Below are 72089 nucleotides of genomic sequence, written 5' to 3' on the forward strand. Positions count from 1 at the left end.
ACAGGCGTGAGCAGATCGGTGATGGGCACTGCCCTCCCCCTCTGGAACAGGGTGGCCACCTAACAGCAGCTCTCACTTGCCACCAAAACGTCGTAGGAAGTGTGTCTGAAAGATATCTTTCTTCTTTTCCCTTTTGTGGGTACGCTGTGGGCCTGGGACTGATTTTGGCAAGAAGTTCTAACTTCTCAGTTAGTTTCTCATAGTTCGTTTCCGTGAGACTACCTTTTCTCAGACAAGAAAACTTTTCAGAATTTTTAACCTAAAACCATTGCTTGTTGTCACTTAGTGATACTTACTCAAATGTCATCTATGAAATAGCTTACAAAATAAGTTACCAAAAAAAAAAAAAAAAAAGAGAAGAAACTGATAGGCTTTTTCTCTATACAGCTTCTAAATTCTGAATGTGCTTTAATTACCTTACCTACGTATTTGTTCTCTTATCTCATGCTTTCGTGCCCTGTTCTTTCCTGTCTTTTCCCTTTTACAGCACATTTGAAATGGAACATGAGGAACCCTGTATAACAGCCATTTAAAGTGAATTAATCAATGTAGTTAGTCTTCAAACAAGACTTCTACAGAATTGGCCCCTTTAAATTAAATGTGCAGTGAGAAGAATAATTTAGAGTTCCCAGCAATGTTTTTTATCAACACTAAATATTATTTATACTCTTATTAAAACTTGTCAGCAACGTATGAATGTGTTGGCCTTCACTTAGGGATTTATCGCAGAGCTTGCAAGTGAGGACAATTAACCCCTTACTGGAAGTAAAATGTTGTTACAAGTATAACACCCCCAAAAGCAGAACTTAAAAATGAAGGGATTTATATCCATTTAGGTGAAATTAATAAAACATTTCCCTAGAACATTTCCCTTTTTTTGATCACCTCTGCTATCTGGATCACTAACAGGGTATGAACTTGCAACTGCTTCTTTCTATTGCCAGAAGAATAATTTGGGGCTTTCTTTGTCTCTTTCAAACATTCACACTACTGCTGTTTTTCTGGGCTTTTCTGTGTCTCCTACAGGTCTGCCCGTGCATTTTCCAGGCTTTTTGCTTGGATTAGGTAGAGACACAGAGTAAACAAAATTAGCCAGGTTTCTACAAATGGACGGTTGTTCACCAACTGCTTCCTGCTTGCATAAGTGCACGCAGCGGGTAATGCGCGGTGTCATTAGTCCCTGTTTAACCGCACGTATGGCTGGGAGGGCATGTTTGCATTTCATTTGAACAGATATGATTAGCTGTTCTCAGTGTTCGTCTGCAGTAAAACTGAAAATGTGTCATGCGCTATTACCCAGGCAAATGTAATGCCCCCCAAAAATAAACATGCCCCACTAGTTTGCAGGCAGTAATTGAAGGAAAAACAGGTGTTTCCCATATTCTTTGCGATTGCCTACACATATGGCTTCTTTTATGTTATCCTTCAATTACTTCGTAGTATTGGCTCCTGCAGAAAAAGAAATAGTGTTACCGAAAAAAAAAAAAAAAAGTGTGGTTCAAGAGTATTCTTTGGTCTGGAGCCAAACTGAATGCGAGTGGCTCAGCCCTCTTTAGTATTTAACTAATTAAGCTATGCCAGCTACCACATCCACTTCGGCCATCAGACTGTGTTTCCAGCAATTGTCATTTTCAAACGTGGTCCTCTGACTTAGCGAGTTAAACACAAAATGCCACTAGATGTAGTTAACCTCCTCAGACTGGATCTTTCAAACGTTCCATAGAGTAATACGGACACTTGCCTGACGGATTGTTTTTATACTTTACCGCCCGAGGTTTAATTCTGCAGAACTGCTCAGCCCCCGAGGTCTGGTGATCTTGCCGCGGTAACAACAGGCAGGATTTCGTAACGAGATGCAGGCAGAAACGCCAGCAGCCACTTTCTGCAGAACACATTTTACAAGGGGTTGTTCTTCGTGGTTAATGCACTTGAATGAGAGACAGAAGGAGGTAGAAGGCTTTGTTCCTAATGGGTGATATCACAGAGCAGTTCCTCAGCGGTCAGGGTGAAAGTCAGAAGGATTCTGCAAATTTGGCAGCAAGCCTGGCCCTGGAGCTGCTCACTGCCAGCCTGAAAAGCCACTCTTAGATGACGAAAGCTTGTAATACATGGAGCAGCCAAAACACTTTAACTCGAATTGGGATGACCTTTGATCCTTGTGCATTAACCACTTCCCCCCAGACAAGTGTCGCTGCATTTGCATCACGATTTCCTTCGGAACAAGGCTGGCTGTGGACAGGCCGCTGTTTGGGCTGTTGGTCACTGTAGGTCTCTCTGGTAGCGAGCTGTGGCCCTGTATTTCATCCTCACCTCGGCAGCAGAATGCAGAGAAGCAGCAACACCTTCGGGACGTGTTCCTCCTGTTTCTTAAGCGTGACTTGTCTAACTCACTGCATTGGAGGCTTACATGAAGAACTATCAACATTTTAACCTAGTTAGGTTTAAATGTTGAAAGAAAATTATATCAGTAGCCCAAATCTCCCAGAATACTGGAACGGCTGAGGTTGGCAATGCCCTCTGGGTCTATCTGGTCCCACCCCTGCTCCAGCAGGGCCATCCACAGCAGGGTGCCCAGCACCACGTCCAGGAGGGGAACCTCCTGAGCTCCAGTTTGTGCCCACTGCCTCTCGTCCTGGCCCTGGGCACCACTCAGAAGACCCTGGCTCCGTCCTCTTGCCCTTCAGGTATTTGTACACGTTAATATGATCGCCCCAGAGCCTTCTTTTCTTCAGGCTGTAGAGCCCCAGCTCTCTCAGCCTTTCCTCACAGAAGAGGTGCTCCAGCCCACTGAGCATCCCGGTTGCCCTGCATCGGGCTCTCTCCAGTATGTCCATGTCTCTTACGTACGGGGGAGACCAGAACAAGTCCCAGCACTTGCGGTGCAGCCTCTCCTGCACGGAGCAGAGGAACAGGACAGCCTCCCTTGATCTGCCAGCAATTTCATTGCCTATGGGAGCCCAGCACACCATCAGCCTTCTGTGCTGCACGTTGCTGGCTCGTGTTCAGCTTGGTGTCCACCAGGAACCCGGGTCATTTTCTGCCAGGCTGCCCTCCAGCTGGGTGGCTCCCAGCCTGTCGTGGTTCTTAGCTTCACCCTGCAAAATCAAACGGGTCAGCTTTGTGAAGTGACACCAGAAAGGACTTTGCTTTCTGGCTTTCTCATGTAACCGGTTCAAAATGTAAAGTGATTGCATAATACCATTCGTCATCAAAAGTATTCGTTGGAAATATAAAGTGATAAAATGATGCAGTTCCCCTGAAGCTTCATGGTAATTATTTTTTTCTGCAGAAAAAATAGAAAACTAAAGGTTTTTTACCCACCTTTAGTTTTCATTATGGTCTGTTCCTTTTTATCTTTGCTATTTAATTATTTGTCTCACCAAGAAAGACAAGTTGCTCCTCTTCTACAAGGTGCACGAAAACGGAGGCTACGTCTTTATCTCTTTAAAGTTTCCTGGGGTGCTTTCATGTCATTGGCAGATTTCTCACTTCTTGAGTTCCAGGGCCTCATGCCGGTGCTTCCTACCTCATAATAAATATATTTCTTTGGATACTCGTTGCCATTCAGAGATGGTCTCCCTTTTTTGTGCACGTATGTTTGAAGGATCAGAAATCTGAGTACAAAAAAACCACAGCTACAGCTTAAAACCTATGCAAACATCTTGACAAGGAGGAAGAAAAACTAACAAAGAGTTAAGTGCCCAGGTACGAGAGAGCTGGAATGGTGTCTGTGGCTATAACGGGGCTAACTTTTCATGTGGGGTGTATGAGGACACTTCCAAAAACACCTTCTCCAAATATCCTGGAGGAAGGTACAAAAGTTCCTCACGATATCCCTGTGAGGCAGGTCTGCTGAAGGGGAGGAATCCGGAACATAAACAGATGAAGATTTGTATTTATAATTGCTGAAGCAATTCAAGACTTCAGAACACTTGCCCTTGGGTCCGGATTTTGAGTTAATTTACACTGTTGTCATATAATTAAAAAAAAAAATATATATATTTATATATATAACTGCTGATTTACACTCATGTTATATGAAAATCAGGACTGGGGGGATTTATGGCTTGTCCTCCAACTAATAGGTACAACTCTTTATGGGCTCGCACAATACAGACATTGCATTTTTGCCCAGGCGAACGCTTGGCACTTGGGCCATAACAAGACACTTCCAGTTGGGAAATTTAACGATTCCCACTCGATTATCACACACTAAAAACAAACCCAAACATTTCCTTACCAACGTTTCTCCACAAGAAGAAAATGAATCTTTCTCAGAACCTATTTCCCCTACTTAGGAGCAAGTTGGTGTTGAATACCACGCTAAACTGCAGTTATACAGTAGAAAGCATCTTTTTATAGTTGGTCTTGTGTTTGTTTCTGAGCTTACACATAGGCAGAATACCATTAGGTGCACGAAGTAAATCTTTCACTGATAAACAACAAATGTGAAGTGCTTATGGACCATGAAACAATTATCATTGACTCCACCTGATGCTGCTGAGCAAGCTGTTCTTTTCCATTGTGCTATTATTAGACGGGAATGCAGGGGGTTGGACAGCATCCTTCATTAATGGGCAGGATATCCAAGTCTGCATATCGCATAGATCATTTTCTATCAGAGCTCAGGACCTTGTACAGAGGCCATCTAACTTAAGTCCTGAACAAAATGTTATCCCCATAAATAAACACATTTGGAATAAACTAAGACTTTAGAAAAGAGAATGGAGATCTGCAAGGCAGTCCTAGGGATGTAAATGTTCTGCACACCTCTTAAGACTTGGGCATATAAACTGTCACTACACATGTATGTGCATGGACCCAGAAACTGTTTGCCAAAACAACCACATTGAAAGGAAGCCTCAGAAACGCAGTGCTAAAAATGGAACAGAGGGATCTTTAAGGCATCTCTCCAGGAAAGTGAAGAAAATACATTTTTGGCAGTAAACACTGAGGAAATCATGCATCGAATACAATACATTAAACTGAACAGAAAACGCATCCTAGCCCCTGGCTTGACTTTGTCAGACCCTGGAGTGCCCTCACCATGTCTCTGAAAGTGAACATTGGTGAATATCAGGATCGTGTTGCAGTGTCATTTTATTGATAAGCTGGGTCGTATACTGATATTTATCAAAATACAACAGGCGCTTCTGGTATACCTAAGACACTCATCCTTCTCCCCCCCTCCCTTGATCCATTCCAACTCTTGTTCTTTTGAGCCCCTGCAAATGTCATGCCCAGTACTTGAGCTGCAATGGTAACAACCCCCTGATTCCTGTGGGAACACAGGAGTCCCCACGGGGCTCTCAGACCTGTGCCTGTCCTGGTACAACGATTTCCAAGGCTGAGTTTTCATCTATTTCCTCAAATGCTGGCTTTCTACAATTGTATTTTCCACTCCTCATTGTTTTGCATTTATGTTTTCCACCATCTTCCTGTTTTAAAAGCTAATGAAGACGAGGCAGGCATGTTGGCCACACTGTAATGAAGAGAGAGCAAAACGCCGACGTTTAAGACGTCCAGTTTAAAAGCTGCAATAAGGAAGCATTTAAACAGAGTTAACTATAACCTGAAACTGCTAAAAGGTTCGGTTTCAGGGGTAGAAGCAAGAACGTTCAGGGAATACTAGGAAATCTTTAGAGAACTTTCCTGACGCGAGGAGAGAAAAGACAACGAGAGGGCGGTAGGAAAGCTAAATAAAACAGAAGGAGCTGGGCAGTCACCCACGGAAAATGAAATTACAGAATTAAACGAGTATTGAGCAAAGCCCGGGATTTGCTGAGAAACTGCAACACGAAGACCTCCGGGTGCGACAAGAAGCGTGGTTAACGATTATTCCCGAGCGATAGCATTTCGGGGTGAGGGCACCCGCTGCGTCTGGGCAGCAGCGCCCGGCTGGGGGTGTCGGGCGACGGTGCGCCTTCATCAGGCGTTACCGCGCGGTGGGTCCGGCTAATTAGTTAATTGGAAAGGGACGAGACATGTTTCATCCTCCCAGCTCGCACCGACGCCGCGGCTCCTCCCAGCGGCACCCGAGGGCCCGGCGGAGGGGTGTCGCCGACGGGGGACGGCGCCACCTCCGCTCCCACCGCCCCGGGGACGAGCCGGGGAGGGAGGGGGACACCGGCAGCGGCCCCGCGCCCGTCGCCTCCCTCCGCGGGAGGGGGCGGGAGCCCCGACGGAGCCGCCCGCCCCCCCGTCCGCCCCCCGGGGGAAGCACCCTCCCGGCCCGGGGGCCAGGTAGACTTTGACGTCAGGATGTCTGTCGTCGTTTTGACGTGCAAAACGCTCATTTCCATTCCGGAGACCGAAGGGGTCTGGGCGGCCGCGCGGAGCCGGGCAGCCGCGCAGCGCCGAGCCGTGCCGAGCCGAGCCGTGCCGTGCCAAGCCGTGCCAAGCCGTGCCGATCCGAGCCGATCCGAGCCCCGCCGCCCCTCCGAGCTCGCCTAGCAACGCCGGCCCGCTGCGGCCATGGACGGGCTCCGCTGGTGCGGGCGCTGCGCGGCCCTGGCGCTGCTGGCCGCCTGCTGCTTGCCCCGCGGCGGCGGCGCCGGGCGGCAATTCCTCAACGAGTGGGCGGCCGAGGTCCCGGCGGGCCCCGACGCCGCCAGGGACATCGCCGAGGAGCTGGGCTACGACCTCGTGGGGCAGGTACGGGCGGCGGAGCGGGCGCGGGGCGCGCACCCCATGCGCACTTATCCCTTGGCATGCACGCGCACCCCTTTACCCCGTACGCGCACCCCTTTACCCCCAACACACCCCTTTTACCCCATAATCACACGCTCGCACCCCTTTACCCCCCACACACCCCCTAACCCCATACAAACACACACGCCGCCTTTTACCCCATACACACCCCCTAACCCCATACACACACACACGCACCCTTTTACTCCGTACGCACCCCCGTACCCCTTTACCCCCTACACACACCCCCTGTACCCCATTTCGGGGAGTTACCCCGCCGAAGACCCCCGCCCCGCGCACGGAGCGGGGCTGCGGGCGGCTCCCCCCTCCCCACCCCAGCACGAGGGGCTCCGGGCTCGGGGCTCCTTGCCCCCCACACTGCCCCCCCGCACCCCCCCGTCGCTTATATATTTTTTTGGGATGCCGTGACGTCAGCGTTGTCAGGGATGAGTAACCGCGTAGAGGTGGCGGCTCCGTCCCGGCGCCGGGCGGGGGTCCGCAGGCAGCCTCCGTTCCCACCGCGGCGTCCCGGGGCCGGCTGCGAGCGGGGCGGGGGGCGCCGGCGCCCCCCTCCCAACCTCCCCAACCTCCCCTTCTCACCCCATCCTCGCCCCCTCCTCGCCCACTCGTGGCCCCTCGCGGGGCTCACCCCTCCGGGAGAGACCCCCGGTCCGGGCTCCCCAAGCCCTCGGGTTCCCCGGTGCCGACCCCAAGCAGTCCCCGCGGAGCGAAGGGCACCGGGGCTGGCCCGGCCCCTGCGCGCTGCCAGCCAAAATGCCCGCGGGGTGCCGGCTCCAAGCGCCGCGACCCCTCCTGCGGTCCCCGAGGCACAAAGCCCCCCGGGCACAGCTAAGGGGCGAAAATCGGGGAATTCGGCCAAATGCATAACCTGACCTCCCTGCAGGACGTGGCTCTGCCAGGGCACCTCAGGTTGCTTCGGTCGCTACGATAGGAGTAGCGCTACTTTGCTGAGTACTGCCGTAGTAATGAGTGCAACTTCATGAGGTTAAATGAAATTATTCCCCAAAACCCTTCCGGCAGCACGCAGGCTGTGACAAGCACTTCTGGCTTGAAGAGTGTTCCAGTTCAGATTGACGTATTTAAACGTGGTTTCTTGCTCTTTTCTTTCAAGCAGAAAACATTCCGTCCGGTTGTGTCTGTTGATATTTGTTTGCGGTAGGGAGATACCTCTCCATACTTACAGCACGCCTCTGTCTTACAGATTGGATCACTCAAAAATCACTACCTATTCAGACATAAAAGCCATCCAAGACGATCTCGAAGAAGTGCCATTCATATCACTAAAAGACTTTCTGATGATGAGCGGGTGAGTGCTACATTATCATTTTTTTTTTTATGCCCTCTGTTTATTCTGACTGCTTATTGATTGCCAGCCTCCTAACGAGGTCACAGGCAGACTTTGCTCGTTTTGCAAGTCTAATGTATTCAGCCATCCATACTTGTGTCGAATAATACTTTATTATTCCATCATTAGCAGGCAGACTCTGACCCTCTCTTACCATATTTCTTGCAAGTGCTCTCCAAATTAAGGTTTAAAATATGCAGCACTGCAGAGGTTCGGAATTTCAGATGTCAATGTGTTGCTGGTGAAAACATGAATGACGGACAACAGAGCTCGATTCAAGGCAAAAATCCACAGATCCAATAAGTTTTATCAGGCCATGTGTATGCGATTGCCATGGAAATTAGGTTCCATTTAAAGTGATTCAATATTACCCCTCCAAAAAAAAAGACTGAGGTTTTGCTAGATTTACTTTTTCTATGGAAAGCGAAGACCTCCGCTTTAGGGATTCGACACAAGACCTAGACTTGCAGTCTTTTGGTACACTGGGACCTCCCCGAAACCAGGGACGGGCACCGTTCAGAGCCATGGGTTATACAGCCTAAGGCGCGATCCTGTAGCGAGGCAGACTCTCCATTTATTTGACTTTACTTAAGAGAGAAGCATCCCTATTTGTAAACATGCTGAGGAAATGTGGTGGGCGGCAAATTTAAGGAACAGAGCAGAATGCTGTCAGCCCCTCTTAGAAACAGCATCTGACACACATCAGAATGATGACATTTGAATTTCAAATCAGCATTATTGCAGCAGCAGTCCAAAACGTCAAGTAACTTCATTGTGAAAACCAGCGTTTTGTCATGTAAGGATGAATCACTCGAGAAGAAGTAATTGGTTATCTGAGTGAAGTTTTTGGATGCAAACGTCAGTTAGGAGGAAACATTTTATGAAGAATTAAAGGAGGGGGTGAGACAGCGTATATGTTTGGCATGTTCTGTTTCAAAACTGTCCATTCCCGTCCGTCTCCTTGCAAGCATCAGATTAGCAGTTGAAGTCTTCTGGGTGAAATCTTTCTAAATCTTCCGGGGTGAAATCTTTCCAAACTGGGGATGCCCAAAGACACAGCTTTAGTGTAAAAACCACCACCACGTCGTTCAGGAACAGAGATCTGGCTGCAGTTCCTCGCTTTTCTCTCCCTCCCTCTCTGGGGACAGCGATGGGACCCGAGGGGACGGCATGGAGCTGGGACAGGGGAGGGTCAGGATGGGGTTAGGGAAAGGTTCGGAGGTGGTCGGGCACTGGGACAGGCTGCCCGGGGACGTGGTCTGGTTTTTGGGTGGTCTGGGTTTTGGGTGGTCCTGTGTAGACCCAGGAGCTGGACTCTGATCCGTGTGGGTCCCTTCCAACCTGGGATATTCTGTGATTCTTTTTTTGTACTTAATACATCAAATGTCTGTTTTAATATACCGAATTCTTGCGTCACGAGCAGAGTGGAAGTCATCGCACTGCGTGCATTACCACTAAGCATTACTGCATACTCATGTACTTAGACCCCCAAACCAGCTTCACAGTGCTGCAGGTGATTTGCTAAATCTGCTCCAATTTCCCTTTTATTTACCCTCTAGTATGCAAATTAACTATGTGAATGAACGAAGTGTAATTATGTCATTAGGTAAGTATATAAACACGAGGCAATCATGTAATGCTGTGTGGTTATGCATGGACCTTTACTCCGAAGAGCTAATTCTGTTAAGCAACAGCCTATTTAAAAGGGTTTAAATTAATTCTTATGAAAAAGGAGAGAGAAGAGGATCCTGCCTTGGTTTCTGTATTGCCTTGATGAATTTTACAACACGTTAGCCATGAAAGCTGGGGCAAAACTTGGCTCTACTCTGGATATTTATCTCCTTCTTGTGGCTGTCCAAGTGTTTGTAGTAAAATGGGTCACGCCTGTGAATGTTTTGAAAGGATGCAAATATCTGGCTCCCCAGCGTCTTCCAGTAGTTGCACTAGCTTCCAAGTCCACTTGCTTGCAGGGGACCCGAATCAAAATCATTTCCAGCGCTTTATAGGTCTGGCATAGGGCCTTCGGCTTTTGCTGTAGAGGGATAGCGTGAGCCTTACCCAGCTGCTGAGTGACAAGCATTTGGCTTGTTTGTCTGACATATGTGCTTGGTAGTTTCAGCTCATTTCCCTCAGAGCAGTTGTCCGCATCAGAAAACAACAAGCGTGGAAACTGTCAGTTCTTAATTACCACTGGGTGATGCAGAGGCCAAGCTTTGCTGTGGGCAGGGAGGAGAATTCACGGTAATTGCTGTAACCTGTGCAGAAGTATATACGGCCTCGGATATCAGTAGTGCAGTATAAAATACTCATACTTCATGGGTATATTCGTCACCTGAGACTAATTGTGCTTTGTAGGGGTTTCAGTACTAAATACGTAGCAAAGCGAGCTGCAATAGCTTTTGGTATATGTGCTTGCTGCAGCTTCCATCTTTAAGGGTTAATGTTCTTGCAGTGAATTTTTGTTAAGTTCTCCTTAGAAAAGATGTATTTCAATCAAGTCAGTACATTTACTTATTATAATAATTTCTAACTCACTCTTATGATGGTTTCATATATGGTGATAAGGACCATAAGGTCATCAAACGACAGCGGGGAAAAGGACTAAAGTCTGTTCAGATGCATAAAGCAAAAGGTTTAAATCCCATTCTTAAATGGATTCCTAAAATGTCCTTAAAGCAGGACCTTGGCAACCTCCTGAATCTGAGCTTTCTCTGCCAGTTTGGAAATTGGGATGAAAAGCAGCGCCTTGGTCTGCGTCAGAGTGACTGCCCAGGTGCCTGCAGTACTGTTGTTTTTTTCCCATTTCCAAGAGGAACACACAGCACAGATGGGTGTCACACAGCAGGGTCAGGACTGGATTTGAAGTGGGTTTAATAAAGCTTTCAAAGGACCGAGGGTGGGAAATATTGTTAAAACATAACCCTGTCACTTAGGGAAGGCTCTGTTTGCGCGCAAATGCCAGGCAATTCAGCGTACAGATGCATTAGCAAAACGCACTGAAGCATTTGGGCTCTCAGTAGCCTCCAGTGGAACTATGCCAGTGAGGAATTTAGTCCAATATTCCTGGTTTACTAACAGATCACACTGCAAAACACCGGTGGGAAGGAGACTTGAAGGTCCAGCTGGGCTATGAGTAACATCATCATTATGACTGCTAGTCAGAGATAAAGCCGGAGATAATCTTTCTTCTTTTCTTGTAACTCCAGGTATTAATCAATAGGCATTAAAAAGAAGGTATGAAAAAGAAGCAAAATGTAGTTCTGTTTGTTTCAGCAGACATCACTACGGAAATAACCTTCTAACCATACTACACCTTTGATACAGAAGTCTGCATTGTGTGGCATTCACAGGATGTCCGCTGTTAACTTGTACTTCACATGAATTAATTGTATGGCATAGTGATTTCTCTGAGTCCTCTGTCCTAAAGCACACCGTAGTGCAGAATGAATAATCCTCCTCTCCGCATCAAACGTTGCTCGTCTAGCCCTAGGCATGAAAGTCTAGCTGGGCTGAGGAAAACCCTTGTCCTCTAGGCTAATGGAGTCCCAATGTATCCTGGCTTACATATTTTTTTTGCAAATAATTGTAGGTGTCATGGGCAGAGCAGCAATACGAGAAAAAGCGAACCAAGCGTGCCACCATGAGAGACTCAGCAGAGAATCTCTTCAACGACCCTATGTGGAATCAGCAGTGGTATCTGGTAAGAATTTGTCTCACTGTGGGACCAGGGATGATGAATTTTGCTTGCAGTATCAGCCGTGCTGTTCTGCTAGTATCACAGCGATTGCACTGGAGGGAAAAAATGAAGAGCCCCTCTCACTAGCATAGGTTATAAAAATCTCTGTGCATAATATTTCCAGGCAACCGCCTGTCTTTTGTGATGTGTAGAGCTTCCAAAAGCCTATCTAGGCTGCTGCTCGGGCTGGGGGGTGATATTAGAACATGGTACAAGAGATAATACCTACCTGTATTACAACTTTAAAATATTTTTTGTCAATATGTAAGAACTCCTTTAACATCTCTGAAGCTGGCCGTGCGTTTCTTCATTAAAATTGGTAGGGTGGAGTGCATACTCCAGCAGAACACCAAAGCATATGCGCACATATGGCAGTCACCTTTGGCCTCTCGGTCCAGGGTGCAAGTAGAAGAGATTCTTTACAGCTCACATGCTGAAAACCTCAAGGAAAAGAGGTTTCCTGACCTCTCTAGTTTTTGTCTGAATACGACAAGTCAGAAAGTACAGGTCATCACCTACATTTCACCTAGGTTTACCTTCAGCCTGGATGTCATGGATTTCCCTCAGAAGAGGAGTGGGATTAAAAATGGTATAACAAGAAAAAACGGATCAATAAAAACACGATCCTGGTGGCTAGAGAAACTTCCTTTTCTTCAGTTCAGCTTAGGGAAAGCAGACCAAACTGTAGGCTGTTTGTACAACGCTTTTGCTTCTCTGTCCTTTTAGCTAGAAAAAGTAAATTGCAAAACACATAGCATAAAATATTTCCACAAAAATTCCTACAGATTATTTATTGACGTAAAAATAGTTATCTTTGAGAATTTAACATTTCTTTGAAGCTGTGTGTGTATTTATTTGTCTGCCTGCTTTCAGTAGGAAGCACAAAATTTCTAAGGTCTCTGCTTTGGACAAATTCATAAACACGCAGTTCAAAAAAAAGGTGTTTTTTGTTTTGGTTTGGTTTTTTTTTTTTTTTTTTGGTTGGTTGTTTTTTGTGTGTGTGTGTGTGTGGAAAAAGCAATGCCATGTTCTCCAGAAGGCACTGTTCCTCCTTCTGCCTTTCCGTGATTTTTCACTCCTTTAGCCTCCAGTTTACACACATGAGAAACAGAAAACATGATGCTTACTCTTGTTTCCAGTGCACGTTGATTACATATATATATATTTAATTGCTTATATGTGTCTTAGGTAGTTTCTTCCAAAATGTTATCGTTGCCTTGTACTAAATAACCTATTATCTGATTCAATGTCAACAGTTTATAACTTTTGTTCAGTGTTTCTTCACAAATCACCCCCCCAAAAAAATGTAATGGAATCTAGAAAACAAAACTGGAAACTTCAAATCCTTCCTGATCTGCAGCAGTCAGAAAAGAAAGCAAAAAGTGAAATTAATGCTATTCCTATAACAGACTTCTGTGTCTAATCCTCATACGCCGTCCGACGTTCTTTTGGAAACCAATAATTGAAAAACCTGCGCTCAAATAATGTAATTATGCACTGAGAAACACAAACAAAATGCTGGGGTTTATATCTCTGTTTTTATGGGGTAGCAAGCAAGGGTTCTAAATTAGATGTATGTGCTGCATATTTAATATTAGAGAGGAAAAACGACCCACTTAGAAGTTACTTTTCAAAGAACTTGCTGTGGAAGAGAAGGCTATAAATGACTCATACTTCCAGTTGATTTGCCGCAGGAAAAGTAATGAGGGTAGCACACAGAAAGTTGTGATTCAGCACAGTTGTTCCTAGCCAAACAGCTACCTTAATTGTTTTAGCCATTAATTATTCTGTTCTGGCTAACTTGAACGTCAAAGGAGAAAACAAGTTTGGAGAAAACACAGCCTACTGTACTGTGGGCTACTTACCGTCTTGGCTCCTCAAAAGGTGAAAACAGCAGGCATTAGGAGGTCAGGTAATTAACTCAACGTTGCAAGGTTCATTGGTATGTTCCTACCCCTCTTGTATTTATTTCTGTTGCCTGGCTCTAATAAATCAAAGATATTCAGAGGTGGTTTTCTGGAAGCTTCAAGGGGCTGGGGGAAATCTTTCAGTGCACAACTATTTGAACAAATTCATTTTTGTTATATGTTTGCAAAGTCTGGGAGAAATACACTAATTCAGGCTGGGATGATGTAGAGCATTTCTAAAATGTGACTTTGGGTCTGCATGGTATAAAAGGATACAAAATACTGACACGTTTGTAATCCTTTCTGTCCCTCAGCAAGATACAAGGATAACTCCATCCCTTCCCAAACTGGATCTCCATGTTATTCCTGTATGGCAAAAAGGGATTACGGGCAAGGGTGTTGTCATCACAGTGTTAGATGATGGCTTGGAGTGGAATCACACTGACATCTACACTAACTATGTAAGTTCCTGCACTAGACTGCTGGGGAATAAATTAATCATTTGTAAGTTTCACACACAGACACACAGTCTGTTCCATAAGGCAGCTCTCCTACATTGCAGAAACTGAAACATTTGCCTCAGACCTAATTTGATTTGGAGCCTGGTCTATGGAAGTTGAATGTTACTTAGCAAAGATAACTTATTTATTTATTTATTTTAATCTCAGGGGATTTAGTTCCCAGGCATGTTTGTACACCGTGGTTTAATGCTGAATTATTAAAGCTCCGTGAAAAAATCATGGAATTGTTAATGCCTGTCAAATTCTATGCACTGGGTTGCTGTCAACACGAGGCACACCAAATCAATAAATTCCGACTCTAGAACCCATTTTGTTGCACATTTAAAAATGCATTTCCTAGTTGTCCCAATTATTTCTGTTCTTTTAAATGTAGGACCCAAAGGCGAGTTATGATTTCAATGACAACGATCACGATCCCTTTCCTAGATACGACCCAACAAACGAAAACAAGTGAGTAGCCTCCCAGTTGTGTGAAGAGAGTAAAATAGTACTGTATTACTTCATGTGTCATGACATGCAAATGAGGAATATCCACATCCCCTGTGGTAATTATGTAAGAAAGGAAAAATCTGTGTCACAAAACCACAGAAAGGTTGAGGTTGGAAGGGACCTCAGGTGCTCTTGTGGCCCAACCCCTTGCTCAAGCAGGGCCACCCAGAGCAGGGTGCACAGGACCATGTCCAGAGGGTTTTTGAATATCTCCAAGGAGGAGACTCCACAGCCTCTCTGGACAGCCTGCACCAGTGTTCAGGTAAGCCTCCCAGTAAAAAAAAAAAAAAAAAAAAAAAAAAAAAGTGTTTCCCAATGTTCAGGCAGAATCTCCTGTGTTTTTATTGGCAGGAACACTTTCACAGACACTGGATATTAGGGAAATTAAATTTTGACGTCTTGAGTTTCTCCATATCTTAGTATGTGTAAAGTCTGACACGTTTCTGCAAGCTGAACGGAACGATCTGTTCATGTCACCACATGCATTTGTAGAACAATACCTACCTAAGCAAATTGTAAGTTCTCTGCTTTGCCCTGGGAATTTTAAAAGAAAGCATCTGCTGTGAAGGGCTCTGAAACAGCCTGTTTCTTAGAGAAACCTACCAACCTACCCAAAACAAAACAAACAAACAAACAAAACAAAAAACCACCCCTTTAGACCAGCTCTTGTGTTTAAGGACACTGTATTCTGGTTTTGGCAGTACCTTCTGGAACAATACAATATTTTGGACAAATGTTTTCTAGCTCGGTACAGATAAGCACAGGTGAAGCAATGCTTCTGACCTCCTCCTCTGATATGGCTGTGACGCTGGAGGAGGTTCCATTCCCTTTCTGGAAAATCTTTCTGTCTCTTCTGAGGAAAAAGGTGTCTGGAAACATGATATAGACCAGATTTGGCCTGGACATCTTCAAAGTGGAAACACGGGAAGTTTCAAAAGGCTCGAACGCGGACAACCAGCCAGCTTGCTTAGTGGGCTTGCGTGTCTTGGAAGGAGTGGGGGATTTTCCCCAGTGCCCTCTCTAGAGCTGCCAGTGGAACATCAGGATGGATCTGTCACACCTGGTGGGAGTATTCATGTAGTTCAGTGAGGGATTTTGTCTGGCAGAAGAGAAGAGAGAGGACCTCTTCAAAAGCTGGTGCACAGAAGCCAGTTTCTTAAACCAATTAGGATGTCACTACTCAATAATTATAGAGGAAGATACTGATGCACTGGTTCCCCATTGTCTATCAAACCATATGGCAGCATTCATAACATAAATCAGTGTGTGAGGGAAAAAAAAAACACAACGGTCAATCAACAGATAAATATCCCATGAATAAGACATTTGAAAAATGACATTTCTACTTTACTACAGCAAGAGTCCATTACCCTCTTGTTCTGATGACATTATCTCTTAAATTTACCTGTATTATTTCTAATCTATATTAATAAGTAAATGGAATTCAGCCCAGAAGCATTAGAACACTTCATTGAATAACAATCCATAGTATTAAATAATACAACTCTTCTACAATTACAGTTACTTGAAGGTTTTCTTTATTGAAGAGTAAAGAATCACCCGTGGCAAAAAAAAAAAAAAAAAAAAAAAAAAAAGCATAGGAAGTAGCTAGTTACAAGAAAAAATTAGCAATGATGAAGACACTTTAAAGGCTAACTTTCTGAGATCCTAATAAAGGCAATCTTTTTTTTTTTTAAAAAAAAAAAAAAAGAATATCTGAATGTGTGATTAGGAAAAGACTTGTTTGCATTTCTTTCTGAAGAAGTTTAGTAGCTTATTAGCCTTGTAATTTTACACTACTCTGTAAAATACAGAGGCACTCTGCTAAAATACAGGTAACGGATAGTTTTATGGACCTCAGTGTGTCTTGGATTAGCTATTTACCATCTCATCTTGATGATCATTTGATCACTAAATAGGTAACATTACATTGACTGAAGCCTAAGGGAAACAAGTATTTTTGTGTCACGTAGATACAACTCAGAATTATTCAGCAGCTGCATTACATTCAGTTCAGGACATCCACCAAATCCAGAAAGTCACTTATGAGTCTTTGTGTACATTACTCAGAATTGTGTAGGTTATGAGACATCATTTATTCTTACTGTGTTTGTTCAGGCATGGAACACGGTGTGCAGGAGAAATTGCAATGCAAGCCAACAATAGGAAATGTGGAGTTGGAGTAGCCTACAATTCCAAAGTTGGAGGTAAGAGGATGAAAATAGGTGTCTGACGTGAAGGGAAACTAGAAGAATTCTGTGAAATGCTGAATGTTTTCAGATACCATTAATCTGAAATATAAATTACTGTTCCTTCAGAGGAATCATCACTCTTGCAGCATTAGTCTACAAAATCCTGACTGGGCACAGGGCAGAGTGATAGATCTATGTGACACCATTTCTTAAACGCCATCGTGTTCTCTGGAATTTGTCACTTGAATATAAGTAGATGGTGTAATATGTAACCAAAAAAAAGTAATAATATAGATTAATAATAATCTATTTTGTACACAGAGATCTTTTAAGGAATGATGGATTCGCTTGTTGTAGCTGGTTATCTTGGAAGGAGATGGCATGGAGGAGGAGAGGGGATTGAGGAGACTAGAAGAAAGAATATCCAGATTAATCCATTAGAAGTTTATGAAATAGCTATGATCAAGGTATTAGTTTCAAATGGTTATTTAGCTCAGAGGAGGATACTTGTTGCAGTCTAGTTTTTCCATTACTTCTTTTTTTCCTTTAAACAAAAGGGTGATGAGTGGCAGTTGACACCCATAGCTGCCATTCCCACCATTTTGGTCCTACACTTGTAGGTTCCCGTTTACTCTTCCCAGCTGTCACAGATGTCAGCTTTGCAGTCTGCCGTCACCATAATGCATTATGCTGTCATGCTCTGTTTAAATAAAATATCTCGCTCGTGAGATGAAGATGCCAAATTTTCAAAGCAGGGCAAAATGGATGAAGCTGCAATGATGTCTGAATTCCTGCTGTGCCCATATTTTAAGGCACTTGCATCTATAGAGAAGGTTCTTCCACAGATTTCATTTGCAAATGCAAACTAGAAATCTGTACTGTGTGGCTTGTCTAGGAAAGGAAAATAACAGGAGGAAAAGCAATCCAGTGCTTCAGATTACCCAGAAGTCTCCTAATAACTGGGTGGCAGATACGCAAAATATGCAAGAGCTGAAATAAATTGCAAGCCAGGATATATGACCAGCGTGATTGAGACAGGGGTGTAACAAAAACATGTCCAAAGAGCAACAGAAAATAGGAGAATTCTTCAAAAGATTTAGCTAAATTTGGTCTGGGTAGATGCTGGAAGTTATTTTTTTTTTTTATGTACAAAGCTATGTAGGATTTACTTCTTCACAGGCATTTTTATTTATTTATTTATTTTTATTTTTTTTAAAAAAACAACCTTGGGATGATGCATTACACACTTCTATTTGACATTAGTTCAGGGTGACTTCTTCGAGCGGCTGTTTGCTTGTATCAATTGCCATCCTGGATAAATCCAGTGGTCCGTAGCCAATGCATTCTCTCCGATAGTCAGCGATATAAGCTTTGAGAAAGAGGGCAAGAAGCCCTGGCGTTTGGAATACGCTGTTCTCTGACCTTCCACATTAGAGACTGGCTTAACCCGGCCTCGAAGTAAAACATTCAATTCAAAATTTTTAATTTTCCAAGAAAACGGTAACTTTAATCATCTCGAGTATTCCTATTAGCACATCAACGTCTGGCCCTGTTCGGAAACCTGTGTGAATCGTTTCAACAGCTCGTGGCCATGAATCCCACAGGCCATCCCTATGTGCTGTGTGAGACAAATACTTATTTTTTAATTATGTCAATTTTAAATTTATGTCAATTTTAAAAGTGACGCCTTCCAGTTGCGTTTAACATTAACCTCTTGTCTCGCGTAGAGCCAAGAAATGAGCGTTTTTACCACCTTTGGAGTAAAGCAGGGTGCATATGCCTTTGTGCATATCTAACCACCGCACTGCGCTGCGGTATTTCTCCGGTGCTGCCATGGAAATCAAATGATTAAGAAGTTGCATTTCACAAAGGACTGGGCTGAGAGTTCCCACACGGTGATGTGCTGCTATAAATAGCCTTCTGCCATGCAGATACATGGATGTGTCTGAAATCACCTTGGGCTTTGCCTGCTTCTGAATCTGTGGGACTGATGATGAGAGAAAGCATGTGGAAGAATTTATGCAAGAACAGATAATTGGAATCTGCTTAGGGAAATATCGCTGCAGTCATCAGATCCCCAAGCTGACTTAAACAAGCAGTATTTTTGGAGGTCATACAGACATGACAGTATTGGTGTGTTTTTTTTTTTTTTTTTTTTTTTTTTTCCTACTGAGCTGTTGTTTTAGTCAACGCATTGCCAGTGTGCATGTTTTCTTCCTTACTACATTATTTATCACTGGAATTGGCTTTGTCTTCTCGTTTGGGAAATGTCTCTCTGCATTTCCAGTATCTCATGTTATGTTACAACCCAGCGTCCGGAGCGTTGCAGCCATCTCCACACAGGCAGGTCTTTGCTCCCAGCACACACGTAAGGCAGAATCTCACAATTCTGAGCTAGCTGAAAAAGGAATATTCAAAATGTTACGAGTTTAAGCCTATCCAGGGCAAGAGGTGTTTGTAGAACCTGAAGCATAGGATGCACCTTGATTCTTTTCCCAGCTTTATGAGTGATACCGGAGTAGCAGCGGTTGAGCAGATTAACACCTTTATCCCTTTTTTTGCCACTAATTAATATGAAATAATAAAGCTCAGCTTTCTTTCAGAGGAGTTAGGAGTCTTAGAGGGCAGCCATTTGGGGAAAGAATTATACCCTTTCTCCTGCTCAGCAAGAAAAAAGAATAAAACAGAGAGCTGCAAGGGGAAGGTTGCTTTTTTTTTTTTTTTTCTTTTCTTTTTTTCTTTTTTTTTTTTTTTCCTTTTTGTATAGCACTGTCACATTCTTCCTGGCATGCTTTGGAAAAACCCCCATTTTGTGGAAAATGCCAGAAAATCAGTCCTCACAATTCACCAGCTGCCAGTAGCGGTGCAGCTGCCGTCATTGCAAACTTGCCAAGTTTGGGAGAACCCTGACATTTTCCTCGCTTGAAAACACAGGCTGAATCCCGACTGCTCCAGCGGTGGCATTGCTGCTCTTGCAGGCAGAGCCTTGCCATAGCGGGGTTTTCTGTCCTCACCCGGCGCCGGGCGGTGGTAGCAATCCCACTGCAGAGCCAGGGGCTGGCAGAGCAGGGGGTCCGGTGCAGGCGAGCCACTGCCTGCCGCTGAATCTCAAGGGCCGCTGTGACTAGGCTTGATCTGGAGAAGATTAGATCATGCAGTTCCTAATAAAACTGTAATGGCTAGACATCACTAGCATCCCTGGATTTCTCACAGTAGGAAGAATACGGTAAAGTAACAGTGAGCATTTTTTTTTTTTTTTTTTTTTTGTGGTGAAGACTGAAGAGCTCGTGAAATAGCATCAGAAAGGCAGCAAAATGGCTTAATGACAGAGAGGACAGTGCTTTAGTCAGAACAGCCAGAATTACGTCTTTGAACTAAAACTCTTAAAAATAACGTTGACAAAACCTATTTAATTTTAGTGATATGATAGTAATTTAAGAAAAGAATTCTGCTACAGTTTTAAAAGAAGAAGAAGGTCATTACAATGAGAAAGCTCATTGTAATGAAAAGAAAGCAGGAACAGTAAACAGAACATCATCTTCCTGGCTTTCTGCAAAAACAGAAATTTTAGGATTTATTATTTGTTTGATGTTTGTAGAGTGCACCAAGCTCTGCAAATAAAGGGTAAGTGTACTATTTTACACTGACATTAACTGTCCTGACTATTATTTAAATGAACAGCAGTAGTCTGTGGCACAATAGTTACAGACTAATTTATCTGGAAAATTTACAATCAGGTAACAAAGATGAAGAAGAGGAAAGAGACAGTAAATACAGTCTGCTTGTTTTTCTCTGTTAAGGTATACGTATGCTGGATGGAATAGTCACTGATGCTATTGAAGCCAGTTCAATTGGTTTCAATCCAGAGCACGTGGATATTTACAGTGCAAGCTGGGGACCTAATGATGATGGTAAAACTGTTGAGGGACCTGGGAGACTGGCGCAGAAGGCTTTTGAGTATGGGATAAAACAGGTATGACACTTCAGAAAAAAAAAAAATAAAAAAATGCAATGAAATGTGGCAGAGAACAGGATTTTAAAATGGTTCATATCGGGCAGGAAATGAAAATGGTTTGCACTCTATTCATTTAAACATGTTTAAAAGGGAAAAGAGAAATTTTAACAGTACCGGTCAGAGAAATGACTAGCTAGAGCAGGACTTTTAAAAAAGCACTATTAGAGCCTTCTAGGCTGGTTTCAGCTGCTATTCTCTACAGATAAGCTTTCTTTTTCTGTTGCTACTTTAGCTGCCTTTGTCTCGCCCTACCCCCACCCTTCTCTGCTGCTTGTTTTGCACTGAACAGTAATTGGATTTCTGCACTGAAAGCCTATAAAAATTTAATACGAAATTTCTGCTTTGTGAATATTTTGCTGTGTGAAATAGCTATGCATTTCAGCACCCCGTGGATGGGCTTGTATTGTGTTTATAAATTGGTGCATATCATGATCCAATTAAATTCAAGACAGTAAAAATGCATGATGAAGAGTATTGGAAGCAGTGGTTTTGCAGTCCTGTTTTATGTTATCCTCTTTTGATCTCGTCGGATGATCAGTAGTGTACAAAGAGAAAGCTGCTGGGGATGTATTAAAAAGCTGCTCTTGCTATCGCCGGTGAAAAGGTATCTAAAGAAGGACAGGTAATAATACAGAGAGGAAGTCTGTTATTAGTCAGAGACATGAAAGGAGAGAAAGACAGAAAGCTTGAAGGACAGGAGCAAATCAAGGGCGGGTATTGAAAACAGCAGTTAACATTAGCAGATAAGAGAGAAGAAGAAAGGAGTCTGACAACTGACAAGCGTTCTCTGAGGGAAGAATGGAGGCTGGGAGGGATGGGTTGGTGATAAACAGGGATCTAAGTCCGTAGGTAGGCAGTTAGTGAAAAGGGATAATTAAGGCAGTAATTAGGAACCAAGGTTCAGTGGCCGTACTCTGAAAAATCAGATTATTTGGTGAGGAATGTACCTGTTTTTACAACTTGTTTAATTTACTGAGGGGGACTAATTTACCCGCTAATTTGTCAGGCTTCCTCATGCATGGATCTGGATGCTCTCCATCCCCCTTAGTCAGTCAGAGATGGAGCTGCCAATGAGTCTCATCCCTGGCTGGTTTATTGCTGGCCCAGTAAAGCACTTAAGCATATGCTTAGCCTTAAGCATCTGAGAGGCGTTGGTAGCACTCCAAGAGAAATCAAATCATCTGTTTACATATACCACTGCTTTCCTGGACTGCAGCCTCTATTTTCAAAAGAAGATATTATCTCATTTTCTGTCATTCGCATGGGTTGTCCTTCCCATTTTAGCAATTGTATCTCGAAGAGTACAGCTTATTTTTCTGTTTTTTTTCTTCATTTCTAATGTTTTAAGTGCTGCAAATGTCGCACGAATAACTTTCACTCTTATCTGAGGGGCGAGGGTGATAAAACGCTGTATTTCAACAGGAGTTTCCCGTGAATATGCATGCACGAATAAAGAATAAAAAATGAACTTTTGCTTTTCACATGAAACGTATTTTCTCCTCTGAAGGGCGAGCACAGCTGAAGGCTGAGTAGCTGCTATACGCTTCCTCCGTGGCGGCAGTGGTGGTTTACGTGCTGCTGCAGCACTCTGTTGCCAGCTGTCAGCACCCGTCGTTAGCTGCTGCTACCTCATTACTCTCGGGGGGGCCAGAGCAGGGAATGAAAATGGTTCTGTCCGGAGCCTGCTGGTGCTGGCCCACAGATCTGTGGGAGAAGGGAAGGCTTTTCAAATAAAAAGGCATTTTTCCTAGAAGTGTTCCGGACTGAAACGCTGTTACGTGGGAAAACTTTCCCGCTGATCACAGACTTTGTGTTTAACGCTAAAACCTATTTTAAGGAAACTTACTGTCCATGGACAGTAAATGTAGACCAGTCAAGCTAAAAGATACAGACAAGCTAGAGGATTGTACTATAGGGTCTGAGGTAGAAAATCACAAGCAGCTGTTTTCTTCTGTCTCTGTCTTCTGTAGTGGAAAATTATTCCTTTTTTGCCTGAAAATGACTGATATATTAGGCCTTCGTGTCGGGGGGGGGGGGGGGGGGAGGGGGTGGAAGGAGTTGCTAAGAATATATTGCAAAATCTCTTTTATAACCACCCGCTCCATTTCCTCCAGGGCCGAAATGGAAAAGGCTCCATTTTCGTATGGGCTTCAGGGAATGGAGGTCGTCAGGGTGACAACTGTGACTGCGATGGTTACACTGATAGTATCTACACTATCTCCATTAGCAGTGCTTCTCAGCAAGGCCTTTCTCCCTGGTATGCAGAGAAGTGCTCTTCAACTCTGGCCACAGCATACAGCAGTGGGGATTATACTGACCAAAGAATTGTAGGTTGTTTTTACCAGATTCGGAACAAAACATAGAAATGTGTTGTATATGCAAGTAACAAGTGAGAGCTCTTAAACGCGTAGCTTTGACCGCCTGTTTTACACGTGTTTTACATGCGTAGTGCTTTCGTTTTGAAACGGTGAGGGATTTGTACTGCAGGATGTGGTTGCATTCTCAGAACATCTACTGTAGAGCGATGGCCAAACGATATCGTTCTGACAAAGACATTAAACCCGCATGCTTGAAATCTTCAGGTATCGGCGTGTGATGGAGGCCTCTCGGTGGAGAAGGTCCCATTGTCATGAGGAGAGACTGAGACTATAAGCAAAAAACTTGTGGAGTTAGTGTACCCGTACCAGTCGGCACCTCTGGTACACATTGTCACTCCAACACTGACCTTTTTTAACATTTTTAGCCCCTCAGTTCCCACTGGTGACAGCAACAATGGTGCTTTGGAACCCGTGAAAGGTACTCAGCAAGTGGACAGAACAGTCTGTGCCTTTGTTAAGGGCGCAAGAAATAACTCCCACTAAAGAGCTTTGCTGCGATAAAATGATGTTGAAGGACCTATAATTTCTGTTCAGCTCTGGCTGATGGTGATTTTACAGTACACTACATGGATGGGGATTAAAACAATGTCGTTCCAAATTAGCCGTGGATCAGTACTTCCTAACTGACTCCTCTTCACAGCCGAGATGTGAAGGTCTTGGTGTTGCCTCCTGGCATATCTAGAGATTCGTGGACAGATGAGTTTGGTATTTAATTGCCAAATAAAGCATGTTTCATTGCAAATTATAGTTCTTCTGCTGAAGAGGGAGCAGAACACTAACACTAATCCTATGAGTAATTTCCCAGCAAGCAGTAATTTTAAATGTTCTAGGCCCAACACAATGATCTGTTTTTATGATTCACCAGTAAGCCTGAAACACTTATTGTGAAACCTTAGAATAAAATAAGATATTCAGTGTGGGAGTATTTTGTTCCAACACAAAGCATTTTGATACAAAAATTATAGCTGAAGTAAAAAGAGAGGATTGAAATATGAATGGATTTAAACATCCATCACATTGCTGGTGGGGAATGTATTAATACGCAGCAAGTAAAGGATACATAGTTATGTTTGTGAGCATGGACTGACTGTGTTTACAGCTGTTTATCCATGCAATCTGGATATTTTCAGACAATTTTTTGTTGTTTTTCTGTCAGACGAGCGCTGATCTTCACAACGAGTGCACGGAGACTCACACTGGGACCTCTGCATCTGCGCCACTGGCAGCAGGAATTTTTGCCCTGGCTCTGGAGGCAAAGTAAGAAGTCACAAAATCGCTGTTGAAGAGGAGTTCTCTTCTTCAGCCGCCCCACTGTCTTCCCCCAAACCTTGCCTCGAACATTGCCTTCCTGAACGTTACACCATCTCATGCTGCTGCTCCACTTTGTCAGCCGGACTTGCTCCGCCTGATGACAGAAATAAGCAGCTACTTGCCTCAACACCTTCCTAGCAAGTCAGAACCAACGCAAGCAAAATGTGATGACCCAGGAATTTTAGTCCATTTAGTGCGCTGGCAACAATTGTGTGCCGAGCCGGTCAATTGCACTTCAAGGCAGTGAGGGTGCGCTTCTGTCAAGACAGCGTAATTTGAAGACAATAGGTTGCGGGAGTTTAAGTGAAGTGCTTCGTCAATTTGCAGAACCTTTCCTGCCGGTGATGAGACATGAAATGGAAGGCACCCAAGCTCAGCTTTCAGAGCAGGCAGGGAGCAGACAGGTTCACACCCTGCCGGGCTGGCAGCCAGAGCTGTGTCTTAGAGGTGGGGGTGAAGAACAGGGCAGGGCAAGACAATGTTGGCACATTGTTGGCAAGACAATGGCCGTTTCACTTAGACGTCAGGGTGTAGGCTTAGCACTTGAATGGTGTGTGTTCGGGTCCCTCTTCTATTGCATACTCCTTTAATGACACAAGCCAAGGGCCATCTTTTAAAGGGTAGAGTTAATCACAGATGACTCAAGTGCACAGTGAATTTTCAAAGTTCCCACCAGTTTCCATAAAAAACTAGTGGGAAATACTATTTTTTTTATTATTTTTTTTTTTTGCTAGATAAATTTAAATGCCTAAATAGTTTGAACTATTGGACTCTAGTCTTGCTAGATAGCAGTTCTTCATTTACATAGCAATCTTCTTTAAGAAGTATTGGAAGAATACCCATGCAACGTGCTCTGTATTTTAAAATAATACATTTTAAATACACGTACATTTAAAACACTTCCTGATGCAAACTAATATTGCAAACTAAAGAGAAAAACGACAGATAGTCTCGAAACAATTAACCCGGCACATTTTCTCAACAGTCCGAATCTAACGTGGAGGGATATGCAGCACCTGGTGGTCTGGACCTCAGAATACGATCCACTGGCTGGCAATCCGGGATGGAAAAAGAATGGAGCGGGACTGATGGTGAACAGCCGATTTGGGTTTGGACTGCTCAATGCCAATGCGTTGGTGGATTTAGCTGATCCCAAAAGGTGGAAAGGTGTACCAGAAAAGAGAGAGTGTATTGTGAAGGACAAAACCTTCGAACCAAGGTAAGAGTGTGCGTTAGCAGCAGCTAGGCTTACATCTGTTTTAGTAATGCCTGAAGGATAGTACTGTGCACGGATCGCTCGAAAGCAGACTAAGAGATTTCTTTTGATTCATTTGGTGTTGTCCTGCTGTATTCCCCCAGGGACAGGCAAGTAGCATTGGCTTGCTTGCTATTTTTTAGTGTAAGGCTGACGAACATCACTACCACGCACCCTCCCAAAAATGAGATCATTATCTCTGCTTTTAGCGACAGCGCGTGCATGAACGATACTGTGAAACTGAACCTGGTCAGTTGAGACTGCTAGCAGCAGATGAGCACAAAGATACCAAAGTTTTTCAGAGATATTTTTTTTTTTTTTTTTGAATGAATATCTGTGGTAGTCTTAGCGACTCTTCTCTTGTGACATGCATAGGGTATGTTGAAATCAGGGCGATATACTAAGCTTTAGTCACATCCATAGCACTGCTCTTACGAAACGCACGTGTTTCAAAGGTTCACTGAAAAGAGTTGCAAGCCATAGTCACAAGTGCTTGTAGTACAGTGAGCCTAAGCTGAGCTCAGCATACAAGCTCTAATCACAAATCACTAACCTGATTAATGAGGAAGGATACCTAGAATGTTTTGTCTCTACTTATTCAGTTATGTGTTTGTTCTTTAGAATAAATACAGATATTTCAAAGATAGAAATGATACCATGTGCGTGCACTAAAAATCTGTCTGTAAAAACATATTATGGTGTTTTGGAGTGTCACAGCTTGGTAACCTTACAATTTATGCTGTTTTACTATCAGTTGGTTTTTATGAGCCCTCTCCTTTCCACCGAGTGTTGATCTAGTTCTGGTATATGCAATGCTCGCTGCTTATGCATTTTTATTGCAGTCTTCTGTGTGACATTATAAAAACAAAGATCACAGTATTTTGAGTTCTGAATGTTTTCTGTGGAGGTTTAGATACCCTGATCATTAGATCATTTAGATACCTCTCTCATTAGAAGTAATGGGAATTGTGCAGAGAAAGCTATGCATGAGCATGTATGGAGGATGTAAGCCTTTTTTTTTTTTCCAGAGATGGCATTAACCACAAAAGAAAAAAGGCCCACGCCTGATGCAATGTCTTAACTTTATGATAACAGCTCTATTGCATATTCCTATCAGGCAGCTAAGTCTAAGTCTGATAGTCATGTGATGTAGGTGACTGCAAAGCCTTTTTATTTATTTATTTATTTATTTTTTATATAGTTTCTGTGGAACAGCAAAGTGCTGACAGAAACTCAATTACCCAGACTTGCTTGCTTCCAGGGTGGGTTGCACAACTGTAACTTATACAGAGCACAAGGCTTGATCCACTTCAGTATTTTCTGTGCATTCAGAACTCCCAGGGTTTCATGGGGACATTCAAAAAAAAAAAACCTTTTTTTTTTCTTTCCTTACTTCTTTTCCCATCATTGTTAAATGATTGTTATTGTCTCTACGCTTCACATAATGATCCAGAATCATAAGTTTCTGTCAGTAATTTTTGCTGTAATTTTGCCAGATTATTAAGAGCAAATGAGGAAGTCATCATTGAAATTCCCACAAAAGCCTGTGAGGGTCAAGAAAACTCAATTGCATCTCTGGAGCACGTGCAGCTTGAGGCAACAATTGAATATTCCCGCAGAGGTGATCTTCATGTCACCCTGGTGTCTCCTTCAGGTATGAGAAGCCAAGACATTCTTAGTTTCTGTCGCTGTAGTGTGTAACATTTCATTCAAACTACTTGTATGATCCTCCCTGGATTAAAAAATGGCTAAATGCATCATTAGACAAATCTGGGCCACAACCAAGAGGTGAATGTGAGGACAAAGCCTCCTGGGAATGAGAGCTAGTTCTCTGAGTGCCTTTTCCATTCTTCTTGCATTTGGGATTATTGTTGTAAGAAGATGTTTATTTCAGAAATGAAGGCACTGTTTCTAATGGGTCACGTTCTAGCACCAGGACCTGTGAAAACTGAGAGTTCCTGGCGGTACCAAATCGTACCACTTATCAGCCTTCTTCTGATTTAATGGAAAACTCAAGAAATCTGACTCCCTAGATTTCACCCAAGTGTTTCCCCATTGGTGAATTTTAAAAAAAGTCTCTATTTGGCACCATAATACAGCTATATTAGGTATGCTACAACATAGCAAGAGATCTTGACGCTGCCCTGAAATAAGGAGAAAGAAAAGAAAGGAGGAAGAGTTTAAATGACTATGTAGAGAGTAAGATCTTCTGTCAGATCTGCTGATATTATTAAAAAGCAAAACAAAACAAAAAACATAAACTTTCAGATTAGAGTTTAAACATCGGTCTAATCTAATTTACTGATATTTAAGGGTAATCTAATAATTTGCGTATAATAAACTACTAATCCTTGTTGATGTGATTGTTGCATGACCTCACTTCAAAGCAGGCTTAGATACTGTACATACAGTACTCTTCCAAAGCCTACCTTGTCCGGGATTCCTTTTAAACATAGCATTAATTCCTCACTTTCTGAGTTTAGCTTTTGTCTCATGGGACCAAAGTTGCTGTACCCTGTTTTACCCTTGATTATTGATGGTATTTTCTAACTTAATTCCATCTTAGATAAGTTTTGGGTCGGGAGCATGTAGATGGACTGTCTCTAGGCACTTCATGGAGCACTTTCTACTTTTAGAGATATTTTCCTCCCGCTATTGCTAATACATGGGAAGCCTGGCTTCATCTCAGTAAAACACCCCTTTCTGAAAGACTGATGACAGTAATATGTTCCTCATCCGTGGGTTTAGTTGAGGTAGCAATCAAGTATTGCTGCCCCCACAATACTATCATGTTGCTATTATGACTGAACTATCCTTTAGTTCTTGCTGCATTTTTTTTTTTTACTTTCCTTTAAAACACTCCCACTAAACATATGTCATCCCTTTTCTTTATTCGCAGTGTTACCTTTACACGTATTTATAGCTTGTGATCAGTCTCCCTGGGGCTTCTCTTGCTCCATATTACGTAAATATAGCCTCCATGCTCTCTCCTAATATGCAAATAAACACACAAAAAAATCTTCTGCTCTGCACTGGAGTCTCTTCTGCTGCAGAAATGCTTTTTGAACCGTACCATTTTTGTAATTATAACAACAATATAAATAGTTTTTGCCCAGTTGTGAGTTCTGGGCTGTAACATTTTACATTCCCCCCCCCCAAAAAAAAAAAAAAATAAATAAAAAATACAATAATTAATTCAAGATAAGGCTTTGGTTTTCAATTCTGTGTGAGCTGGTTTTGGTAATGTACCCAGTGACCCGAGACAGCATGTTTCCCATTCCCCAAGCCCTAAATGGTGTTTTTCCAGGTTACCTCTGCCCTACGTAGTTTGCAAACCAAGCCAGGTGAGAAACAGAAGCGTTCATATATGAACAGTCACTACTGTTGATCTTGCACCAACACAGGGACCAGCACTGTCTTACTGGCTGAGAGAGAGAGAGATAAATCTCCCAATGGCTTTAAGAACTGGGACTTCATGTCTGTTCACACATGGGGAGAGAATCCAGCAGGCACCTGGGTGTTAAGAATTACTGATGTGGTAAGTATGCCTGTTAAGTCTGAGAGCTAACACAGAACGTGATCGCTAGCCGCTGTCAGGTATGTTGAATACTGAATCTTCTCATTCAAGAAGCTACAGCAAGAGTTTATTTAAATGGAGCATCCATCTGGATTGAAGATTAAAGACTGGCTCACCTGAAGAAACAGCATTAAAAAAAAAAAAAGATAAAGTCAGGTTTTCTTGTTCTAACATAAAGACAAAGCACTGTACTCATTCCACTGACATGTACCTGTCAAAAGGAGTTTCATGCCTATGTTTTTCTCACGTTATATGTCACTGAAAGAAGTCACTTCTTAATGCATTTTTTTTTTGTGATTCATGAGGTATGTAATCAAATTTACATATGATTAACTGCAAATTAGTTTTTTTTTTTTTTTTTTTTTTCTGCAGAAAAGAGCACATGATAGACGATAGTCTCCTCTTGGTACATGTGCATAATTTTCATTAACTCAGACCCCTTGGAATTAATGAATTTCTGGTGGCCTTAGAGAGCTGTTCTGATCTATATCTTTCCCTAACCTCTTCCTCAGAGTAATTACTGCTGAACAACCTTTAAGGATTAAAGCCAAGAAATCTGCAGATATAAAATGAATAAGTTTACTAAAAGCGCTTGGGAATACGGATTGCAACAGTGAGACAGAAGAAATCTGTTTGATAGGCAACTGAAAAATCATTCTCTTCAGAGTGAGGGTGATCAGGCTCAGTCACCTCCGGAGAATATCATTGAAGTTGTCTGTTAATCTGCTTGTCATTAAGGATCAGATCCTGCAAGGGACCGAGTGCTTCCTACCAGACACCGAGCCTCGTACCCTTACTGGCCTTGAATTGTAATCAGGAGGATGATACTGAATACTGAGCAGATGGACAAGGCAGCAGAAGTAAACACTATTATCAACAGCATAGTGTTAATGCTGTAGGCTTATAGATAACCCCATGGTTACAGATATCCTCCTTTGTAACTAAAATAATGCCCTTTTTCTTTTCTTCTTTTTTTTTGGAAGGAAGGAAGGAAGCTAAGAAGGGCATTTTGCATGTGGCTATCTTTTAGTTTTCATTTTCAAGCTAGCGGTTCCAGATATCTACAATAAGCCAAGTTTTTGTCAGCAAGCAACAATGGATTTTTTTCCTCAGTTTATAGGGTTTTGTGATTCCAGAAATGAGTTTTCACAATAATGCCTTCACCTGCAATCAGAGATGGCCGAGTTACTGATAATTTAGTTGCCGCATAAATTGCATACGTAAACTTTGGCATAAACTTAGTCAAGAAGAGCTTCAGCAGCTCTCTTCGGTCAATAAACGACCAAGCAAATATTCGGAAAGAAGCTTTGGAAAAATAAATTTTCACTGTTCTCAGTACCCTTCTCTTCCACTTTTGTAGGTCGCCTCCACAGGCGGTGTTTTTGACGGCTATTGTACACTCCCACAGAATATTATTCCAAACTACTGTTTCAGTGGTAGCTCTTGTGAGAAAACTGACCGGGAATGGCTTAGTGACCTAATACCAGTAACACAAACTTACACTTCAGTGATTTCGTGTTGTGTTTTGAAATTCCATTGATGATTACGTGATCAATTAATAACTACATGACCTCAGACTATGAATACTTGGAGTAGTCAGGCCATTGCATTAAATCCCACCTTCTGATATGTTCTGTCTCTAATGCATTGGTCTTTTGGTGCTCAGAAATCATTCTCCAAATTTAGATATTGAAAGCTTTATTGTTTATTTTAGTGAATTCTCCCTTGCTTTTTGAGCGAGTGTCCTCTGTTTTTTCCTCTTACATCCTGAGAACCTGTGCTAATGCCGTGCTTGTCCTTTAGTCCAGAAGAATACAAAACGAAGGAAGGATTGTAAATTGGAAATTGATTTTGCATGGCACTGCTACCCAGCCTGAACATATGAAGCAGCCACGTGTATACACATCCTACAACGCTGTGCAAAACGACAGAAGAGGAGTGGAGAAGATGACAGACCTTGTAGAGGTAGCGTCTCAGAAATTGTCTTCTGTATGTGTTTTTAAATTTGTAGGAGAATTCTGGCTTTTTCCCTAATAAGAAGACCCATACTCATTCTGTATTCATTTCCTCTAGCCCCTGAACGCTTGTGAGTTTTGCAAGTGTTCTAATTTTCTCAGAGTCAGCAACTGATATTTTTATTGGTCTCTGTTTTCCTGTGCCAACACCTAACAGTTTTAGGATTGAAAGAAGGTATTGATACTGACGCTATGAACTCAACAGCTAACGCAGTTGAGTGGTACAGGGAGGGGGGAATGCACCACTGACAGACGCACTAAATTTATGTAATTCTAGTGAGAACAAGCGTTCGATCCCAAAGGAGCTTGCCGGAGCGCTTCAGGGGAATTTGGAAGCAGATTTGTAAGAAAGAAGCATCACAAAAGTCAGGAACTCACTGACTGAGACAGTTCCGTTAAATGGACCTGTTGCTGCCAGCTCCTTTTTCATCCTTTCCTTACCTTTAAGGTAGAGTGCTGTATGGAAACAAATGCATCCTGGGCTTCCAAGAATAGCAGTGATTTTCTGGATGCTCATGATGATAATATTTTATATTTTCAAAATGCTTGATTATGTTACTGCCTTCAGCATACTTAATCACATCACATCTATTCGTCTCCCCATTAGGTAATTAGGATGTCTGTAAATAATAGAGAGGCTAACCTTCTTCAGCAAGGTTACAGAGGAGAATATTGAGGGAGACATAATTATGGTTTTCACATGCATAAAATTAAGTGTCCACAGTTGTGGCAGCTGCATGCAGCAAAATAAACTTGGAAGAAAATAAAATTGGATTCAGGAGGTGCTGTAGGAGAAGGTAGGCAGACACATACTAAAGAACAGCTCGAGTTCCACTAGCAAGACAGAGCCAGTGTAAATGAGGACGATATGCAGCCGTATATTGCTGCATGGGAGGCATAACAAACAGTGCTGAAGTGAGGTTGCGCCTCTGCAATTTCTCTGTACGTCTGTCTTTGGCAATAATCTTCCAGGGTTCGCTAAGATACATGTCATGCCCATGGGTTAGCCATCCTTCACTGTCATTTCCCAGCTGTAATGGTTGCTACAGAGCAGGTAATACGGAGGCATTAGTTCAGTCCTTTGCACAAGGGTGTGTGGCACGTGCAGAGTTGCCATCGCCACTGCAGGTACTTGCTCCAGGACAACCAGGAGTATCTCTGAGACTGGGACAAATCTTGCCGTAAAATGACAAGTGGTATCCTGCCACCGTGGGATCTGAATTTGTAACTTCCTAAATTATCTTCCTGAGCTAGCTAATCCTAAGCTAACTTCCTAGGGGAGATTACATACTACACGCAGTGCAGTCTGTTTGAATATGAATAAAGGCGGTCTGATAGAATAATGACAGTCTGCTTTGGAATAAAATGATCTAGTTCTTTTCTAGATGTTAGTGGCTCCTACGTGGAAAAATTGCATCTACACACACAGACATGAAAATCACTAATCAGAGCAAATCTGAATCCAGGCAGTTTTGCTTTGGCGCTTAACCTCTCTTACGCCAATCTGCATTCCAGGACCACACCACGCAGGCGAACCTGAGTGAAAAAAACAAAGTCACGGAAGATACTAGCAGCAGCAGTGACAAAGCAGAAGATAAAATCCCATCAGAGGCTATGCTACACTTACTGCAAAGTGCTTTTAGCAGACAGATGGCTGAGAAGCGACTGCCAGCGAAGACTGCAAGTGAGAAGTCAAATATTCCATTTGAACACTTCTATCAGGCCCTCGAAAAGTTAAACAAGCCCTCCCAGCTCAAAGACTCAGAAGAAAGCCTGTACAGTGACTACGTTGATCTTTTTTACAATGCCAAACCATACAAGCATAGAGATGATAGACTGCTGCAAGCCCTGGTTGATATCATAAATGAAGGAAACTAAACTCTAGGGTATGGCGCTGAGTTGGAAATATTCGTTCTCCCCACCCCACCTCCATTCTTATTTTATTTTTTTTCAGAAGTCTGTTGTATGCTCTAGTTGTGTAATTGCTGCTTTGATTGCTTCATATTTAACACAAATATCAAGGAAGGAAAAAAACAGGTGTGGGAGGATAAGGCAGTAAACTGATGCTTTTTAGTAATAGCTTTTTTCAAAGACTTTCTTCATTTACCATCAGAGCAGATTTGCCCCCTCAGGCATGAAATGCAGCAGTATTCCCCTGAAAATACTAATGCTCTATTTTAAACCATTTTCACGTTACTTATTCTTCCACCCTATTCCCTTAGCATGAAGTAGGATTCAAAACCTGAATCACTAAGCAGTTTTGAACTGAACTGCCAAAGCTTTGGGGATACACTCTCATCCCCGGATTTGTAATGGATAGTGTAGCCTTTCTTATATTTGGCATTTATTCAAGATCTAATACTTGCAGCAAGTACCTCTTCCCTCACAGTTGTTTTTATTTTTTTGTTTTTTAATTTCATTTCTTTTGTTCCTTTTCCAAACAACAATGCACTCTTACCCTTCTGTTCTCCTGCAAAGGAGCAGCTGGGAAACTGGAATTGGATTGGAGCATCAGTGAACACTGATGAAGTTATTCATGATTTAGACTAGAGACAGACAATACTCTAATGTAAAAGAGCTCCAAACAACACATTCCAGACCATGGGGATTCTCACCACCGAACTTAAACTGCCTAAATGAAGTGCCTGAATTATGAGCTTAGTTTTTCTAGGCTGTATGTAGCTAATGAAGACAGATAGCACTTAAGAGCACTTGACTAGTTTTTGCACTGGTTCTGAATTACCTGATGGAGTACTTATTTATTTTTATTGACTGGATGAACTTTGGGGAAACAATCTCTTACCTGTGGAGCCTCGGTTAGATTTCTGAAGTTGAGTAATATAAATGCCTCCTAAGATGTCTACATCCGCAGCAATCAGGGCAACAAAGCTAGGATCATTTTGCCCCTTCCTTAAGCTGTGACCAGAGCGGTGTAGAAAGGGAAAATATACCAGCAGAGAACATCTAACGAGTGCATTCTGGAGTATCTGTGGTGAACTGTAACATTTCCCAAATATCTAGGAAGGTAAGGCGAAATGAATGGGGAGAGACGGGGGAAGGAGGTGTATGAATGAAAAAATACCCAGGGGAAGGGAGTCAGAAACGGAGGAGAAAACTGCGTGGGTTGTGGAGGAGGGAGAGGAAAAGAAGGAAGGGGAAAGTGAAGGAGGAGGAAAAGGAGTAGCTTCAGAGAGCAGGAAGGGCAGGTTGCTGCCTACCTTTAGCAGTCCTAAGAGACTGAAGATGAAAAGTGAGCTGACAGAGGAAAATGCAAAGTGGTGAGAACGTGGTGAGACTCCTCCAGAATACAATTGAAGTAGTGAAGGGAGAAGCAGAGTGGCCAGGAAGGTCTGTCAGCCTATCCCAAGTGGAAAAAATCATGCCTGGCATCACGTACACTATGAATGGCATCAAGTGGCATCTAATGACAGTTTTCCACACATACCTCTTTAAAGTTGGAGTCAGGATTGACTTATTGTTTTGCAGTTCGTAATTAAAAGCAAACAAACAGAAACAGCAATGCATGGTTGGGTGCTCAGGAAAAGGAGAGGTTCTGCTACAAGGAAGTGAAGGTTCCTAGTGTCTCATTGCAGTGCTACAGATAATCCAAGCAAGTGCTGACTAGGTTTTACTTTTCTCTCTCTCTTTCTCATCTACCGTTCAAATGTAGAAATGTGGAAATGTAGACTAGAAATATTTTCCAGACATTCTAGAAAAAAAAAAACGTTCCTTCTTCGCTGTCTATTCCTTAAAATGATCCAACTTTCTCTTGAAAAGGAATTGAGTATTTTGTTCATAATTCATCAGTTTGGATAGAGATTTTTCAAACTTCACACTAAATTCTGTACTTTCTGCTTGAAGGCAACTTTGAAAATTATCTTACCAAACTTAAGATTTAAAAATCTTTGCATATTCATTTGATTTTAGTAGGTTCATGTCTACCTGGGGCTCAGTCTGTGTTTTTGCCAGCTTTAGATAGCTACGGCTTAGTTGATTTGAAGAATTCTTCTGTATTTATACTCCATAGTACAACGATAACAACCGCAAGAGTGAATGTCTCTTACACTTAAATCGCTTGCTCTCTGCTAGGAAATCTGCTTAGAACAAGAAGTGGAAAAAAAAAAAAAAAAAAAAAAAAAAAATTATTTAAAATCAGAAAGCTTTTTTTTTTTTTTAATTATTATTATTATTTTTAATGTTGTCCCTTCAACACACAAGCTTTCTGCAATACTGAACAAGCAGAGTGTTAAACTGCTGCCACTGCAGCGGCTGGTGAGAGCACTAACTTATTTCCACTAAAAAGGAATTGTCGGGCCTGGGAGTTACTCGCTACAATAAATATTCCCGTCTGGTGAGAAAGGGCGGCTGCTCGTCCTGCGCAGTGCCGTCCAGGGGCTGGTTGTCTCCGACAGCGGTGGATTTTGCCAGTTGCCAATCCAGTACCTTGAAGTGAGGACAGTACTGCAAACCCTCAAATCAGCCTCCGAAAGAAGTTTTCGGATATAGATGGGTGGAATACGTAGGACTTTGTTTTACGATCGGTTCCTATGTTGTAGCCAAAGCTTCATAAGAGGACAACTTTAAAGTCTCTCTTTTGAATGTTTCCAACCCAGAGTAGACTGAGCAGGAGTAAATTATTTTTATTGTTAGTCTTTCCGTGGTGCCTGTGTGGGTTTTGTGAAAAATGTAAAAGGAAAATAATGTTTTCTCTCAGAATTTTAAATTATATTTTCTTTACAGGTATTTATAATGTAGCAAAGATTTTACTGAACAGACAGAATTTTAAAAGGTATAATAAATTATATTGAAGAACCAGATTTTTTCTTGGGGAAGAGACAATTTCATCCAATAAAGGTATTTTTTAAAAGGCATGTTCCAACAGCAACTGCAATATGTATGTGATGTGATGTTAAAATTTGTCTGACTAGTAGCATAATACAGTGTGTTAGCAGAGCTCAGAGTGTGTGGTCTTAACATTTGTAAAGAAAACAATAAGATACTGTCAAATCACCGCCTTAAAACAACAGGGAGACACAATTCGGAATTGAAAGCAAGGGCTTGAGAAAGTAATGAGGGGCTGGGTGAAGAAAATGTGTAATTATTGAGTAAGAAGAACCACAGAGGATTTCTCCACGAGGAGGAACACTGCACCATGCACAACCGCAGCTGAAGTGGGGTTTGCTGCTGGCAGCGGTGGTGTCAGCGTTTGTCTCCCTGGGTCTGAAACACAGAATTGTGCACGTTTCACATACAGACGTGTCTGAAGCACTACAGTGACAGAGCAGAGAAGAATCAGTCATGGGGCCAAATTAAACATACAGGTCTTCATTTTCTCGCACCGAAGTCCTGCTAGTTAAAGATGCCGTTTTTCCCCCACTGCTCACGTTTCAACACAATGAAAAAGAAGCCCCCACGTGCTGGCAGTGCCTGCGGAGCAAGGCATTTCAGGGGGAGCTGTCAGCTGCTCCACACCACATTGCACCTCCTGCTCTGTCTGCCCCTCCGTGCCCTGTGGTGGGTGCTCGTGGTCCGGGGGCGAGCCGTGCCACGTTCAGCACGCAGGTTTGTGGGGACCACGTGGCCTCCGTGCACAGCCTGTGGTGGTGGGAGGGCTGCTCTGGTCGATGGTGATGCCCAGAGGGATGAAGCCACCCCTGCAAAACCCCCTTCTCCCTCTGTTAGGTGTGGTGCCAGAGGGAACACTGCGCAGAGGGGGATGAGTCTCTGCCTCCCAAAGCCTCGTGGGGACTTGGGAATCGTTCCTATACTCGCACTGAGTTCACTTCTCAAGTCTTGGGCAACTACTGCTTGCCAAGCAAAACCTGGTTGGTCTGGATTGTCAAAGTACTACCTGTGCTTTCAATAATCTATGTTCACATAGCAGAAATATTTTTAGTAAAAGTGAGCAGAAAATACATTTGTAAGGTAGCATTACAGAATTGTGGAATCATAGAACATCCTGGGTTGGAAGGGACCCACAAGGATCTTCGAGTCCAACTCCTGGGTCTCCAAATGACCACCCAAAAAGTCAGACCATGTTTCTGAGAGCGTTGACAAAATGCTTCTTGAACTCTGGCAGGCTCAGTGCCATGACCACTGCCCTAGGGAACCTGTTGCAGTGCCCAACCAACTCTCAGTGAAAACAAAGAAGGTCTACATTCATATAATATTAACTTATTTCCACACTAAACAATGTGTTTTCTCTTCATTTGGCTTGACTTTTAAACGTCATGTTGCATGTGAACTTTCCAACGTTAGCTGTTTTGGGTTACCAAAGCAGGTATGTCATAGCCCCAAGCTCAGAGAATAAGGAGTCAAAGACTGCATCCTCTTCCTTACCGCCCCTGAAGTCATTTGAAAACAATCACAGGCATTTTCAGCGTAAATAGAACTATTTTAAAAGAGAAAGGGCTTCTTTACAAATATATTACTGACTTTGGAATTATGTTAATATTAGAAAGGATTGGATATACAGTCTATTTATGAAAAGAATATTACACATCTTACTACAGAACTGATCCTACAGGGAGTGACAGGCCATGCTTATCACCACAGTACATCACAGTAGCAGAATGATCAGTGCTGTACCTGCAAAAGCAAACTGACCTCTACCACTGCACTTCTTCGAACGTTACAAACTCAAGGGAAGTTGGCTTCCAATGAGTTCAGTTCTGAAAACAGCTATAGTTTAAAACTTGCAGGAAAAACAAAAACAAAACAAAAAACCTTTCTGGCCTTTATTAGGCAACACCACTTTTGTGTTCCTGCAGATATATAGAATGTCTGCACAGCCTGAAACTTTTCTATTTGATCAAATCTTTTATTTCACAAAGTATTTCTAAAGCTCCCACCACAACGGCATTTTAGAAGGGGACAACTCTACAAATAAGCATTTTGCTCGGAATCAGTTACTCAGCTGGCTAGCATTGCTGACTGCAGACTGAAAAGGTTCAAACTCCAACCCTGCTAGGCACTAATAGCAATCATTTCAGTAAATATTTTTCTAGTTAATGACACAAACACTCATTAAAAATATTGTTTCTCTCATTGCTATTTATGGAGATAACATAACCAGAAAGAACAAGAAATTTTGCTTCCAACAACATAGTAAATGCACAATGGAAAGTAATAGGTCAAATACCTTCCATGTTCCATGAAGATACCAGAGAAAAATAAATAGATAATATTTGAATGTGGGTAGTTATCAGGAAAATATATCTTACCGGTTATATCGTTTCAGCTATTTGACCACTCCAATCAAACTTAGCTGAGCTATATATTTCTTTCCGATGCCGTATTCTTTCCCCAAAACAAATGAATTGGCTGCTGATATATGTACCGTTTTGTTTGAGTATGCCTGTGTTATCAGTCAGTGTTTCAAATCAAAACCATGCAGCATAATGTAGTGCCATATATTCTGATAAGGAAACGAACTTAGAGCTAAGGACGTGCAGCTTTGCATATGCTGAGCCACGAAGTGCTCATGTGAAATGGCCCTATAAAGGTTAGACAAATAACAAAGTCATATTTTAGCTCCATTAGAGGTAGTGAATTAGTCTTACATTTAAGAATAGCTGTGGTGCAATGCAGAGCATCGCAAACATCCAGGAAGTAAAGGCAACTTTCGATACCATGGTTCAATAGGTAACTCAGTTACCTGCACGAAAATTCACAGTCTGTAGGGGACATATTAAAAACTAGGCATCTAGGAAAAAACATGTAGCTATGAGTTTTCCTTTCTTTACCCTGTATTTCAGTCACTCTGCCCCAGCCTTGAATGTAACTTGCCTGAAAATACCTGTAGATACCTGAAAACACCTTTTAACCAGTGACTACATCAGACTCCTTGAAATCAACGCAATTCATTGCTTTTTCCTTTCCATGATGAATCTTTACATACCTGTTCCCACGACTCTGTCTAAGCAATTATTAGTGGCAGAACATAGCAGCTCTTAGCAGAAACAGGAAGAAAGAAGATGCAGATCCAGCCTGGCCTTGGGCACTGCCAGGGACGGGGCAGCCACAGCTCCTCGGGGCAGCCTGGGCCTGGGCCTCACTGCCCTGAGTAGAGAGGTTCTTCTTTCTAGCTGACCTAAATCTGCCCACTTTTAGTTTAAAGTCATTACCCCTTGTCCCATCACTACACCCCCTGACACAGGGTCCCTCCCCAGCTTTCCTGTAGCCCCCTTCAGCACTGGCAGGTTGCTGTAAGGTCTCCCTAGGTCCTTCTCTTCTCCAGGTTGAACACCCCCAGCTCCTTCAGCCTGTCTCCACAGGAGAGACGCTCCATCCCTCTGTTCATCCTCATGGCCTCCTCTGCTAACAATTCTGTGTCCTTCATGTGCTGGGGCCCCAGAACTGAGCGCAGGGCTCCAGGTGGGGTCTCACGAGAGCACAGCAGAGGGGGACAATCCCCTCCTTCACCCTGCTGCCCACGCTGCTGTTGGTGCAGCCCAGGGTACGGGTGGCTTTCTGGGCTGCATGCTCACATTGCTGGCTCCTGGTGAGGTTCTTGTCAACCAGCACCCCCAGGTCCTTCTCCTCAGGGCAATCCATTCTCTACCCAGCCTGTATTTGTGCTTGGGATTCCTCTAATTAAGATGCAGGATCTTGCACTTGGCCTTGTTGAACCTCATGAGGTTCACACAGGCCCACCTCAGGCCTGCCCAGGTCCCTCTGGATGGCATCCCTTCCCTCCAGTGTGTCAACTGCACCTCAGAGCTTGGTGTCATCAGCAGACTTGGTGAGAACACACCCAGTCCACCATGCATGTCACTGACAAAGATGTTAAACAGCGCCAGTCCCAGTACTGAACCCTGGGAACACCACTTGTCACTGGTCTCCACCTGGACATTTAGCCAAGGACAGTAACTCTTTGAGTGTGACCATCCTGCCCATTCTTTACCCAATGAGTGCAGGTCTTGAACCTGATCTTCTCCTACACTGGGTGGCTCTGCATTTTCCCAGTCCCTACCTCTGCCTTCTGAGACTTGAACTATGTGGCTGGAGCTCTTGTCACTGAAGAATGAGACAAAAAGTCATTGAGTACCTCAGCCTTAGCCATATCCCAGGTAACCAGGTCTCCTGTTTCCTTTAGCAAAACGACCACTTTTGCCTTGTTTTCCTTTTACCACTGACCCACTGGTGTACCTATAGGAGCCTTGCCTTTGATGTCCCTTTCCAGATCTAATTCCATCAGGGCTTTGGCTTTCCCCACCTTATCCCTAGCTGCTCGCACAGTGTGTGTGTATCCCTCCCAGGCTACCTGTCCTTGCTTCCACCCTCTGTTGGCCTCCTTTTTCTGCCTGAGTTTGGCCAGGAGCTCCTTGTTCCTCCATGGAGGCCTCCTGGTGTTTTTGCCCGATTTCCTCTCTGTTGGGATGCATCGCTCCTGAGCGTGGAGGAGGTGACCCTTGAGTATCAAACAGCTTTCCTGGGCTTTTCTTCCCTCCAGAGCTTTGTCTGAGAGCAGATCCCTGAAGAGAGTGCAATCTGCTCTCCCAAAGTCCAGGGTAGCAAGCTTGTTGTGCTCCCTCCTTGCTTCCCTCAAGATCCTAAACTGCACCATTTCATGATTACTGCAGCCAAGTTTGCCCTTGCTTTTCTCATCCCCCACCAGCCTCTCCTTGTTGGTGAGAATGAAGTCCAGCATAACACCTCTCCGCTATCACTTGGAGAAGGACTTTATAGGACATAAAGGGCTACAGACTCTCCCCTGCCTGTCCTTCCTAAAGAGCCTGTGTCCTTCCATCCTAGCGCTCCAGGCATGGGAGGCATCCCACCACGTCTCCATAATGCCGGTGCCAAAGCCCTGCAGGCGTGCGTACATCTCTAACTCTTGTTCATTCCCCATGCTACGTGTGTTAGCACAGAGACATGTGAGTTGGGCCCCCGATGAAGCTGACCTACTGGCTGCCCTGGCTGCACTTCCTTTGTGCTGCTCTTAGGTGCTCTCCTGCTGACCTGTGACCTTCTCCAGGCTCTGGGCATCCGTCACTGACACTGGCATCAAGCTGGGAGGGGCGGGATGGGTTGAGGTTCCCCTCCCTCGGCAACTCCAGATTAAAGCCCTCTTCTCCAACTTGGCAAGCCCATGGCCAGAGACGTACTTCCCTTTCTCTGGCAGGTGGACCCCCTCAGCCCCCAGCAAACCAGGTTTCTCAAAGTGAGTCCCATGGTCTAAGTAGCCAAACCCCTGCCTGCGGCACCCATCTGCTGACTTGCCAGATTCAGCTGGCCCTTTCAATTCCCTATCAATTTTATGTATCTTCTGAAGATGCTGCAGTGAAAATTCCTTCAAGGCTTTTAAAACTGAAATAGTTCAGGGAAAGTTATTCATAGCACTCTGAGTATTCTTTTAGATTTCCTCTAAAACCTAATAGAAATAGCCTCCTTTAGAGCTTCTGTAAGATTCAGAGTTTACTCTGAATCACACCAACTGTCTTGCGAGTATGTAAGCAGCTCACTTCTGATTCACCGGCCTAATTCAGGCGCTGCAGTTACACATCTAAACTTAGACACAGTGAGTGTTGTCCTCATCTCCCTCCATCTTCTGCTCCCAGGTCTGGTACCGGGCTGTGCTGAGCACATCTCGGTGCAGCGGCTCAGTGCTTTTGAAAAGCTGAAGCCATGCCAGACTGAGCATCCGTTCAGACAGCAGGGCTCTCCAGCCCAGTGACAGCTACAGAAATGCTACAAGGATCTCCGATTTCAGCCGAATGTTTTTCTCTATAAATACCCTGTGTGACACTCAGGCTTGAGTAAAATGTAAGGGGGAAGACAATGGCCCTGGTGTCTTCAGATTAGAAACTCATTTAAATACATGCTGCGGGTGATGCGAAACCATTGAAGAAATGCTAAATCTTGCTCACTTCCTCAAATCACTTTCCTGTCCTGCGTTAACATACATAGGATTAAGCACTTGACTGAGTGCTTGGCTGAATCCAAAAGGATTGCTCCTCCAGGGTCCCTTTGTGTGGAGCAAGGGGATGTGATTTTAAAATTCTGCTTAGTTATCGCAAATGTCTGCTCGCAATTCTACACTGAGTGTCGTGAGTCATGCCTGGATTTCCATACAGCATGCAACCGAGCTGCACGAGTTGCTTGCGTTGCAGTGTACTGTGCCCCAACCTCATACGGTGAATCTCTTTCCAGTAGGAAAGTGCGTGTGGGTCCTTCTTTGTCAGAGAAATTGCATTGGCAAAGCCCCTGGCAAGGGCTGCGTGCTTGGACATCTTGCTTCTATGCAGATGAATTTCACGTTGCTACTAAATATTTCGGGTGTTTGGAAATTCAGAGCCTGCGTGACCTCAGCATGCTTATGAAGTTGAGCGGATTCCGTCCCTTTAAGAAGAAGCTAGATGATAATGTATTACCATAATTAATTAGTTTCACATTACAATGCAGTTCAAATGCATTGGGGCTGAAGAACTGTCTGAAGACAGACACTGTTACTCACTTAGACATAAACGTTTAATGACCCCACTGCCCCTATAGGCTTGTTCCAGATGTTCTCACGTACATGAGAAATGGAGCCATCGGAAAATGACTTGAGTCAGGTGTTACCCCACAGCAGTGGGGAGGAAGAGAAGAGAAAGAGATGGGAGACTGAAAACAGACCCAGACAAGAAAGAGTGAATTTTGTGCTTTTCTATTCTCTTTATTCAAGCAATTTTCAATTGCATTACCCTGGCTTAAAAGGACAAATTAAAAAGATCTTTCTGCTGCTCATGCTGATGAGTCAGATTTGGTTTGTTTTGCAACAAAATTCATCGCTTTCTTGATCTCTCATATCTCCCTTTCCGCCCAGAATTCCAATTATAAAATCCAAAGGACAGCATTTCCAGATATTCGGGTTTCATCAGCTCTGCCGTTTGTGTTACTCATCTCAGTTCCCTGATTTCATGCCTGCAATTTCATATCAACCGAGCGTCTAAGTCATTACCCATTTTCAGGAACACTCATCAACGTTTTCTTACCTTTAGAGATGCTCGGTATTTACTTCTCTCAGCGAGACTAATGCAGGTGTGTCGGCTTCACATGTTGCACTGTTCCAAAGGACGGTGAAGCATGACCACAACACACTACTCCTCAAAAGTGTGTTGATGGAGGAGTGTGTCGTGGCTTAAACTTTGAAAGCAGACAGAAGGAAGCAGGGGCCCAGCTTCCTTCACCTTTCAATGGCACCTGGGTGCCTAAATGCCTTGGGATTTTTTATTTCAAAACCCACTAGTGCACTAATGTGAGCATAATTATTTTTCTGTTAACGCAAGGATGATGCTCAGCCTGCAAATATCTTCTATTTGCCTACTTCTGCAGCATGCAGAATCATACAATTAGTTTCGCTGTGTGGGTGGAAGTGCATGAAGAAGAGATTTAATTTACGGCATTGCACCTTGCACGTACAAAACCCTGACATTTAGCTCTCCCCGTCTCCCCACAGGGACCGATCAGCTTGTCCTTCCCAGGGTCACGAATGGAGCTGACCTGTTCATACTCCTCATTTTCGGTAGGCAGTACTGTTGTCACGCAGTCTGCGCAAAGAACCAAATCAGGTAAAAAAGAGTTAACAATCTGTTAGGTTTCATACCTTCAAATAAGAACCATCTTCTCACTTCACGGAGGAATCCTCCTTGACCTCAAGCCCCCAGCAGCCGATTTAAGGTAAATTTTCCATTAGAGGCTACTTCTGTGGCACTAACCACATGAAGTACGAGAACCTGGAAAAGCTTGGGTGAAACATGAAACGTGAAGCGGAAGCTTTGCAGGTCCCATAACACGTGGGAATTTATTGATTCCAGAGCAAGACCCTCAAGGGCACCAAAGCAGATACCAGATGGTAACCAGCCTGAAATAAGGGCATCCTTAGAACCGGACAGCTACACATTAGCCAAGAACAGTGAGAAGTGAAACAGAACTACCCAACTACCCACCCTGAGGATACTTACTTGTGACAGTGGCCATTCTCCCCCAGAATCATTGGATCATATATAAACGTACGTGTATCTATACATAAAACAATACAAACTTTATAAAGTCAAGCATCACTAACTTCTCTCACGGGTGGCACTGGTTTTCCTTCAGGGACAGTGCTTTACACCTGATTCTAGGCAGCACCCGGGGAGCAGAGCCCTGCAGCTCTCTTTTTTCTCCCAGCCATCTTAGGCTTTAATTTTTTCAAGTCTGCAGATGGCCAGGAGAAAGATGAGCACTGCTAGCACTTCAACTAGCTGGAAAAGTAACGCAGGAGAGCCACGATCACCTTTTGTTTACCCTGCAAGAGGGGAAGGCTGAGTCATCTTCATGCACGTCTCATCTTAATGCCTTGCTGTGCCATCTGTGTGACCACTGCTCAAAAAACTTCCGATTCGGGGTTATTCTTACCATGCTCTAGCTGCTATTGTCAACAAACGGGTCGCTTAGAAGCCCCTCAACCAGATTATGATGTGTCTGTGATATTTTTAGGTTTAGCTAATATGCGGATCCACGGCAGTTATTTCCTGTGCTTAATAACACGCTGGCTTCATCAGGATAAATGCAGTGTGATGAAGATAAAGCTGTATTGCATGAGACAGCTGGCAGATATGTAGCACAGCACGGTCCCTCGTCAAGGGGATTGCAGTCAGAAGCAAAATGCAGCAAGATGCAGGGTGAAGGGAAGATATGGGTGTCGGAAATCAGCGGGATGCCTTGCCTATTTTTTCCTGTGAACGTCAATGGATTGCTTTCTATAGGCTTCGGTTTCATTTCTGCATGTTTCTTGTTGAGTTAAAGAGTTCCCCACGGGTTTTCTGCCTTCTTTTCTGAGATTCTAAGAATTTTATGTCTTTTTGCAGGTGAATGGGCATGAGGAATATCTGCTAAGGTACTCCTTTCACATTGCTGCACTGCTATGAACCTGCTGAAATTAAGAGCTGAGTCAGGTTAGGTGGACATATGAAAAATGAACTTGCGAGACACCCTAATTATCTAATAATGCAGTCAGGAAGAAATTACTGAATTTGCCTAGATTTTTCTCTCTCTCTCTCTCTTTTTTTTTTTTTTTTTTTTACATTTTTTACAAGGGGAATAACACTAATAAAGTGGGATAACGGCATCTAATTCTCGTTTCAGCTCAAATTCTGGCCCTGCTGAGCCAGCAAATTGCCCATGATGTCTCAGACGCTCTGTGCCTGCAGGCTGCTCTTCCCCGGGCAGTCCTGCACGTCTGTGGGTGCTGCCCGGTGGCATTTTCAAAACCACTCTTCCAGCAGGGTTGTACAGGGCTGTGATGGAGAGCTGCAGGGTGTGCTGCAGCACACAGAGAGGAAATACATCTAAGCTGAAATCCACAGCTCCTCGAAGGATTTACCATGCCCTGTTTCATAACAGCAGCTAAGGCAACGCTCGCAAGGCATCTGAAGACATTTACGATGCCTTTTGCACTACTGGAGCTATATAGTCAGACTCTGAGCACCTGTAATTGCTTAGAAATTCCCCTTCCATCCCATATGGCTCCACCTTTCTGAGCTCAGATGTATTATAAGTCTGGCCTGCGTAAGGCTGATTACCTTCAAGTAGGTATTAATGCTGCATTATTACCCTCTCATTGACTGCATGAGATTTTACAGGGTTTTGCCTTAATTAGAATTCACCGAAATTGCTCTTCCTTTCTGGAACATAGGAATTTCCATGCAGGGCACAGCCCGCATCATCTGGAAGGGCTCACACCGCATTTTGCTGGGCTGGCAGCCGAGGCTGTGATTTCAGCCCTCCAGGCTGCACTTCGCCTTCCTACGCCTGCTCTGATGTCAGTGGCAGCCCGGGCTGTGCCAAGCAGCCCAGCTGCAGAAGTCCCCGGCTGCCCCCAGGACCCCGCTTTGCCCTTGCCCAAGTGACGTTTCCTCCAGCTTTGGTTTTCTCGTGTTGCTCTTCATTAGGTTTATTTCCCACACACGTGCTTTGTGGCTTTTGTTCCTTTCTGCCCGTGATTCCGACGTCTGCTCCTCCACGTACATTTGCAGCTCTCACTGGTGCTTACTAATCCTCCCAGGTATCAAACCTCATTACACGCCATCTGATTCTTCTTCTGCATCATTAATGAGGATGTTAAATGCAACAAGTCCTGACACCTACACCTTTCCTATCATCGTATTGAAGAAACCCTCCCTGGTTTGCTATATTGTCACTTATAATTCTGTTTCTGGCCTTTCCGCCAACTTTAAAATGAGAGTGTTCCTGCCAAGCCAGATTTACATTAATTTATCAGAAGGAAATTTCATTACTATGACAAGTGTTTTGCTGCAGTCCAAATCTGGTTGTTTTTAGCTCTCTTCCAACCTTGCCCTCTAGTGCTTATTTGGTGATGCTCGCAAAATAAGAAAATCAATAATATTGTCAGGCAACACTTGTTTCTCGCTGCTCGGGGAGGAGGGGGGTGGGTGCCTGTCTGAATAACTGGTGGCACAAATCACGGAGCAAAATCTGCCTTTCACTCCTGTGCTGAGATTGAGCCAGCCTGTGCGGTGACAAAGACTGTCAGGTACAACCTCTTGCTGCCTAACCGCAGCCTGGCACAGGTGTAATATTTCCACAGCTGCATGGCAGTAGGGGACAGCATGCATCCTGAACGGCTGTTCATTTCTCACTCAGCTGCCAACCCTAAAACATGTCCCTTGCCATCCAGGTCCCCTCCTTTGCTGCCGTTCCCGTGGGCAGCGGATGTAGCGGCAGTGCCCATGCCGTGGGCAGGGTGCCCCTCTTCTTCCTCCCTCTCCAGAAGAAGACCAGACGTCCCAGGCACGGACGCCTCTACCACCGCCTTGTGCATGTAGATTAGGATCACTTCGTGCTTTATTTTCAGGCTCGTTAGGGTTTTCGTTCTGCAGTCAGCATGCCGTAAATCCTGAGTAACCTGGGCAACACGGAGCTCTCGTGCTACTTGGACTTGTGGTCAGAGCCCTTCCCTCCGCAGAGACCGCGTTGCTTCTCCCCTCCTCTGAGACCAGGCTGTGGGTTTGAAAGGAGAGCGGGGGTCTCCTTGCCTCCCGGCTTTGCCCAGCTCTGTGTGACTGTGGTGTTGGTGGCAGCTGTTCCTGCTGAGCAGGGCCGCTTTCGCTGGGTTTCATCCAGCCTGGTAATCAGCGCTGAACAGCTAGCACGGCTTCGGAGTGGAAAGCGACTCGAATAACGTTTGCTTTGTGTTGTGGTGCGTGAAAACAGTGATGGCTTTTTTACAGCCCACAAGATAAAATGTGCTCAACTCTTATTTTCCTGGTTAACAAGACCAAGTAAAATTAAAAGGCTGGCAGGTGCCTTCCTCTTTAGCATGCTTATAAACCACACAGTGTGTTCAGCCTGCCTTGAAACTCACTGAGCTTGTTAAAATGTAAAAATTGTACTAAATAATTGGACAATTACCAGTATTGAGAACATCCTTCATTTTAGCACTAGAAAATTACACCCTTTACTGAGAAGGTAATTTTGATAAAAATCAACACTTTGGGATAAGAATTTATTAAACAAGTAAAGGTTGATTATCACTACTCAATAAAAGCTTGAAACAGTCTATGGTAAAGTAGCAATAACAAGAAAACCTCTTGCTCATTTTATTTACCAAATCATCTTATCTATTGATGTAATAATTACATCATGCAAGTTCAACAGCAGTGCCAATTCTGTCATCAGTTAAATAGCTAAAAAAAGCAACATTACCGTGAAGGATTACAATATATATATTTTTAATTTTTCCACCTTCTTGTGACCTTTGGACAGGATTTCTCTGTAGCATTGCTTGTTTTTCCTCAGCTCTTTGAGATATTTTGTTCCTAATTAAAGGGTGGCCTTGCAATGAGGATGACAGTCTGCTTGCCATTAGCTACGTGAACTGTTCTTCCTGACTTCCACCGGCGCAGGACTGTCATAACCTGTTTAATTCACCCATAACTAAGACCAACAAGTCTCCAGACAGCTGAAACTTTTTTCCCTTTTCCTTCAGCTGCACCGATCCATGTCTAAGAACATGCTTGTTGAAGTTCCCGTGTCACATTAGAGTAAAACATACTTAAACTTGCAGGCTGGGGTCTTAGAGCCTTTTTTTTTTTTTCTTTTTGGCATTACTTTGTAGAAAAATAGAAAGCAAATTAAATTTGTTTCAACACCGTAACTCCATATTTACTTGCAAATAGTTTATAGTTCTGCTGGGTTTTCAGATCGTTTAACAGTTTGGAATGGCAATTGCAATAAAACTGCATTTGCATGAGAAAGGGGAAAATTTTGATCAGATAATGGGGTACGAAGGAACTACTCTGCTACATTCACAGCGTGTTCATCCTGCGAGCAGGATCTTACAATTGGCAAAAGGTTTTGCCCCTGGTTGTCTTAACACGCAAAGTAAACACTTCCTTTTATGGGATCAAAACTTTTGTTTAATTGACTAGTATGGCAGGTATGCAGATGGTACTAAGGACTTCTTACCCCAGCCCTGTAGTCCGCTCTTCCTGACCAGGTAGTCTCTTCAACTGTTATGAGATTATTTTCTCAAAACTTCATGTTGGTATATTTAAAACAGGTTCAAAAGTGAGGATAGTCAGGAGTTTAAGGTTTAGCTTTTTTTTTTTTTTTTTTTTTTTTTTTTTTTACTTTATAAAGTAAAAAAATGCCATTATGAAAACCAACTGCAAACAACCATGAACAAACAACCAGAAGATTGGTAGCCACTGTTTTATACAAAATGCATGAGATTCTGTTTCCACAGCAAGACCCAGTCACTGGTCTGTGAATTGGCATTAACAGGTCTGTAGCAGCTCACCTTTAGGTTGGAGATCAGCGATGACACGGCATGAATATCACAGTGAACACATTCTTCAAAAAAATATGCCAAGAAAAAGAAAAAAAATAAAAGCGTGTCAGGAAAAAATATATATATCTTTTTCCAGAGGGCTGTGCTGGCTACATTCTGTAGGGAAAATAATGATTGGCTTTGTTCTTAGTTAGCTAGTAGGAGGAAAAATCCTTGTGAAAACAAGGTAGCTATAAATTGGACTAATTAGGGCTGGATCCTAGGAATATGCATGCTGACGTGCTCAGCAGCTTTCTCTTAATCAGCCAGTTCCCAAGGCAGAAATCACACAGAAATCACAGCTCTGGATGAGACACGGGAGGAGAATGAGGGCTGGGAGGTGAGACGTCGCAGAGTCATCACGCTGAGCAGAAAATCACGGGGAGGGTTTATCTGCAAATCCCCCCATCTGGCAGCAACCTCGGGGGAAAATCGGCCCTGCAGTGGAGAGGGCTCGAGCCCACGCTGCCCCCGGTGCCGCGTGCGCGGCTCACCCAACAAGACCCTCGGTTGTACTTGCAGGCACGAAACCTCCACCACGGCCTCAGGTCTCGGTCCTTGGCTTCATTCGTAGTCAGCGACGGGGAAAGATGCTTGGCTGCCTCCCGACCTCACCTGTGTGTGGCCACCTGCAGTACTGAGAAGTCCCTTACCGGTGCTGACATTCAAGGGATTTATTTATTTATTTTCTGTTATAAACACACAGTGTAGCTGCTTAATTAGAAAATGTTTGGTCTGTCTTAATCTTGAGATACATACCTTACGCAATGCAGGATACAAGCATAGGTGTAAGAGATACAGGGACCTTTGTGCTCATGCTTTTATGCTCTGCCTTCTGTGTTTGATTTCTGACTGAGCCAGGTTTCAGTGGTGTTTTTTAAGCTCTTAGGTAAGTTTTTGTGGTCATGCCCTCAGTAACTCCAGGAGGTCAGAGAAACAAGTTTCCAGTGCTTTGCTTCATGAAATACTCGATCTGACAGCTGCCGTACTGGGTAAGCTTTCTCCGCAAGGCTCCCTGAACACCTTCTGAGGAGTAAAACCACAAGAGCTCCAGCAAAACGCAGCGCACCGAGGGCCAGCCACGGACGAAGCTGGTCTCGGAGGCTTCTCTGAGCCGGTGGGCCTCAACGGGGCCTGCCAGGTACGATTCTGCTGCTACGAGCCAAACCCGAGAGCAAAGACACTGGGGTCAGGGATGACGGAGTCCAAGTGTCCACCGTGAGAGATGGGGTAACTGGATTTGGGGTAACTGGTGGGCAGGGAGGCTGTCCGGGCCATGGGGCAGGACTGAGAGCTGAGGCACTGGTCAGGAAGAGGAGGTCACCAGGTGGCACAAGGAGCCGGGGTGGGAAAGGTCTTGTCCAGAGGGCAAAGCCTGCCCTTCTGCAGTACATTTTAATGCTTCTCATCCATGGAAAACGGAAGCAAATTAGCGCCCAAATTAACGAGCTCCGATGGGGATGTTACCCTGATGACAACGCTGAGGCACCACGCACTAGAGCTCTGCTTCCCTTCAGTGAGTCACTGCTCTCGTAACGGGAGGTCGAAGCCAGATGACGGAAACACACTTCGTGTCGTAGCTGAAGGAGCCACTCATCAAAAAGCAATAGGAAAATCATCACTCCGGCCCAAGCAGCAGCAGAGGAATTTAGGCCCATCTAAATGGGCAGTGAGCCCAACAAGCAGAGGTCCTGCTTCAACACGTCCCTGGCAGGATACCCCGTGCCCAGGAGTGGGGTCAGTGTGTGTCTGGGTGCTGGTGCTGTGCAGGATGGTGGTTCCCCCCTGCATTGCAAAGGGGCTCCAGACAAACTAGCTCCTGCTTCGACGCTAGCTCTAGTTACCAGCAGGAAAAAGCAGTCAGCTAAGAGGTGAGGATCTTGCTTCCCGAGTGGCTTGCCAAGAAATATGTTGCTACTAAAATGCTGTTTTTTGGGGTAGAGCCTGCTGGGGGAGAGCATCTGAGCCAAAACTCCCCTGGGTCTGGGCTCAGTCTGCGGACACGGACCCCTGTCCAAACCGAGCTGCGCTCAAAGCCCCTCTGCCAGGCCTGGCTGGCAGCAAGAAAACAAATCACAAGTAGCGCATCTGGCCCAGGCTGAGTCTTAAAGGCTGAACAGGGATAGAGAGCACTCGTAATACAGCTGTCGAAAACACTTGAATTTTTATGTAATTGTCAGTGAGAAAGATACCTTTTTTGCTTGCCTCAGGTGACACCAGAGCTGCTTCTCTTGACCATATGAGAAAAACAAGCAAAGATCTCCTGAACAAACAGTCCCTTCTAAGGGTGGGTAATCTTACCCTAATTGCTTTTTTTTTTTCCTCTCTTCTGAAGTTACCATGACCTCTTTGTGCCAGAACTGAAGGACAGACATTTAAATTCCTCCCGCAGTTATAGAAAAATAATAATAATAATAATAATTATATATATATAAAAAAAGGCTAGTTGAACCTACTTCCAAAATTTCGGCGAAACACTTAGAATTCTTAAACATGGTTCTGCCCCTGCCAATTGCCATTAACTGTCATTATCCACCACCCAACCGTGCTCATAATCTCTGCCACCTGGAGCTCTCAAAGTGAGAGTCAAGTGGAGCTGGCCGAACACGGGTTGTTCGTAAGTATGCCCAATTTTCCTAGTGAGAAAACTCGTTATTTTCTTTCATACTGAGAGGTTCTGTGATTGAACAAGAGAGCAAAGAGCCATAAGATAAAGTCAGAGAAACAGGCAGAACAGGAAAATCACAAGATGACTCTTTAAATAAGCACTCGTTTCATAAGAAAAATGGACTTCTGAGCCGTAGTTCAGCAGCCCTGTGCCAGGAAAGAGCAATAAACGAGCGTCGTGCAAGGCGTAGTGTCCTAGCAGGGCTCATCTGAAGGTTTGGAGCTCCATCTCGTGGGCATCAGCCACCAGCAGTGGTGGCTGGCCTGGGGTGCTGAGATCGGTCAAACCTCTCGGGTAAATCTGGAGCCTACCCAGGTTGTCAGAGACGTGGGTGATTTTCCTTCACCTTCTTACTGTTGTTTTTTAAAGCAGATCAACGTGGTGCAGACGCTATTAAATCCGTCTGGGCTATCCACATAGGAGGTGCTGGTAGACCTACTGCACAGAATCACAGAATCGTCTAGGTTGGAAGAGGCCTCCAAGATCACCACGTCCAACCTCTGACCTAACACTAACAAGTCCTCCACTAAACCATATCCCTAAGCTCTACATCTAAACGTCTTTTAAAGACCTCCAGGGATGGTGACCCAACCACTTCCCTGGGCAGAACAAGGGCTCAGATCCCCTCAAGCTAAGGAACAACCCATCAGTACGGGCAGGATTCCTTCCACACGTTCTCTGACTTAGCTGTCACAGAAAGGTTTGTCTGTTAATTCCTTCTGCTCTGGCATGACACAGCTGGACTAAAAATGATGGCTTTGTTTAATTAAAACAGTTAATATACAAGAATTTGTCATCTTTACAAAGAGATGCTTCTCAGGTCCTTCAAAATGCATGTTCAGCAGCCTCACGTCTTTTAAAGACATTCATTGTTAACAAGTCAGCTATGGAATCTGCACCAGTATATACACCACAGCGTTGTAACATATGCTAGTATAATCTACAGCATCATGCTTCGGAGAGCAAGGTCATTGGCAAGAGTGAGGTAGTCTCCACCAGCTGTGCGTGCCGCAGTGAGCTCGGGGGAAGAAGTCAGCCGTAGGCCGTCAGATGAACCCTGCCTATGATGATAATGAGCACCTTCTGCTGTCCGTCTTGGGGAGCAGTGGCAGCCCTGGCACAGCCTGTCTGCATCTTTGCTAACAGCCAACGTTGGTGGCCGCTGGGAAGTAGCACTGGGGAGATGCTGGGGAGTTTTGCCACTGGATATGGCTGGGAAGCTAAAGAAGAATGCTGATGATGTCGGTGCTCTTCCAGGTGAGGGGAAAACACCTGCAGAAAGAGTGCGTGTGTGTGCTGTGTTTGCACCAGATGTGGGAAGTGTGACACTGGAAGTCTGTAGGAAATAAGGAATCTTTTGGTGAAATGAGATATAAATATCCAAACAGATATTCAAGACAGACACACAAAACTAGTGGTGGGTGGTGTCGACTTTGGGGCTCTGTGGCTGCAGTGAAGAACCCTTGCACTGGAGACAATACATCACTTAGTCCTCCGGACAGGTGAGTACTCATTGTTAAGGCACAGTCAAGCTAAACTTGTCATAGTGCTTTTCCAGGTCCTTTAAACTGAACCATAAGTATTTAGAGGAAGAAAAAGGAAAATAGCCCTCCTCCTCGAGCACAGTCAAGGATGCAGAAGCTAAGATTTTAATGAGAGATAAGGAATTCATGGCAAGTGCATAGGACAGATCTGGCTTGCAATTTCTGGCTGCTGTTCCCTGCCTTTCAGACAACATTTTTTGGAGAAGATGCTGGAGCAAAGCTCACACACAAAAGCCATTGTGCGCTCTGAAAACCAAGGTCCTGTTTTGCCGTGTCATATAGATCCTTGTCTCTTCCAACCAAGCACTAGATACAACCTTAGCTGAAGCCACCTGGACACTTTCCAGGATGGACACTTTCATGTCACGGGGCACCTTGTCTCACTGACTTTTCTCCATTGGAAATCGCAAGAAAATGGATGGATGTGCAAAACCCTCTGTGGAGAGGGCAATTCTTAACAGCCCTGTTCACAGCCACAGAGGGCTGTGGGTGAGCCCGTCCACCTCGCCGGTTTCTGTGAGGTTTTCACGGTCTGGACGTGATCTCTGCTTCAACTCCGTTGAGTCGGCTGGGCAGGGAGACTATCTGCACCCGACAGCTGCAATAGCAGAGGCCGTGAACTCGGCTGAAACAAAACCTGGTGCTGATAAGCAAGCTCCAGGACGAGCTGGTGCAGCAGCACGCTGTGGTGGACGTGTAGAAACCCCAGGTACACGTCCACCATTCGGTGACATTTTACCTTCCACCTTACGCTCCGTATTTACTGGCATGGCCAGCGAGGGGTGCCTGCCATCTCGAAGTGACGCTGTTGATCTGAATCAAATGCCTGTAGCAGCCCACATGCTCTAGAGGGCATCCAGCTCTTACAGTACCTTGACATCCGTCCCGCCTGTGAGAGCTGGCGGACTCCTCTTTTAGCATGTCCCTTCCTCATTCGGAGGTGTGGGGAGATTCACCGCTGCTGAGGGGGCATTGGTCCTCCCTCCTGGAAGATTTCAGCTCCTCGTGGGCAATCTAAAAGGAGGCTACTACAGCAGAAGCTGCATTTGCACTCACGATTCTTACCTCTAACGCAGATTTAGCTGTAGTTCAAAGCGCGTCAAGGCACTGCAAGGGCCAGCCACGAAGCAGAGCAGCAGGGGGGGAACCAGGGGCAGCCCCAGACCCGGGCATCAGGATCAGGCCCAGGGAAGGGAGCTGGTGTTATGGCAAAAGGAGATGAGGAAGTAGATATCAGTGCTGATTGTACAGCTACAAGCAAGTAGGAAAAGTGATACGTAAACGTCGAGTTCCGTGTTGTGTAAGTATCCTATAAATCAGATATGTGTACGCATTTAACATATATAAACATTTCCTTGATAACACTCTTGTTAATAGAGTTTACTAGGAGTTTTCCTGTTTGTTTGATTGTTCATTTTCATGTAAGTCGCCTCAGTTCAGGCTAGCAGCATTTCCTTCTCTTAAGTCCTTAGAGCAGAGACTTCTGTGTGACCAGGGTTTATCAGAGTTCGATTGACAGATGAAATGTTGGCTTCCTCACTGTTTGGCAGACCTTCTTCTCTTTAGCCAACAGCCCCCGCACCCCCCATCTTCTACTCCCACCTGGAAGCACCGTCAGGTTTTAGCACAGTGCCATCACCAAGAAGACGAGTAGTTTCATGACAAGCAGCCAGTGCAGTTTCTCTCTGGTGCAGACGTGAGTTTTGCTCTCCGCGTGGCACAGAAGGAAAGGAGGAGGTGAAGAGGTGGTCTCTTGATTCTGCATCTCAGAGGAGCAGGATGTCCAGGGAGTAAAGTAAGCTTCCAGCTAGCACCAGGTTTATTCAGACAAATGTCTGGCGTCGGAGCATCTGAAAGTTTGAGAGTGGGATTATCGCTTGAAGAAGAAACATATGATGAAAACTGCTCTGATATTAGTGGAGACCGCATCCCTTTCTTTCATTTGGCCCATAGTTGAGCCATCGACTTGTGAAGGTGCCATCTTCGATTGATTCTTTAAGTACTCGCTCCAGGTGCTTTGTTAATCATAGCTATGTTCTGACACCATTAAAAGCCGCTTTCCTTGCCTTCAATGCAATTTGAAGTGATGGAGTGGTTACCTTGGGCTGAATATTCTTTTCAGTTCCTCTCAGTTATTCCCTGAAGAGATTATTTCTTTCTCCTGCAACATCTGAAAAAAAAAAATAATAATGACCAGGAGAGAGGCACACTGGTTAGACGTAATGCCAGGTCAGTCAAATAGCAGATGGAACAGCTGGTAACAGCTGGATATTGGCTGGCACTTGTTGACTGTCTGGAGGAGACGAGGTCTGGAGGCACAGCCAAGTGAAATGAGTAACAGACAAATGTGAGCTCAACTATTTATCCACAAAGCATGGGTTTCGTCCCGAGGCTTATCACTCGAAGTTTAAACAGTGACTATAAATACAGGGAAGCTAGAATCCATAATACTGTTGTGTTTAAAACCAATTTGCTGGGACGGATTCATATCATTGCTGGGCAAGGCAAAGCTTTAAAGTGACTTTGATTTTTTCTTGGAAGAGCAGAAGAGAAGCTCAGCAATGATCAATAGTTAAAAATTTCCTAGGCACTAGGGGAATACGAAATGCAAAATTCCAAGTCAGCAATACTCAGGTCTGGGAAAGAGCCACAAGGCTGTGCTGGGGAAGATGCTGGCCATACCAGCAGCAGCAGAGACGAGTTCAGGGTGTCACGGTGGAAGGATCACAGTATGCTGCTGCAGAGGCAGGGGACACTGTGATCCTTAGCAGTACAGACCGGGGAAAGGTAAAAAAAAAAGTGGATAAGGGGTTTTGCTCCTACATATGGCACCTGTCGGTTGTGTGCGCAGATGCAAAAGTCACCGAAACTCTTTGGCGTGCTGGTGGCGGCGGGTGATGGATGAGGCGGGGGTCAGCCGAGCTGCAGGAGCGTGGAGCTGTGTCAGCAGCTGCAGGCGGGTGGGAGTCTGCGCCCGCATGCTGAACTGGTGCCCACAGCTCGCCCACGCGCCGGCCGGAGATTAGTGGCAGAGAGCATTTGTCTGCCCCAGGAACTCAGCAGCGCTCCTGAGCTCTGCCCGGTGTGATAGTGGCTTGTCAGGGAGAAGATAAACAGGTGCCTCAAGTATCAGCCGCGAGTAGTGGTGCAGGAGGAAAACAGCTGTCCTGAAGGATTCTTCAGTTTGGTGAACAGAAAAATAACATGAGGCTACATGTCCTGGAGAGATAAGTGATGAGGCAAAGAATCACAGAAATAGCACGTCCAGAAAAGGAGGGATTCCACTGAAGTCCTCAAGTAAAGCTGAGATCTCTCTCTCTCTCTTTTTTTTTTTTTTTTTTTTTTTTATTATTTTTTTTTTTTGAATACAGGTAACTCAGCATAAACATAATCCTCCCCCCCAGCAGAGGAGTGACTGGATGTGACAGAGCAACATGAAAGTCGGACCAGATATCCTCCGTTCCCCTTTGCCTTTGAGCTGGATGAGTGCATTAATCCAGCAGTAACCCAAGTCACATCAGAATCCCCGGGAAAAGGAAGCCCAACCCTGGCCAGGCAGAACTCAGGATGGTAACCCTCCGCTCAGCTTTTTCTTCCACGCTTTGGCAAGCAGCACACAGAAGCACCAAGCCTGTTGCAGTGGGAGGTCACCCCGCAGGCCGGATAATAGGCAGCTGTATGAAGAACTCTGAACAGCAGAAAAATTCATAACACATTTTATTTTCTCACACCTTGGAGAATTCATTTCTAAAAAGGACAAATTTCCTAATGAGGGGGTAATTCCAAATGCAGCTCTTCCTTCCTGTTGACATCAGAGTCAATCAAGCAAGAGATGCAAATCTGTGGGCAACCTGGCTGTGTCGGTTCTGGGGCTCATGAAACTGCTTTTTATCTTCAATCAAAGCAATGTCACCCAACACGCGACGTGTTCTGTGGGAGGGGATATGATGTAGCAAAGTACTTATCCCTTTAAGAAAAAGGAATTTGAGCTGAGCCTTCCCGTTGGTTTTTAGTTAAGATTTTAAAGCAAATAGTCTTGAGAGAGGGGTTTCCTTCATTATATTCACCCAAGTGCATGAACGGTTCTCTGCGGTGAGCTGCGAGCGGATGTGTCCTCCTAGCAGAAGCCCCCAGCAGAAGTCCCGGGTCAACAGGCATTCAGGGTACGCCTACAGCTCGAAGCACGAGTGAAATTAGTGAGCAGGTTCCAGACCTGATGTAAATCCAGATGGGTTTGGCAAAGACAGTGGGTCATAATCCAGGTGGAGAGGGCTCCCTGGGCACTTACAGTGACTGAGAGGAGGTTTCTGAGGGTTTTGTGGGCAAGGAACCCTGTGAGATGCCAGAGCTTGACCTTAAAATTTCCAGGAGCTCCAGTTTTTAATTTCAAAACTGATTTAGGCACGTTTTGACAGTTTGGCCTCTTATCTCCACCAGTTCATTTTCATAACCAACTTACGTTCCTACCACCCCCTTTAGTACCAGCAATAACTCCTTTGACTCTGAATTCGGCTGTATACAACTGGAGTCTGACTTTCTCCAGTTTCAAAGCAGGATGGCCACCACCATTGCATCTCATCAGCAGTAACTGATTTTGTAAGTGTTTTCCTCGTTTTGCAACTGCGGAGCTGGGAGAGCTTCACCCTAGAGAGAGCTTTAAATGGATTCATTCAGGAGAAAAGCCCTTCACTTAAGTGCTTCTTTGTTATTCTTTGTGTGACTGTCTTCTTGTGAAGAGGGAAATAGAAAGCTGAACATTGTAATAGTTCTGTAGCCTGTGAACTTGTGAGTTTTTTTTAAAAAAAAAAAAATAAATAAAAAAGTTTTTTTTTTTTTTTAAAAAAAAGTGTCAGCACTGGCATGGAAAGCAGTCCCTCAGCTTCCTCCGGAGGCTCACAGAGTTGGCCCGACTGCACCCTGCAATGTGCATGCAAAATGCACAGCGACTCCAGCCAGGCTGGCGTGCGCCTGCTGAGGACCTCCTCCAGCTCCACTGATCTGCATCCCATTCAGCATCAGCCCCACGGGCTCCGTGGCATGCCTCGTATCAGCCTTCAGGCATTGCACCCTGGCAGGAGCACCCTTTTTGTCCGTGCCTTATTTCAGGTGCCTCACTTGCATGTGCTCCTGTAGGAATGTGGCGTTCGGTCCAGGGGTGACCGGATGCTAACACAATGAAGCTCTGCACTCCGTCCTGCATCTTTTAGTCCGGGTTTCCCACTCCAGTTTACATTACACAATTACTTCCATTCCAGACCGTACCAGCGACTTTTCTGAAACTAGTTATGAACCAAACAACATGAAAGTGCGTCCCCAAGAAGTTGGACTCTAACCAGCTCCAAATAGTGCAAAGAGAGTAAGCCGTGTTCCATGAGGCGTAAATGCAGACACTATCACTTCTACCAGCTTTGGTGTAAGTACTACGCCAGCTTCCATCTGTAGGTAGGAATCCAAATGCATGGTAACTTCATTGGTGTCCAGCGCTTGATCACATATACCCCAGTCCTCTGTGCAAACCGTGTGAAATAATGTAAGGGGCAAGAAGAAGAAAATAAAGAGAAACTTAATTTTGTGGCCTCGCAAGTGTTATTTTTAAAGACTGCACTTGTACACCCAAAACGTCTGTATTACAAGCAGCTGTGATTTATCACGCTAACAGTGTGCTCTCTGTCTACTTTTCTGGAGGATTTTTGCTTTGCAATCAGTTTCACAGGTCCATAGCCCCGTCTGCATTATTGCTAGTCTGCTTTGGCTGCACAAAACACTGGTTCCAGAAGAGACAGCGCACTATATACTGCCCACAAAGAGTAACGCAGATAACGCACGAGTATCGATAAGCTTCTCTCTCTGTGTATAGTAGTTCCTTATCACAATCACAAAATCGTCTAGGTTAGAAAAGACCATCAAGACTAAGCCGGGTCTGCTACTGCCACGTCCACACCCCCCCTTTCTGTGCAGGGAAATTGCTGTTTCGCAAGGTATCTTCATGTGTCCTCTGAGCAAAGGTCCTTTGAGAGGGGGAAGAGCACGGAGACATGACTTAATTCCTGCTGCTGCCTGCTATCACTCCAGCCAGCTCCTCTCTTTTAGTGTTAATATTAGAAGGCAGAGTAACAGCCGGCAGGCTGGAAGCGCCGCCTTGACTGAATCCTGCTGAGGACAAGCCTAATTACACAGCGTTAAAATTGGTGTCGCAGCATCCTGCCAATATCAGGGCTCCTAAACTTGCTGACAGCAGGATTTCAGTTTTTAATAGCCCTTCTGTAGACGTGGCCCCCGAATCCTGGGTATGCTATTATTCCTATCATGGCACACTTGCTGGTGTCATCTCATCAGGATAAATCATTTCAGCTGTTACAAATTATGTTCCTAACATATTTTTTAAAATTTTTTTATTTAAGCGAACTCTCTAGCTTTTAAAGACGTCAGTGGATGGTTAAATACTTGGTAAAGCAACTTCAAAGCAGCCACTTTTTCTTTTAACCCCTAAACCAAGAATAAAATGGATGCAATGCCAAGGCAGTCATTGATACAGTGAATCGCAGGGTAATATAAATAGTCAACTGGTGGTATTTTTTTCTCTTTAGCTTATCTTACAGATAAATGTATCCGTATATCTATACAGATATAGATATGGATGTGGGTATATGTATATAGAGATACAGACGTTTTCTGAATTTGTATTTAGTGCCACATTCCTTACTAATAGCCACATGACATAGTAGATGCAACTACCCTTTGTTTTCGCTTGGGCTGCATCTCTTTTCCCAAGAAAAGTAATTTTAAAATAAAGCAGGAGGCAAACAAAACTTGTCTGACTGCACCTGTCAAAACTGCAGCAAAGCCGTTCATCTGCAGATCCTTCTGATTCCGTTGAATTAGTAGGTGTAAATGCAGTTCCGTATGAAAACAAATTTTTCAGGATCATTTCCAGCCTGTCATCCAGCTCTCCTCCTGAGCTCTAACACTGGAGCAGGCGCTGGAGCTGACTCCCAGTGCTCCCCAGGCAATACCAAGCTTGCCACAGGACATGCAAAGATTTACTGCATGGCATGGCTCCAGGATCCTTTCATCTCCTCTAGCTTTTATTTGAATCTCTCTGCTCCAGGCAACTCCCAGATTCTGCATTCTTGGTCTAACGACCCTTTAATGACAAGTAAGTGTGTTTCCACAGGCCTTTGCTCTCCTGCAAGCAGGCAGAGGTGCTGCTGTAACGCTGAAGAGCTGACGTCCCTGCAACGAGGGACAGGGACGTGCAGCATCCCAGCCCACCTTCACCACCGCGGAGCTGGGCGGCTGGTCCACAGATCACTGCGGCGGGGGGCTTCAGGAGCTACCTGCTCTATTTGCTCCGAGGTGGAGACCCTCACGGCCAGGAGGGTCAGCACGACGCTTCCAACAGCCAGATGTTTCTTTATCAGCACGTCTGACCTAAACACACAGCTCATTCCTTCCATGAGATTCAGTTGAACCGTGCAGGCCCCTGAATGAAGACTCTCTGTGCAGTGTAACCCTCCTTATCAGCTGAGTTTATATCACTACTTTCTGTTTACAAGTACAGGCCAAACTCTCATGGCCAATTTTAGCCTAAACACGTACGTATTCACACTGAAGTTTATCTTTTTTGACTTAAATAAATTTAGCTTTTAACATCAAAGCAAAGCCTCACGACCCTTCTAATCATCTCTGGCAATGCCAAACAAACAGGCTGAGGACCATGTTCTTAAGTCTTGATTGAGTTTCATTAGCATTAAGCCAATCTAAAGGAATGCAAATTGGAATACTTTTTTTTTTTTTTTTTTTTTTTTTTTTTTCCCATTCTCTCATGTTGCATGTCTGGTTTAGCTGAGTTTGCTGTTTGCTGCCTGCTCTTCAGGGATTTGATCTTTCAGCAGTTTCATCCAAACAGCTTTCTCTTTCCCAAGAGTTCAATAAAATCCTTCTCCATGGGGAGCAGGAATCAATAGGGTCTTCAAGGAAACAAAACAAAGAAGGGACCATGAAATGAATTTTCTGCATGGACATCTGACACATCTGAGGAGCCATCTGGCATTGGGTCTGCACCTAAAGCTATTTGATAGGGCTGGTGGTGAAATGAAGCTAGAAATCCTGTAATTTATATTCGCAAACCTAATCCAACCATTAGTTCCTTTGAGCAGCAGCGTGAGAGTGACATTGAGCCTATTTAAAATACCTACTTTAGCCAGCTCTGAGAACAGGCAAAATTAGCATTCATGTCTCTCTTTGTTACTGGTGACTCCTGTAAGGCACCAGCAATCCTCCCCCAGCGCAGCAAAGGGAGAGAAGGGCAGGAAATTAAATCTACCAAAAAAAAAGAAAAAAAAAAAAAAAAGTACAAAAATGTCCCCAGGCAGAGGATTGAAAAGTCAACACAGCTCTGAATGGCTCCTTCAAAAGCAATTTTGGGTTGCTTCAAAACTACAAAGTAACTATGTTGCCTTCCCCCACCCAGGTGGTCTGCGGAGCAGCAATATATAGCGATTCACCAGATTCCCCATTTGTTGCCAGAACAGTGGAAAAGCTGTGCGTAAACACGCTCACTGTGCAGAAACGCGGTGGGGAATAAAACTGCATGCGTGATGGCTGAAGAGCGGTAGCTGGACCCTTGGGTATAATGTCAAGTACCAGCATGGTCCTAGAACTCCCCAAATGCCCCAAATCTTTGCATTCCTCAGAGCATGGCGTCCCATCCTAGCACATCCCAGTAGAGGTTGTGTCCGCCAGGTAAATTTTAGTTTTTCAGGGCCCTCAGGCCGAGTCATGGGTGGATTCCCTTCCCATCTCTGATAGATTTTTTTCGTGACCCTTAGTAAACAGGGAACTGCTGTGCCTAAGCTGTCACCATTAATAAAAATAAATAAAAATAAATAATAATAATAAAAAAAAAAGAGAACACCTTTTAATCCCTTAAATACTCAGCTCATGTTCATTAATACTAGCAGGTCATCACAGAATGTACAGACTGCCACTTGTAAGTGCTGGGCGACAAGTATTTGTGCGTGCATGCTAGCTAATGAGTACTGCTACTTGTTAAAAGCCTGACTTTGAGCTTCATTTTCACCTTCTCTAACTTTGATTTATAAGAACAAGCAGGAACTTCAGGTCCAAGTCCTGGCAACTGAAGCACTTTTTCAGTTGCTTGCAGTCATTCACCCATAAATTTATGCTCTGAATGACACCAAAGCTCTCTGCCTTTAGTTGGATACAATTGAAAAAGTATTTGCCGCTTCATTAGCAGGTTTGTGCAACAAACTGGACGGAAATGCAAAAAAGTAAAATCAAAGAATGAGCACAAATGTACAAGCTATCCTTTTTTCTTATTAGCCTCAGTAGGATTAATTCCTTGGCAGTCATGCAAGAGGCTCGGTTGTGTCCTTGTACCAACGTTGCAGAAACAGACTTTCTCCAAGTACCTAAAAGAAGAGTGTGCATTCAAAGAGCAATTACTATTTACGGATGACAGTCTTTATTGTTATTACTATTTTAATCCCTACCCCGTGCTGCGTCCATGTTAAATACTTGTTTGTATAAGGGGGCGAAAATAGTGTGCGTGATGCCATGCAGACACCAAGGTGCTGAGAAGAGATTAAAAAACTGTTTCTTCTTGTAACTAAATCCTAACCCATTAGGGTTCTCTCTTCTATTTTCTACAGATCAAACTAGATTTATAGGATAACGTATACAGCACCTGTCTTTTCTGTGCGTTGTTCTACATGTTTCATCCTGTATTATCACCAGCTACAACCTTCATTAGAGGAAAGATAGGAATCAGTGCTAGACAACACGTGCTTGCTCAGATTTCTGTGGTGTAGAAGCCTGATCTTGGGTATCTTTTAGCTTACACTCACTAGTCTTGTGGCAGGTGATCCTATTTTGCTGACTTTAATGCTCTTTACAGCATGGAGTAAAATGGAGTAGGATAAAATTATAAGAATTAACAAAAGGTTTTAGTTGATCTTCCAAACCTCAAAAATATGGTTTCATCTAAGCTTTGGATGAATTTGGGAGAAAGACCTGTGTTGCAGACTGCTGCATTTTGTTTCTGCTAAGATCTTAGAACAGTTGTTGTAGCCACAGAATTCTTGCAGAGTATTTCTAAGAACTGATGTCATTTTATTATCATTTTTGTCAACATCTCTCTCTAGATGTGTAACCGTGTACAACTTTCTGTTCATGTAGTGTATTCTTGGGTCTGAATTGCTGCATGGGGATGTGAAACGAATTGCACAGAACCAGCTTTAATCTTTTGTGGCTCTTCCTATAAGGCCTTTAGGAAGAGAGCTTCTTCTCCAAACCCTCTTGTTTCAGAGGCCAAGCTATCTCTCAACCATGGAGCAAGGTGGTGGCACTCCAGTTTCTATTTCTTGCTCTTCCTATGACTTGCTCGCCATGCTGGCCTAATTGTGACTCTAAGTTGAACTTATTTATGATGTGGTCCTGCTGCAATATACAGTCCATTTGACCCTCAGTGCCTCAGTTTCCCCAGCTGGAAAAATAATTACCATCTCTCTCTTGGCTTCCAAATGTTCATTACTGTAATTACTGGTTATAATGACAGGCTCCACAGAAGAACAAAGGGGGGAAACACTTAGCTCTGCAAATAAGTCTTCACGCACTTGTCTCACAGTAACATACTCTGCAGCTCTACTGGCCTTCCGTGTACAAGAGTGTCTAAAGGATTTAATTTTTTTTTGTTCCCAACATGCAAAATGATAGCCTGAAAGACTGCACTCATGCAAATACATTTCTGCTTGTCATGGTGTGGGGGTTTTACTCGAGTGGGCGGCCGAGCTCTACCACAGCCGCTCTCTCACTCCCCCTCCTCAAAGAGGAACAGGGAGAAAATACGATGAAAGGGGCTCAAGGGTTGAGATAAGGACAAGGAGATCGCGCAGTAATTATCGTGATGGGCAAAACAGACTCAGCATGGGGAGACAGTAAGGTTTATTGCCTATTACTAACGAGCTAGAGAAGTGAGAAACAAAGGAAAAAAACCAAGAACACCTCCCCCCCCACCCCCCCATCCCCCCCCATCCACCCTCTTCCACCTCCTCCCCCTGAGCGGCGCAGAGGAACAGGGCAATGGGGGTTATGGTCAGTCTGTAGCGCTTCTTCTCCGCCGCTCCTTCTCAGTCCCTCTCGTCCCCTGTGCCGTGGGGTCCCACCCACGGGATGCAGTCCTTGCTGAACTGATCCAGCGTGGGATTCCCACAGGCAGCAGCTCTTCAAGAACTGCTCCAGATATGGGTCCGTACCACGGGGTCCATCCCTCGGGAGCACACTGCTCCAACCTGGGTCCCCCACAGGCAGCAGCTCCTGCCAGGTCACCTGCTCCTGCGTGGGCTCCTCTCCACGGGCTGCAGGTCCGGCCTGGAATCTGCTCCGGCAGGGGTCTTCCACAGGCCGCAGTCTCCGTCGGTGCAGGTCCACCTGCTCCACTGTGGTCTCCTCCACGGGCGTGGAACCCTGCTCCACCGTGGTACTCCATGGGCTGCAGGGGGACAGCCTGCTTCACCATGGGCCTCACCACAGGCCGCAGGGGACTTCTGCTCTGGCGCCTGGAGCACCTCTCCCCCTCCTTCTTCGCTGACCTTGGTGCCTGCAAGGCTGTTCCTCACTCCTCTCACTCTCCCAGCTCTGTGTGGCGCAGTGTTTTTTTTCCCTGTCTTAAATCTGCTCTCACAGAGGCACAAACAACATCACTTATTGGCTCAGTTCTGGTCGGCAGTGGGGCCCTTACCAGCCATGGGGCAGCTTCGAGATCCTTCTCACAGAAGCCACCCCTATGGCCCCCTGCCACCAAAGCCTTGCCACGTACACCCACTACACATGGTTGTAGGACAGACGCTGTGCTGGCTTGCTCTTATCGCCATCATACTTATCTTCTGGCATTACATATGCTTGAAAGACCTGTCCCTGTATGTGTCAGTCTGGTTACAAGCTTTCATGGCTCTTCCTAAAAGATCTTCACAGATTTTTTATTTCTGGAGTGAAGTGACTATTTGTCAGCTGAAAGAGGGATGGCCGGAGGTGAGGAGAGAGCAGTTCCCTCCGTGTAACTTTGCTTCAGATGTGGCTGGGGGTACGTCAGCATGGTTTGGGGCAAGAAAAAGAAAAGTTGTTTGTGCTTTGGGCCAAGTTCGTCACTGGAGGAAGGAAAAGGCAAGAGCTCGAAGCTTGGTGCAGAGGTCAGTGCTGCTTCCTGAGGGGACCTCGACTGCAAAGCACTGAGGCAATCGCTCACCTCTCCCAACACCCTACAGCTACCCCCGCGCTCTGCACCCAAGGACACCCCAGAGAGAGGCCCAAGCACAATTCAGCGATTGTTGGTTGCTTATGCCTGCCCATACAGCCCATGGAAGCAAACAATGTACATGCTATACATTTAAATTCAACTTGGTTGAATTGTTTCGTGGTTAACAAAATGGCTTTGTATGCTTCTGGCAGGGCTTTCCGAAAAGGGTCTGTAGGCCTTTCAGCACACAGCATGTGCCTATAAAAGAGGCAGATAGCATTCCAGCTCTGGGCATGGTCCTTGTGTGCCCGACACTGGTGCAGGAAGATGAAATGAACAGAAACACACTTAAATTGGACACATCACCTCTGGCTGGGTGGGTCTCACTTTTATTCACCCTGTGTGCAGTCACCAATCCTCCCCGTGTTATTAAATGGTATATTTTGCAAATAGGCCAAATAAATATTTTACAACCCCCCTAACAATATATAATATTAAGTGCATACTTTTTCTGCTGTAGGGTAAAAAAGGACACTGACTTTCACACACTTACCAGAGACAGAAGCGAGGCTCTTAGAGGGTTGTATGATGGAGGAAGCTTCTCATGCCCCTTCTCTGTTGACTGTAAATTAAAAAAGGAATAAATAACAGCAAGATGTTAGCCAGACAGAGCCTGGTCATCCCAGCCCAATTATTTTCCAAGTGTCTTCCCAGAGCATCTGAGCTCATGACAAATACCAAGGAATTTCACCCCAGTTCTGCAACGTTCAGGAGGCAATAAGAAACATCCCGATTCATAGACAGGGAGGCTGACTCAGTGAGACAGCAAATAATGTGGTAGAGTGGATGCGTGGTGTGTTTCAGAGCTGACACCAGAGCATCAATTTCCCTTGTACCGGTCACACAATCGCTCTTCCTCTTGAGCCTTGACCTACTGGGGAAGGGACATCCCACCCTGATGCCTAAGGAGGTCACCTCTTTGATGGACATGGGAAGGGCAGTCCTTCTTCCAGGAGCTTTTTCTGCTTTTGTAAATTTGGAAATAGTGCCTTACTGATGCAGTAGTTTTTTCCTCTCACCTGGAAATGGGGGCTTTTGAGTTTCCAAAACCAGATACCACCCGGTGATAATGCAGATCTCGTTATTTATCTATACACAAAGTGAATGCTCAGCTGGTGTGCCTCAGACAAGGAGTTCTGCTGAGTTTTGCAGGTTTGGTTAATTTGATTATTTATTTCTTTATTTTCTTCTTGATGTTTTGTAACCAAAAAAAAGAACAACTGTATTTTCCTTGAGAGAAGAAAGAGCTTAGCTTGGACTGATTCTGTGAAGAAAGCAGGTTACAAAGGACATCTTGATGAAAAGAAGCATTCTTGCAGCTCCAGCACGTAAAACACGCCTAAGTTAATGGTAAGTCTTTCATTTTCACCTTGCTCAATTCATTACACAACTAAGAGAATTTCTAAGGAGTGTGATCTTTTTTATCTATCTTTTTGCTTGAATAAATTGAATGAGAAGAAGGGATTCAGCATTTTATTTTTCTGGGCACTGAAGATCTCTCCAGCAAAAGCAGAAATATCTTGAGATTAAATTAGATGATTTTTTTACTTGTGTTTTTATTTTGTTGGCATTTTTATGTAAACATTTTGGCAATTTAATAATCTATTCTGGAAAGGTTTTCTTTTCTTTCTCCCTCTTCTCCCCATTTTATTTTCCTACCTAAAGATGTCAAGAACAAGACTGGAAAATATGAGGAAAAGTGTTTTTAAGAAAGTGGTTTTCAAGGAAATCTAAGAATTTACTTTTTTTTTTTTTTTTTTTTTTTAAAGGTAACTTTGGTGATACAGAGTTTAAAATAAAAAAATATGGAGTAAATTAGGATTCCTTTCCCTATGTATATTTAGATGTCCAGATTTTCTATCTTGAAGAACAATGTGTGATGGGAACAATTAGAACTAAGATGCTGAGTGCTGAGAAATTGTGAAAGAACAACATAAGAAATATTTAAAATTCATTTATTTTGTGGAAATGCTTTCAACATCTATTTAGCTCAACTGGGCATGATAAAGAAAGGATTTCTTTAAAAACCTTGTAAATTAAAAGGCTCAAGTTCTTAAATCAAGGTTCAAAATAAAGTCTTAAAGAAATCTTTGAGATATTAACCTTGCGCTCAGTATATATATGTACTTTTTTTTTTAACAGAAAGACGTATTTATTTATTGGCATAGAAGTGTATATGCTATGTGTTATTTCTTAATATGATTTCTGATTATTTCTTTCACCAACCTAATACTGGCTGTAATCTGATCTTTCTTCCAGACATTGGTGATGGAGTTTGGAAAGGTTTTGAACAAAACTTGAAACTACCACCCTGTGTCCTGGATTTTAACTTTTATTCTCCTCTTCATTTCAGTGAAAGGTTATAGTATTTAGACTTTCATTTCATATCATAATCCACTGCATTGAGACACTTCATTTCTATCAAATCACTATTAGATGGCCTTCCCCCCTTCCTACTTGAGAGTCCCAGCACAAGTATTGTGTTAGCACGGCACACATTTCTCCCTACGAACCAATGCCCAGGGTGATTACTTCTTTCATGGCACCTGGAAAGGCATGGGAATCCCATGAGGGAGGGGAGGAAGCAGTGCATCTGCTAGCTGTGTAGCTCGGAAAGCACCGTAACATTGACGAGCCGTGCGGTCTGATTTCGAAACGATGCGACGTTTTTGAATCTGAGTTGCACCAGCTTCTGCACTGAACTGCTGAGCTCTGATTCGTGTAGAACAGTGATGTAAAGAAAAAGCAGATGGGGATTTTCCAAATAGAAAACTACATGTAAAGTTAGATATTTTTTTCAACAAAAGCAATCAGTTTAGAGCACTTTGATTCCAAGGCAGAAAAATCATGACTGGTTGTGACCTGGTTTTGACTTCAGTGGGAAAGCATAGGACAAACTTTCCTTTTTCTTATTTTTTATTTTTTATTTTTTTCCATATCTATACTATCCAGCATAAGTGCTAGTATCCACGAGCTTATGGACTGATTTCTGGCAGCTCTAACTTTTCTTCTGTGCACATTCTCATACAAGTCACTTGCAGAAATAATAGTGAACCACACAGGGCCATGAGGCAGTAGCTGCAGAGCTTGTGTTTGGTTTGCATTGTCAAAAATTCAAATGAAGATTGGCTTCTTGAGGATAAGTGGGTTTTGTTGCTGTTCATGTTGATCAGGAATACATATTATCTGGCAGTTTCCTTACAGTAAAAAAGGGATATACTGATACACAGAACATGAATGCCTATTAAAACAACACATATGTTGCAGATAATATTTTGACCCCAAGATATAAAAATGTTGTGCATTCCCTGTGAATCTTACAGGGATATGCTTATACTACACAAAAAAAAAGGAGGACATTTCTCTCTTATTTTTTCCTTCTACCTTGTCAGTCATGAGCAAGAGAGATAACTACCCTTTGGAAGGACATGAGTCTCATCAGCCAGTGGGTCTCACATGAAACTCCAGTGTGGGTGTCAGCAACGAAAACGAAAGGGAAAGAACATGTTTTAGTGTGGCAAACTTCCCAAATGAAAAAATAATAATAATAATAATAATAATATCTAGATTTAGTAAGTATTTTTGGAAATAAATGCTGCTGGCTTAGATCCAAATGCCATAAATTTACTAAGGACCTGGGAGTTAAATCAAACTGTTGTGTAAGCAAAATGTTATACGTTGCAACACGTTTTCCATGATCAGCAAATAGCATCAACACTTGTTGCTACAGACTGTCAGGTATCAGTATTCAGCAAACCATAACATGGTCAAATTCCCAAGGCAAGATAAAAATTTAAAAATATTGACATTTTTAATGTTCTTACTGTCTTAAGATAAAAACCCAAATTATTTCAGAAGACTAATCACAAAATGAGGAAAAAAGGTGCAAGAAAGCCACCAGAGCACGTACAGCATTGCAGCACTCAGGGCAAAAAAGGCTGGTTTCACTCTGTGTGGGGAGTGGTGGAATGCAGAGATACAGACAAATTAAGAGTTGTGCACGGAACATAAAGTATTTCCATCATGAAAAGGTGTGGAGAGGAGATCGCTGGCCTTCTGGTAGCTTATATGAGGTGCAGAATGCTCAGCTCATGTGAAGAGTCCCTGTAAGAGCATCTCCTAATCTGCTCTTGTGAATTTTATCTACAGACCGTCCTAGAAGAGTCAGGGGCAACATCTGAGCGGCCTGTGTGTGTTCGCAGGCCTAGAATTTGCACTAAAACAATTTTTATTTAGAAACCAAACAGGGTCTTTCCCGCAGTCCATGACAAGGCCACCCATTGCACAACACTTGGCAGCAGACCTCAGTGATGCATCACGCGTTCTGCCTCTGCAGTTCCCCAAAACTCGTTACAAGTAAGCCATCCATCCTCTATGCTATTAAATAAATAAATAAATAAATAAATAAATAAATAAATAAGTGAAAGATTGATGGGATAGAGAAGATGCTTACGCTTACATGGTCCCTTCCCAGCACCTTGTCTATGCCCCGTATACACAATTTACCGCTGAATTATTGCTCTGCGGTGTTCTTCAGATCTGTCTGCACACAAACTGAACTCGGATAGACCAGAGAGAGACTATCCAGCACACCTCCCCTTCCCCAAAATCAGCTGTGCGCGTGCTTGCAGTACTCGCTAGATGTAATATGGTGGGGAAAGTTTCCCTGTGTTTCCCTGAGATGGAAAGCACGGGCAGTCACTGCAGGAGAGCTGCGCACCGCGAAGTTACAGCTTATACTGCGTTTTCGTGGTTAGTTGGCATTGCCTTTCATTCCAGAAGACTGGATTCAGTTTAAACCCATTGAAAAGAAGACTGGAATGAGACAGAATCATCGAGTCATTAAGGTTGTAAAAGACCTCCAAGATCATCTGGTCCAACCATCCACCTAGCACCAGTATCATGTCGACTAAGGTGTCCAGAGATAGCAGTTGCATCATTTTCCGAGCACATACAAGTACTTCAACTTCACCTGCCCTGCGGCACGCATCCTGTGCCCGATCCCAGCCCTCCTAAAAAAAAAAAATGTACCATTTTCAGTACTTTGCATTACCTGATGTGACGATATTCTCACTTGCACATAACTTGTGAATGTGCTACCTAGCTGCACCAGAACACACGAGGCTGAAATAAGCCCATGTCAAACAGGTTAAGGCCGTGAGCTTTCTTGCATAAAATCATTCTAGAAAGCCTTTCTACGGAAGCATCTTGTTACTTTAGTAGAACATGGCTTAACTTCAAATACTTTACAAATTTTAAAAAGCATGCACATGGGAACGTGCCCCTGGCAGACACCACGCCAGTTTCATCACTGCACATGAGAAGCAGCAAAGAAGAAAATGAGCGCTCTATCAGTGGTTCATGTTTCAATCTTTTTTTTATTTTTTATTTTTTTTTTCCTACATCAGTATTCTGATTACGCAGCCGACAGGATGCATTTCCACGAGGCACTTTGCGTTTATCAATATTAATTGTATCTGCGCAGAGGAGAATGCCATGCCGGCATTAGCAGCTGTTTTCCACATCATTAGCTGTGTTATCAGCCCGTGCTCAGAACTCTAGCTGCACCTTGATCAGACTGTGACTAATATTTGCTCTTTAGCAAGGCATCTGTTTTTAATGAAACTCTACAGGCAATTAGTGACTCAGTGTGCCACTGAATTGGCTTTGTGCATCTGAAGAGGAGGTAAAAATCTTGCCTATAGCGCAGTGAATGAAAAGGGCTTAATGGTCCCAGAACCGCCATCAATTACCTCTATTATCCCATGAATTATCTCTTGCAAATTTCTTGGCGAGTTTAGTCATCTGGTCCCTCAAATAAATAAATAAATAAATAAATAAATAAATGGCAGGAGAGAACGTTTTGCAGGCAGCTTCAGGATCTGCATGCTGCAGCACGCCCCGACACAGCACGCTGCTTATCAGAGCGGCTGCAAGGCTCTCAGGCAGGCTCAGCAGCAGCGCGAGGGGACGCAGAAAGGTGGTGGACCAGCATGACCTGCCCCCGACCTGAGAAACTACAAGGCCAGAAAAAGTTCTGGGGCGGTAGGTGTTGTCTTCAGGCAGACCCGTAGCGTCTTCTGTTCTTCCTCCGCGCAGGCGTAAGCTGCCCGTAGGCGCAATGGGCATAAATGGATGCGAGAGAATTAATTCGGGGCCTGGCTTTTTGGTGAGTGTCTTGCAGTGCCGGATTTAGCCATTTCAGGTGGAACTGAACGCCTCTAGAAAACTAAAACCATCCACACGTCCATCCCATAACTACAGCTTCAGTACGTGTATGGCAAGCACTGG

At 44.1% G+C, this 72089-nt stretch overlaps 1 protein-coding gene across 2 annotated transcripts; it reads left to right on the forward strand.

Moving 5' to 3' along the window:
* The first annotated feature begins 6203 nt into the window (after positions 1-6203).
* PCSK1 (proprotein convertase subtilisin/kexin type 1) lies at positions 6204-35582 on the forward strand. Of its 2 annotated transcripts, none has more exons than XM_035309990.1 (15): positions 6204-6401; positions 6436-6654; positions 7913-8017; positions 11646-11756; positions 14014-14160; positions 14594-14670; positions 16828-16916; positions 20702-20874; positions 23031-23243; positions 24451-24551; positions 25591-25824; positions 27357-27514; positions 29265-29398; positions 31241-31402; positions 32968-35582. In XM_035309990.1, exons 2-15 carry the CDS (start codon positions 6475-6477, stop codon positions 33328-33330), a joined length of 2247 nt encoding a protein of 748 aa, XP_035165881.1. In that variant the 5' UTR covers positions 6204-6401; positions 6436-6474; the 3' UTR covers positions 33331-35582. The 2 variants fall into 2 exon arrangements, with proteins under 2 accessions (XP_035165881.1, XP_035165882.1); XM_035309991.1 differs by having other exon boundaries at positions 6204-6391.
* Positions 35583-72089: the final 36507 nt, after the last annotated feature.

Source organism: Oxyura jamaicensis, chromosome Z (assembly GCF_011077185.1).
Source record: "Oxyura jamaicensis isolate SHBP4307 breed ruddy duck chromosome Z, BPBGC_Ojam_1.0, whole genome shotgun sequence".
Classification (NCBI taxonomy): Eukaryota; Metazoa; Chordata; class Aves; order Anseriformes; family Anatidae; genus Oxyura; species Oxyura jamaicensis.

Excerpts from the sequence above, each read along its gene's own strand:
- PCSK1 (XM_035309990.1), top strand. The coding sequence starts at position 6,475 with ATGGACGGGCTCCGCTGGTGCGGGCGCTGCGCGGCCCTGGCGCTGCTG. Across the intron at positions 14,161-14,593 it reads CTGACATCTACACTAACTAT|GACCCAAAGGCGAGTTATGA; the intron begins GTAAGTTCCTGC and ends TTTTAAATGTAG. Across the intron at positions 23,244-24,450 it reads ATTATACTGACCAAAGAATT|ACGAGCGCTGATCTTCACAA; the intron begins GTAGGTTGTTTT and ends TTTTTCTGTCAG.